Source organism: Anarhichas minor, unplaced genomic scaffold (assembly GCF_050575085.1).
Source record: "Anarhichas minor isolate MPS153535 unplaced genomic scaffold, ASM5057508v1 ptg000018l, whole genome shotgun sequence".
Taxonomy (NCBI): domain Eukaryota; kingdom Metazoa; phylum Chordata; class Actinopteri; order Perciformes; family Anarhichadidae; genus Anarhichas; species Anarhichas minor.
The window spans coordinates 6,641,306-6,713,394 of record NW_027466464.1 but is presented as its reverse complement, the minus strand read 5'-3'; the positions used below and the strand labels follow the sequence as shown (position 1 = coordinate 6,713,394).

General features: G+C 43.0%; 1 protein-coding gene across 1 annotated transcript; it reads left to right on the top strand.

Moving 5' to 3' along the window:
- Window positions 1-21,279: 21,279 nt before the first annotated feature.
- LOC142952909 (rho GTPase-activating protein 6-like) lies at window positions 21,280-53,489 on the top strand. Its single transcript, XM_076094935.1, has 14 exons — window positions 21,280-21,652; window positions 38,797-38,956; window positions 42,068-42,139; window positions 44,569-44,717; window positions 44,867-44,995; window positions 45,101-45,296; window positions 45,420-45,475; window positions 46,047-46,197; window positions 46,303-46,451; window positions 47,885-48,064; window positions 49,069-49,160; window positions 49,249-49,490; window positions 49,647-49,730; window positions 50,401-53,489. The coding sequence occupies exons 1-14, from the start codon at window positions 21,611-21,613 to the stop codon at window positions 50,994-50,996; spliced, it is 2,298 nt and encodes a 765-aa protein (XP_075951050.1). The 5' UTR covers window positions 21,280-21,610; the 3' UTR covers window positions 50,997-53,489.
- Window positions 53,490-72,089: the final 18,600 nt, after the last annotated feature.

Below are 72,089 nucleotides of genomic sequence, written 5' to 3'. Positions count from 1 at the left end.
GAAGTAGAGGAACACACGTTGAGATTGGTCGTCTGTTTGCTCATAGGATCACTAAATGTCTGTGTTGTTTTTAAACCATGCCGTAGCCACAGATCTATACAGCAATGTCGATGGGTCGGTCCACTACGTTGGGTACATTCACGGTGCCCAGAGGATGAACCCAAATGACTTTGGTGATCTGCTGCCTTTTCCTCAACAGCGCCACCATGAGACCAATAATGAGGGAGAGGGTTCAATTAACACTCACCTCAAAGACGCTGAACTACGTTCATCTGCACGTCCAGTAAAATGCAAGAGATTGTTCCTTTATTAAAAAGGTAACATTTACTACATTCTGCACTGTTATCTCAACACAACTATCACTAGACTCACAAATTGACTTTTGACAGTTTGTTGGCTATTTGATAGAAATATCTGTGTAACATTACTGAGATCTATTTTTAAAATTTGTTTTTCAAGCTGCAAGGGTAACGCTTCATTTATCAGAAATCATGCATTCTAATTCAGCCTCGGTGTTTTGTCCAACATTTCAGTATGAACTGCTGCACATGTTTGCCATTGCTGATGCTTTGAACCACATAAGCCAGGGCGTTGACACAGGTCATTTCGACACTCATGGACGATGGCAATTTCATGCTTTATGGTGAAAAGAACGCTCCGTCTCCACCTCAAATCAAAACTACAACACGAAACAACAAAAGCAATGCAATGGTGCATACAAAAAGAAAAGCGATCTTTGCAGTTTATACTGTATATTTCAAATTCTGATCATCCCCTGTTTCAAGGCATTCTCTCTGGCTCTAGGGAACAGAGAGGCCTGAACTTGTGAACCTCACAACCATCCATTTTGCTTTTCCTCCCTGATTTCCTCCCTAAGTTCCCTCAAAGTGAGGAGGCTGCGTTGGAGGAACGAGACCTTGACGGTTTCGACATCTTTGGAATGCGCGTACCAAAAATACAAACATTTTTTTCTCTCGGTTTAACGAGACAGTATCACAGAGCGCAGAGCGAGTGGATTACCATGTAAATGAAGGAGTAGGATGTCATCACGCTGTTGCAAGAGCTTTTGTCAAAACACTGAAACTGTGATGGAGTGCAGGTTGACTTTCTTGGCTTACAGCAGTGAGTTTCTGATGTGGATCTGTTCACCGTCGTCTTAAAGCCATAGTCTTATCCGACGGGAGTCAAAGGACGGCTGTTCTTATCTGTGCAGGATTTAAAGATCATTTCTGGGGCAAAGATTCATCCAGTTCTTGATACGTCTGATACAAAAGGCCTGGTTTTAGGGTAGATTTCCTCTTTGCATGTGTTGCTCACTACATCAGAATGAGTCACATGTTGAAATGGTGAAGCTGTGTTCAAAAAGCAACCATTGAACCTGTTTCTTGCTGCTTAACATGCCTAGTTTTGGTATAGATGACCTCTGCAGCATGTTCTAGTACAGTTCCCCTCCTGGGAGAGGCTCTGGATTTATGCATGTGGGTCTGCATGGGGCTGTAGTTGGATTACGGTCCTTATTAAGTTTAACGGGCCTGGTTGTTAACATCTACAGCCTACTGACAGGCCTCCTAATTATGAAATCATCTAAATATTCAGCCATGGCATCGGAACTCTGTGAGATTGTACACTCTCTGTAACGTAAAACTCTGCCCGGGTGGTATATTCACCGTTGTCTTTTCTCCTTGAGCCATTATTTTGTCATACACTTATATCAACAACCAGAGCCTGTCAGTGAAAAACAAGCACTTTTTAGTGGACGTAAATTGACGATGCCAAAATGCCTTGATTTGATTACATTGCAGCGCGTGAGCGGGTGCCGTCTGCAGCATTCTCGCTTTGTGTGATTCTACCATGCAATTCTGGTCTTTCTGGCAAATATTCTCTTGGCTTTTCACGAATCACAGATTTCACAATGTCTGTAAACTTCTCAGCACAGAACAGCACCCTTTTTTAGTTTTGTGCTGTAAAGTAATCCCAATTTGTGCCATAAAGCAATCAGGAAAACTAGCACGAAAAGCAGTTCAGTGGCCAATAATATATGACATCAACATGTGCTTGTAGCTAGCACTAGGGACTCCACCATACTGTATAATGTGTGTCTTTTCAGAAACGCGATACCTTGCGGGGTCATTTTTTGACAAGTTTGTGTGATATTCCCCTGAAAAAAACCATATGAAACAGCGGTGTTTGTTTGGCGGCGTTTTGGTTTCGCAATCTCACATCTCCTTTGGGATGTTTTCTCAACAACGGAGGAAAACGAGAACAGTTGGAAATAGAGACGGCTGAAAAGTAAACATTAATTTCCGCAGCCAGAATCTCTCTGTCTGGTGCAGATTAAAGCGCTCCTCTAGTGAGAAAGCAGCGGTGTTGAGTTACCTTCAGTGTGTGTGTGCGCGTGTGTTTTTGTGTGTGTGTGTGTGGGAGAGAATCCGAAGGCACTGGGTGGATGATCTAATGGCCTTCCCCTTGTGTATTTGTGTGTGTGTGGGTTACAGTGACCCCTGTGTCCACTAATGTCCTCTCTAATGTGGTTTGTCATGGGCTACGGGGGGAACGCATGGACAAGATCCCTCTCACATCTGTCATTGTGTGTTAAGTTTACAACTTCCCATTTATGCATTAGTCTCAATCAGTGTAAACTCTGGTGATATGATACTCACACTGGGTGAAAACGTTTCGCAACGTCCCCAACACACCCGCTCTTTGTCTAATCTTGGAACAGTAACGGAGATAGAAACTGAAAAAGGACATGAAGTGACTTCAGAGATATTTTAAGGCTTTCCTTTTTTTAGTGCTGTGGATTTAAATTCCCTCACATACATTTAGTAAGAAACATGCAATGAGAAATATTTGTTTAGCATAATCAGATTAGAAATGATCCGATTGTCTTAGGTGCTCCAATGAATGGCTCACACTTTGGTCACAATATTCCGGGTTTATTAGAAGTGGACTGTGACGTCACCCGTTGGTTTGTGGACTTAAGGGTTTTTGTCCGTCACCATTTTGTTTTTTTGCAACCAGAATGACACGAGAGGGTGGAGTTGATTACAACAGAAACTACCATAACAATAAACCAGAATGATCCTTTCATTTCTGCAAAAAAATATGAGCAAGCCTCTAATCGCTTCATTCCCACAGTTGACTTCCGCCATGAATGTGGACACTTTTATAGTGTTTTGCACTATAGAGTTTTTCCATCCTGACATTTTGCTCATACTCTGGGTCTGTGTTTCAGCGAGTGCAATGATCTTCATAAGGAATATCAAGAGGTCACTGCATGTTGATATCCGGTCCCGAAGCAGAAAAATGAGCCCTGAGAAATAAAATCCAATTTTGGTTTTGATTTTGTCACGCTACAGTTTTCACCTGAGTGCAGCCGAGGACATCTTGCTTACTGCTTCACTGTCAACTCTGTGTTGTTTTGTTGTCTTTCCTGTTCTGCGTATATTAATTACTTGCGTATACTACAGAGCATTTGACCTCAGTGTCATGCCTCCCTTTGCCTGCTCACTTATTACTGAAAAACGGTTTCATGCTGTATTTAGTAAGGATTAACTGAATGTTCCTGCTCACACATGCAGGATTTAGGCTACTCCGAGAGCTAAGCTTCGAGAATTAATACCTGTGAGTGGGTACACTTTGGTGCATGCTTGTGTGTGTGATTTTACCTCACAGAATTATGTCTGTTGATCAAATGTACCCTCACATATTTGGAAAAATAGTCTAAATAAGCCGTGGTTTTGGAGTAATTATGCATTTTGCTCAGTGCACCCCCTTCAAGTGTGTGTGTGTGTGTGTGTGTGTGTGTGTGTGTGTGTGTGTGTGTGTGTGTGTGTGTCTCCCCTTCAGTGGGGGGGGGGGTTTAAGGAATTATTTATTTGGAATTCCAGGTCAGAGCTCCATGCCGAGGCCCCAGGGCTCCTATTGAAAAAGAGGTGGCCACTGACTGAGTGACCCCCCCCAACTTCCTGTCCTCTTCACCCACCCATCCCTTTTTCTGCCTGCTTTTGTCTTCATCACAGAAGCTTGCTCTTGTCCATTCTTGACTTTTATTGCCTCACTTTTTAAAGACGTCCGAGCTATATTCCCCCATTCTTTCTAATCCCATGTTTACGCTGAATGCAGCAACCGGAGCAAAAAACATGAGATCACACCAGATTGATTTGACTTTTACGGCAACAAGAACCAAGCTGGGATCGCAGCCTGAGTTTGTTGGACAGGTCCAGCTTTGCCCTTCCAAAGACTGCACTGAAAGCATGCAGCAATTTGTTCTCTGGCATGGAGGCTCCTTTGAACTGACCTGCCCGAGGAGCTGAGGGCAGGTCAGTGTCATCTTTCAAACGGCTGCGTAGAACTCCCTTTTTACAGACACGTGTGTTTGCAGTTTCCACTTGTTTTCTTTCACTGAACTCAATTTACATCTCAAAAAATAGCCCAGAGGATGAATCTTCAAAGTTCCTCTTGTAGACAATACACAACATCAGACTCCAAAGGGCATTTTGCCATTAAAACTTACTGAGCATGTTCAAGATATCCAAGATTATTCGTTTACATTTCTCACCCAACATGAGTTTGTTTCAATGTCAACGTTGCACATGTATGTGCAATGACATTTGGATAGAGGATATATTAATCGATATATTAATTAGACTATGAAACACCAGAATTAGTGAAAAAAACGCCATCACAGAGTGTGGAATGTGGAAAAGCAGCTAATGATCAGATTTGAGAAGATGCACAATGTTTGCTTTGATGGAATCATTTATTAATTGTCAAAACAGTTTCTAACAAACTTATTTGAACCCAAACCTTGATCTTTTTTCCGAAACTTAACTAAGTCATTGTGTTGCCTGAAAAGTAGTTCAGTTTGAATTCACAATGTTAACCACGTGTTGAAGTCTATGGGACTACCCTGCAAGTTGAAAATGGATGCTGAAGAGCCACCCTGCCCGCTATAAAGGGACCCCAAAGCGGTCCTGACCGTATGTGACGAGTTGGGAAGGGAGATCGTGTTGGACGAGGCGTGTTCAAACATGTGCAGTTCTCGTAAAACCTTTTTGTCTCTGCAGACGCTGAAGGTATAATATGAAGTCATGAGTAAGCTTCCTGCATTGCAACACATTCATACTGGGGAGTGTAACTAACATTGCAGCCTAAAGTTGCACTTGTATGGCTTCAAACCGTATTCTCCCGAAGAACCTTTGCTGTTCTGAAAAGGATTTTCGACAAGAGAGGAGGAGGAGGAAGAAGGCAGACAGAACTAGGAAGACAACTGGACCCCTTAGATTCCCCCACAATGACACACACAAACACTCACTTCAGCCATCTTCCTGCCATCGCTCCACAACGAAGCACAACATAAATGTTGGCTTTTATTTCGGCACAGTGTGAAATTGATGACAAACCGAGGAGTCGGTCAGCTGCATACATCTGCTGTAAGAGTCTTTAAAAGGTCAGGAGGTCAGTAGGGGGTAAGGATTGGACGTCAGGTCATGTTGAAGAAAGTTCCTCAAGAGACATGGGCGCACATGCACTGTACTGTCTCACGGATCTACCTCCACGTGAACATCTGTTTAGCATAGAAACAGACAAATGACAGACACGCTCTTATGAAAGCAAATCCTTGTCAGATATATATGACTCCAGGCCCCTGAAAAGCAAAGTGATTTAAAGCAGAGGACCTCTCTCGCCCTGCTCCAGCGAGGGAGCAAAACAGAATGAGACAGCAGGCATTTTAGACACAGCCGGAGCTCTGTGGCTATAAATAGAACAACAGCTCAGCGGAGGAACACTCAAGTTCCAGAGGCGAGGCGGGGAGAGTCATATCGGTTGCAGGTGTGTGTGTGTGTGTGTGTGTGTGTGTGTGTGTGAGTGTTGAGGACTGTGCAGCTTATGCGTATAGCTGCAGTTAAAATATATGATGCGTGTTGTATTTAAGTCAGAGGTACCTTCACAGTGCAAAGTTTGTGATCATTTGCATCCACTTAGCAGAAAGGCATGATAATGAGAACGCTGAATGAGAGTTAGTGTCAAAAAGCTTTAATGCCATCTAGTGGACAGAAACAAAAGATCATCTCCCATTATGCTGTTCATACATGCCACCTTCCATCACACATCTTTGCCTTAGCTATTTTACCCCAAAACAAGACATCAATTAGCCAAATAAATGATATATGAATATTCAAATTAGGGTTGTAATGGTACTTCAATTGTTTATTAAAACAGCCACGTTTCTGTTGCATAGTTTCAGTTCATGGCATTTTTTTTCTAATCCCATAATAATGACATATCAATACACCGTCTTTACTTATCTTTATTGATTGTATGCACACATCAATAAATTCATTTAAGATCGAAGAAGCTGCTAACAAGATGTTATTTCACTGTAAAATATTGTCATGTAGATTAACAGTGGTTTACTGATCATTTTAAAGTAGTCTACTTTACAATGTTACTGTAATAATTCAATGTTTTGATTTTACTGTAGACTACTGGCAGAAGGTTTGCCAGTACATTACTATTGTTTTTCCAGTTTGCTTACTGTAGTCGTAATATTACTGTTGTATACAATGTACTAAAACACTGTATAGTGCTGTATTTTATTGAATTTACTGGCAGCACGGTAGCCAAAATAATTCAGTAAATGTAATGAGTTGTTTTTGCCACTAGAGGGTGCCAGTTAGCTTCCAATAAATCTCCCATGAGTCGAGAACATTCAGCACTATCTGGACGGACACACGCACGCACACACACACACACACACACACACACACACACACACACACACACACACACACACACACACACACACACACACACACACACACACACACACACACACACACACAAACTGATGATCAATTACAATAAAAATGTGGGTGGGCTGCGTTATGGCCCGTCACAGCTGCGCACATCTGTCTCCCCGGCCTCTCTATGTCATAAGTATCTTACAAAAACATTACAAAAGCTGATAGCAGCTGCAGGCAGAGCGTATTTCACAGCGCTGTGGCCAAATAAAACTGTTTAAAATGCATTGGACAGGGAGGAGAAACCCAAACAATTTGATCCTAGGCCCTGGAATGTGTTCGCTTTAAAAGGATATTTCAATAGACTGACAATGTGTTGCACACCGCAAACATTTAAACATATAAACCCGACTGGAACTGTTCTCATCTGCAGGGCGCTCACACAATCAATGCATGCATCGATTTCCCCATAAATTGCCCTCCCTCCGTACTGCTAAAGCAATTTAACCAATAAAACCTTCTGGTAAATGTGGGCTTGTGTTGTTATTATTACACATTTGCAAAGTATTCTCATAAGACATCTCCAGTGGAGTGGAATTGTTTGTACTGTCACCAACACCCACACACACACACACCCACACAAACATAACAATGTGTGTTTGTACTGCTTTAGTAGGGAACAGCGTCACTTCCAAGCAAAGATCATATTCTCTCCTGCAGAGTACCTTCCCAGAACATTAGTGTGTGTGTGTGTTAGAAAGAGACAGTGTGTTCATAATATATTAGTTTTTAAGCACCAGTAGTCTCCCACATTAAAAAAAAACAGGATTGTTGGCCTACTGTTTTGTACCAAAGATGTTTTCTTTTTTTGAAGTTTAAAGGAAACGTGCGCCTTCGGGCTTCTAGTGAAATGTTAAAGCACGCACTTAAGAGGCTAAAAGATATTTATGTTACTTTTTCTCATGAATAAATGCTCATTTTGCCACGTTCTCGATGGATGATTGCTCAAACACAAGAGCATATCAGCCTGATGCCAGCTCAGGAAGGGTTTTACCTTTCTGGACACCTGGCGTCAAGTAGGTCTTTCCCTGGAAAAATTCCACCAGTGCAGGAAGTGATGCGTTTTTTAAATTTCCAGCAGCGGTTTGTTTACAATAAACAGAAGAAGAAGTGGCGATGGCCACCATGACTAAAGAAAAAAACCCTCTAAAGAGAGTGTCTCACTTGTATTGTTCCCATAAAGGCATCATTCATGTTTATTATGTGTTTTAGAACCCTGATGTCACTGTGCATCTTCTTTCTGCCTCATTCTTCAGGCTGAACCCAAAGCAAATGCTTTGTCTTTTTGGATTCATCATCTCATTCTATCGGTCTTCCACTCTCAAGACACTTTAAATGAACACAAAGGGGTTAAAAAAAGAAGCTCACGGATGGATGTAGCAGCCCAGGTGTCGTTTAGCATGTGGGATACGCACTTAAAGAATCAGTGAAAGCGCTTTGCCCGGACGGACGGTGAAGAGAGACGAATCGACTCACAGAGGAGAAAGCTACGGCTGTCTTTTCCAGACTTTGGGTGACTATCGAGATGCCTGTGCTGAAGGAGATCAACAATGAGGTGTGTCAGTCTGCTTTCCCGCTGAGAGCTGTAATTTGCCTTGATTTGACCTAATTGGAGGAGGTTGCAGGGCTGCCAGGTTTAGGGCAGAGCGTGGGAAATGGAGACCTTCGTTGAAACAGATATGAAAGGGGGGGGGGGGGGGGCTGTGAAGAGAGTAAGAGACAGAGAGAAAGTGGAGGGGGAGAGAGAGAAGGAGGGAGCAGTGGAGAGATGGGGTAAAAGCACACGCACACACACACACACACACACACACACACACACACACACACACACCTGGGTTGGATTAGCTCGGGCTAGCAGGGAGGCTCCGTGTTAATGGAGATTTAATAGGCTCTGAAATGACAACCGCAGTCATACAGTGTTGGTGTGTGTGCAGTGTGTGCTCAAATTAGTATTTCTGAATGTTTACCTGCATGCCTTTTGGTATTATGAAGTTATTAAATCTTTCCACTTGGCTTTCTGCTGACAGTCGGCCAGTGAAAAGCCAACTCGCTGGGCAATCATAACAGTACAAAATAGATGTTTGGATTTGGTTCATTGAGTGCGTTTACAGGATTTAGTCGGAAAGTTTTGTAGTGCCCAAGTGACTTTCGAGGCCGATACCATTATCTATGATTGAGAGTTTTAAAAACCTGACAATAAACACACAAAACAATGTGGTATAAATTTGGCTGGTTTGAGACCAGATCTGAAAAGCTGCTGTACTCACTAGCTCACATCTTCACAGACGATATGAGAGCACCTGAGAAGAGAGGTGGCTCACACTGAAACCAACAGGTCCTGTGTCGCATAATGCAACTGCACTTTGTTGTCATGCTACTTTCAAGGATTTCCGAATCCAACTCTGCAGACTCGACTCTTTGTGCCCGCGAGGTTCAGTCTGTTGCCGTGGCGACAGCTCGGTGATGTAAACACACCGCTGACCCTGGCCGTACGAGCGAGAACAAAGAGAGCATCCTCCTCGAACGTAAGCATTCGGAGATGGTTTATATGTTCAAAGGCTCTGACGCAGTTGGTGCAAGTTTCTCGGCAATGGAAAAATCAGACATGGGGAACGTGGACTGAAATTATGAATAGAGTACAGCAATAAAGATGTTGAGAGACGCAAAACGCCATCGACCTTAAACATCACTCATACCTTTCCTGACATTATGGCTGCATAATATGTATAGGGTTGATGTTTTTTAATAACTTAGCTGCACACGTTTACCCTAACCTCCAACTACTGTACATATATACTTGACTGACAAGTCCTAGTTTGTGAATTTCTTTCATATAGGGATGGACAACTACCGGTACTCCCTCTCTAATACGCACACACACACACACACACACACCAAAAGAAGTGTGCATGAGGCTACATATCAGCTGGACAGGTTAGAACAAGCACCACTTATTTCATGGTTAAAATGACCTAACAGAGGGAATAACTGCTGCAAACCCAGTTTGTGTGTGTGTGTGTGTGTGTGTGTGTGTGGCATGATATGAGGTGGTGGGAGTGTGGGTGGAGCCAACAGGGGAGTCGAGCTTGGATTCCAGCCGCATTCCGGAGATTGAAAAAAAAAAGGGACGGGATGGATCTGTCAACCCCCACCTCCTGTCTTTCTTCCAGCTCTTTCTTCTTCTTCTCGTCCCATGCATCCACCCAAACATGCACACACATACTTAAACACTGAGCCTGCTTGGTGAAGCTCATGTTAAATCACATGACAATACTGTGTGGGAAATTAAAAAACTCCTCAGAATATAAAAGCTATGCGTTTCAGTTTGTTTGTAACTTAAAATCTACTTTAAATCAAAGTTTTTGGGAGGTTGGCTGGGAGGCTAACTAACATGTTTAAGTACAAGGATGTCGATATTCTTTATTTTTCTTATTATTGAAATCATAAATAAATTGATCCCTCTAACAACAAGTATTGTCTGTGTAGCCCCTGTGCCATAGATTTTGAGTCAATCCCACATACCATCCTGCTGCCATAAATACTTCAAGGAGTACTACATGTGTATTCATCCACAGCTGGAAATAGTCCCTAAAAACCACAATGCCCAGCTGTTTTTGGAAATTATCGAGACAATAACAAACATAGAATAACACCATCGTAAGAATAATATACTACGAAGAAGTAATATGTGCATAGACATGTCATTTATGCTTGTAGTGTATCATTAACTCCTTACATCACGCTGACACTTTGCAATGACATTTAGCAGTAAAGGGCTCATCACTGCCCAATTCTGTGTGGAGCACATAAATGATCATGGTGAGGATGCATGGAAGCTTCTTTGTGTATTCTTTTTTTTAATGTCGGAATATACTGCAGACTCTTTACAATGAGCAGATTGTTTACATATTGTAAAACATATAGTTTTGATGAAAAGATCATTTCAAAGTAGTGCCTCACACTGGACAGTTTATCAGAGAGACAGAACTTCATGGCTGTACGTGTTGCATATTCGGATGAATCCCCAGTTTTGTCCCTCGCCCATATTATCAGTCGAAGGATAAAAGCATTGCTGTCATTTGTGAACAGAGCATTCCTAGAGGGCTGCTGTGTTTATACGGCACACTAAATATTTATCCCCTGAGCTGAGAAGAACTGGGGCCGCTCAGTGCGACTCTGATAAAGCTTTGATATGCTTTAAGCCAGGTGACTTACATGCTGCACAGCTCACACACAGCCACATTCACTGCATGTGTATACAGCTATGCAAACAGAGCGTCTGTGAATGCACAAGCACATGTACCCAACGTATGCATGCATACAGGAGTAGTTATATGAATATGTTGGAAAAATCTTGGGAATCCAAAACACACACAAACTGATAAACACAGAAGAAGGGTATGTCCAAGCAATGTCACTTGTGCTCGTTTGTTATGGCCCGAAGAGTTCAAATGAGTTTGCAGTCCATAGGAGGCCCGACCAAAGTAACAGCGACGGATCAACACTGACATACGCTGCATCTGCTGCAAATAAAAGAGGTGATTGTCGGATGAGACGGGGTGAAATGAGGTAAAGAAAGCGCTAAAGAAAGAAAACAGAGATTCAAATGCAGAGAAAGAAAAGGGAAGGTGTGGCAGAGAAGAGGTACAACTCCAGGGAGGAAGAGGAGGAGAAGGGCAGACATTGAGGGAAATATGGTGTCTCTTATTTGGGGTTTCTTTTGCATCTTTTTAACTACAAAAAACCTCATTAGCTTTGAGAAACACCTGATGTCAGGAAAAAAGAAAATCAGACAAGTAGATTTGCATCTGAAACAAGTGAAAGCTTGGCCAGGTTGAGCTGATTATCATAGAAAACAAGCAGACTAATGAAGACAGTTGAGTGTGTAATACTCATCCATGCAGTTCCATATTGTCTACATGGCCTCGCCTCTGGTGCTTGAGTGATTTCATTTCAAATGGATTTGCATAAAACATGTGATGAGACAAAGCGCCGGCAACACTAAGCAAACTCGATTGCATGCAAGCAGGTGATTGGATGTGGTGGCCGTGGATCAGTCACTGTCCACAATATGTCCCTGATTGCTGTTGGCTAGCATGAGCACTTTGATTGCTCCATGAAGAGAGTCCACCATCGGATTGATTTAGTAAAAAACACCCCCAAATATTTTGTCCATTAAAAATGGACTAAACTGTCATTCATCCTTGAACTCGTCTCGCCCTTTACCCCATTTCAGAATGCAAAATGCAGATGTTTAGCTTAGCACAGCTCAAACACCAGAAACAGGGGCAAATAGGGAGCCTGGCTCTGTCTACAGGGAAGCAAACCTGCTGACCCACACCTCTAAAGCTCAATATTCAACATGTTAGATTTTGCTTCTTTAATCCGTACACTGACCAAAGTGTAAAAACACAATTCGCCCTTTGTTCGGCCTCAAAAGTTGGCTATAATATTGATGTAGCTTTAATTCATAATGTACTTTAGTGGTGGATATTTGCAGTAAATCATATCGGGAAAAAATAATTGACACAATCAATCTTGAGCTTTTCGGGCCCCTGGAGGTCTAGGACAGTTGCCCGCTTTGCACAGTTGTTAATGTAATGTGATGTAATGCCTGGGCCAACATCTTGGACTTGGAATACTGAAAACCAAAGCCAAGCCAAGTTTGCATGAGTTCATGTAAAACCAGTTCATACACTCATAAACTCACACTCTGAGCTAAACAATAAGCATAACTAAGGAGTCCTCATTCCCACAATAGTGGCTAATAGATCCATAAACACACAAACAAACACGCACACACACACACACACACACACACAGGCACACAAAGTGTTTGGATGAACGTGCAGAGAGAGACGTTATCCTTCAGCTGAAGGAGGCTGAGCCAACACACGCACGTCACATCACTCTGTGGACATTTTATTCTGTTATTCGAGCTATTCCAAAACCTCTCTGGAGATTCGCTCAACGGCTGTTCCTTTAGTTTACTCGAGAGTCGGTCCAAACCCTCTGCGTCAGGCAGAACTGTGTCGCCGACAAATGAAAGAAGACAAAGTGAAAAGGAGGTTTTTGCTGTTTTTTCAAAGCGTGGATCTCTTGATGTATGATAACAGGTGTGGAGCTGCTGTTTTCTTAAGCGCTGCCACCTTTAATTAGAGTTTCTTTTGGTTCGCAAGCGAGAGAAAATAAGTGAGCTGAGGTTTGTTTGACTGTGTTGTAGTGCATAGCATTAAATGACTTCTGCACTCAAGAGTACACATTTCTTTGCCGTATTTTGACGAAACGTTTATTCCCGGTCTGTTGTTTTTATAGAACATGTCTGGTCTCATGGTCAATTTGGAGTTTGGCATTCCAAAGAAATATTTAAGCACAATTCTGTGGCAGCTCATGTGATCATCTCCCTTCGCTTTCCCATAATGATGCAGACACTTTCACTGTGGTGCTATGGCAACAAGTCAAGGCTATTTTCTGCTTTCCTGCAGCCAGTGAATGCATCACACAGCATACAAATACAGAAATCTCTGCAATTATTTTCCCACAGCCTTTTTGCAGTGTTTTCTCAACAGTTTGCCTTGATTTGAAAGTAATTCTCAATGGCAGGACTCGAGGCTGCATTTATTATATTATATGTTACTACAATACATTTGTCAGACTTGACGTAACACTGACATCTGACCAAATGTGACATATTTGATGGTCTCTGAGGGGACAGCGCTGGGTTTAAATGTAAACTACATCAGCGCGTCGTGTTGTATGCCGACACTTGGGTATACAAACACATGCGTACGCGCACTATCGCAGAAATACACACGTACTTGTTATTGTGCTGTCCCACACAGCTGGCGAGCCGAGACACCATGGCAACTGTTGTGGCAGAAAACATTAAGGAGGCGTGGGAGGTGGAGGACACTGTGTGTGTGCGCATTAAGGGGAACGGGCTGGAGCTGAAAGACGAGATATCTTAACTTAACTTCATTGTACAGACAACAAGCCATTCACTTAAATATATATGTTTTTCAAATATCTATTTCTTCCACATGAATTTAAATTGTCTTGTGGTGTAGTACCTGAGAAACAAAAAGGTGAAGATTTTAAGATAACATAAAATAAACTCTCGCTCCATTTCAGTCGTTAAAGCACCTGACCCGTGTGGGAAAACCTAGCCAGCATTACTAAGGGATTCTAAGGGGGGAGAGCTGCCAGCCAACCAGTCATGCAAACAAGCGGACAGAGCGGCAGGCAGAAAGATGGGTAGATGGGTAGAAGGGCGGAAGGTCAGATCACCACACATATACACGCACGGCGAGACAGACGGCTGAGGCCAGATGCAGACAAACACATGCACAGATGAGTGGAGAGACAGTGACCTTCTTCGGAGGCAACGTCACTAAAAGTGGGGTGATGAAAACACGCAGGGTCTGAGAGGTATGCATGCTGACGGCCATAACACCAGCGCAGTGACTAGAGTCCAGTGGTGGGCCGTCAGGGCCTGCAAGGCCTACTCTGCTGGCCTAAACAGAATCACAAAGCTATATCTATTTTATAATTTAATAATTTTTCTTAAATACACTACATGTATTATAATTTATAAAAATATTTTTCCCATTATCTTATTTTCTCATTGCACAGCTACTGTCTTCCTCAGTTGCTCTGCTTCCAGTGCAGCTTGTTTTAAGTAGAGCTTTTATCCAATCAGATTCCACCTCTGTGTCTCTAGGTTAGAAGAGAGGCAGAGGCCTGCAGAGTCTCAGGTGAATCCCTTTGCAGTTTAAGTGAATGGGGACGATATTGTTGATTGTCATATTCTTGAACCAATCAGATCTTTAGTTTGACATGTTGGGCGTATTCTTTGACGTGTCAGAGCCTGCTAGCCGGCCTATAATGACGTCAGCATTAGTGCAGCTCAGTGTCTGCCGCGAAGTGGAGAGCAGCAGAGGCTGATGGGTAGTGAATTACATCACGTGATGCAGCTCATCCAATCAAATATGGGCATTCTGACTGAGTGAGATGCACCATGACACAGGGGGCTGAGACGAGGAAAGACATTGCAGAGCAGTACGTACAATGCTCAAGTTGTGAAAGTAAAATCATAAAACAATCTCTTTGGGCCGTAAATTGTCATTAAGGAGTGATGGTGGGTCCCACAGCCAGACCAGCTGAGAACCACTGTCCTCCATGAGTGCAGAAAACATTATATTCTCCTGAATATAAGCTTCTGCATTTTCCAGATGCTCTGGTACTATTCAAACGTATTGCAAGTCTTGTACCGAACATACATTTAATACGTACATAGTTACAGCCTTAGAAACTGATAATATCTGTGGCGCCATCATGTGGTTATAAGGTGGTATTTCAGCTGCAGGACAACAGTGAAGGCCTAGGTATAAAGTGCACGGCCCGCCACTGCTAGAGTCAGAATATTTTTATGTTGCGCTAGTAAGTTGTGACAGACCACTGAATAGCATCTAAAGGACGGATACATTATTTGGGTTTTTAGTTTTTTCTCTTCAAAGTCACCAGACATTGGTGGGTTTGATTGGTAACCCACGTCACTGGGCATTTCCATTTGAAAACCCCGGAATAGAACGCAGAGGGACCTGCACTTTAAATGCATTCTGTTATGTTCCCTGAAACACTTTCATCCATTTAAAAACAGATTAAACCTATTTTATTCTTGAAAAGCATGAACAAGTGCTTTTGACTCCGACTCGAATCTGGTGTGATTGAACACTTAACTCAAAGTGCTGCCCTTATAATCAATATTTAAGCGGTTGTTACAGATAGAAATTCATTCAGGTGACAGAGTCAACAATGCTGGTTTAAATAGAAATATGTTTCAACTGGACCGAGACCAAGAACACAGTTACAGCCTGCTTTTGCTTGGAGAATAAACACTTTTCTTTTTCTATGTTCTCATAGAGAAGACCATCATCTAGGCGTCAACGTGAAAGTCTCATTTAGTGCCAGGCAAACAAACGGCAAAGCAACTATCGGAAATGACCCAAAACAGAAACAAACGCATTTGTATGAGAGAATGAATGTTGATAGCAAACTGTTCCTCATGTTCGGAGAGCTTAGTTTAACAGATCGAGCAAACAACAGTCAGACTACAATCAGAGACTTGGCCAGTTGGTTCTCTTTTTTCTTTTGCCAAACCTAATTCCTGACCCACCAATTCATTCCAATCAATAATTCCTCCGCAGCTACAAAACTAAATGATGATGTGAGATAATGAAATGGATTTCTGACAAAGAGTTCAAAGTGAGCTGCTGGTCCTCGCTGTTGGAGGCGTTTTGTTGTTTCTTCATCTGGTTCCTTAAACGGGGAGATTTCCAAAAGCAGATTTGAATACATTCTTGGGGCACAGTCGATTTAAGATACGCAACACAATATTAGTGACTCCACCTTGGTGGTCTTTTAGTTGTTGATTTGACATGATTTCAAGATACTGCGACTCCAGATAATGTAAACAACATTGCGAACCATGTCAAGGAATAACGTCACAATATTGTTTTTCTCAGAGACCCATTTTTATCCGACCCATTTTCTTCAAATGAAAACTATTCTAAATTGCAACCAGAAATTCTACATTCTACTTTAATATTTCCACATTCTTAACGTTTCCTCTTGCAAAACGTACTTCTTTATATATTTCAAAATGTCATGGCCTCGGGTCAGGGCCAAGCATTTCCACTGAAGACCGGTCCTGACCCGCCTGCCGCCTTGAGCACGGTCTCATGGAGGTGGTCTCGAGATGAAAGCCATATAGCAACGGCTAGTACCCAGAATTCTTGACTTACACCCCCCACCCCACCGTTCTCTCTGTCGATTGGCCCTCAGGACAGAGTATGGAGATTTAGGACAACTGGGTTGGCCTGTTGATAGAAGCGTCCAGATTGAATCCAGACCCACGCTGTCGTCACGTTCTGTGTGTGTGTGTGTGTGTGTGTCCTGTGTTTGGTGGATGTTGAGTGATCAGTTCCTCTAAGAAAACATTTTCCCCGCTGCACGATGGCCGTCTCTGGAGGGAGGCTGTGGTCCAAGACCCTTGTCAAGACATAATTCCTTGATATATTTGTTTGCGTGTGTGCGTCTTCTGTATTTACCTCCCAAGTGAAGGAGTGAAGCACCGTCTTTCTCTCTCTCACTCACACACACACACACACACACACACACACACGCACACACACATTCCCCAGTTCTGAGGTCATCCCCTAGAGCTGCTTTGTGCTGCTCCTGCTGTAAATTCGTTTATGTGTGCCCAGTTTTTACCATTCCCCCCCCACCACACTCGCTCCCCTTTCTCTTATTTTCTCTTACACCCATTCTTCGGGCTGTGTTGTGAAATTGAGGTCAAAGTTCATCGAATGAACGAAAGAAAGATAAAACACAGAGACCACAAGCTAATAAGAAAGAAAACACTTCAGTTATGCTCGTTTGCCCTATTTTAACTTCTTTATCAGCTGTGCGATTGTTTTTTTTCTTGAATTTGATCAGCTGTGTCTGATTAGGATCATATATCCAAAAAATATCTTTAGGGTGCTCAAAAACATGACTACAGGCAGAAATATTTCGTCATGAATATGGTGGAAACCAGACTGAAGGCCCAAACGTGCATGGCAAAAAATGATCCGCGCGTCTTTGTGAAATATTTGATTCTTAGAAGCTTGGTGACGCAGTGAGCACTCGCAGGGCTAGCTGCTGAATTACTGTGGCTGGCGAGCATCTGAAACTGTAATAATCACTTTATTTGTTGTTGTAACAATATATGGAAGTAGATGTCGATTCTATATTGAGAATAACCTTTCCAACTATAGTGAGATGTGTTTTCCCCCAGCGTCCTCTGAGCGAGGCGAGCTTGTGCACGTGATGCAACACACGCAAATACTTCGATGGGGGCCTCGCAACATCTATTTTACGAGTGTTTGTTAAACAGATCGAAGGCCCGGCAGGATTCTTCTCTGTCATTCACTGGATCGCCTTTAAGCACTTTAACAGAATACTTTCCACTCCATGGAGTGATTTCACAACTCAGGCATTCGGCCTTTGGAGGGGAGGGCGCTGCACCTCCCGGCTGAGCGATGTAAACATTAGTTTTGCAGCCCTCCACCATACAGCTCTGGAATTATATGCTGGCCTCATGAGCTCCCTGTAAAATATTATTGGAAATCTCAAGGAGGTGATTTAAGCAGTGTGGGTCCGAAGAATTATTCTGTTTTAGAAAAGGTTTATTAGGGGTTATTTAGGATTAAAAAAGAAATCATCAACAGCGGAAAATCCCTGAGTGTGCTTTGAAACCGATATACGATCACACGGGGCCTCGTTTCAGCTTCATGTTTTTAACAAATTCAAGATGATATGAGAAGTGATGGCGAGCTGAAGGGACGTGTCAGACGTGGCTTTGCATGGCCTTCATGAACGGGCAGTCGGAGCCGATTCCTGCCGATTGCAACATGCGCATAAAAACACAGCCATGTTCCTCCTCTCCTCCCTTCTTCTTGTCCTCCCTCTCCTCCAGCCGCCCTTCCCTCTCCCACAGGCTCAGTGTGTTGTGTGTGTGTGTGTGTGTGTGTGTGTGTGCCATACTGGGACAATTGAAACTCCATTTTAGGAGACACTTGGCTCCTCCTACAGGTCCATAAAACACAGCTTCTAGCCTTGCGACTGAACTTCAGTGTTTTTAGAGGGGGGGGGGGGGGGGGGGGGATTAGTCTTTAGGTCTTTCTCCCCCCCTTCTGTGATCCACATCACCCCCAAGAATGTAGCTTTCTTTTCACATGTTCATTTTTAAGGCATATTTTTTTTTAGCATTGACAAGACACTTTAAATGACTGAAATATTGATTTTCACTTCATTATTATTTTTTTTTTTTCATTTGTATTGGCCAATTTTGCTATTTCTAAAGGTCTTATTGCGTTCCGGTCCAAAGCATAAAAGTTTATTCTTGACCTTGGAAATAGCAGTTTGACAGAACAACCCAAACTCACTGTCCACTTCCTAGCTTTTTTCTATCACATCGCCTTCATCCACGCTGAACGCTGCTAATACTGATTAAGAGTCATAGAAGTACAGTGATCAATGGATCAAAAGCTTGTGACAATCAGTCCTATACAACTGCTGTTTACATTATTCGCTTATTGTGATCAAGTAGAAAAATGAGCCAATGAGATGCAGCCGTGAACCTTGGTGTTCCTCAGGCTACCTTGTGTCGTCTACTGAAGCCACGAGAAACAGTCCAGTGATGGAGACAGGAAACCAGTGTGCATGTGTGGTTGAAGCCGCCCTTGAAGCAGCTATGCTGTATTTTGAAACAGTTGATACATTTCAGTATACAGCAAAGATGTCCATTTCATTACTTTATATCTTATATATACACACACTGTATATTATTTATATATACAAATGTCAGTTAGATGTTAATCTGTAATGAGAAATAAACAAAAAGGGAAAAAAACCAGTAACACATATATCAATGTATCAATGACCGAGTCAGAAGAGATCACAAAGAAGTTTCCACTGTATATGGATTAAATCATAACTGCCACTGAATGAACACATTCCATAACAACGGATAAAACCCCATCTGATGATGAGGACTATATAATCAGCTAGAAAACACAAGAAATATGTTATTAAGTGGACCTTAGGTTGGGATTATTTTGTCAAAGATATATAAACTGGGCTAAGATCCACTTTGATTCAGTAAATTCAAGCTCCATTTAATCCAATGACTTTTTCGTTTTGTTTTGACCAACCCCAGTCAAACAAGATCTGATAAGTAGCCGCCCTATCAAATAGCTGTTCAGAACAGGTTTTCTATAACCATGCAGGGCTGTGATGACGCCTGTGGGAGACACACACTTACAGTACGGCACCTGGTTCATGGCTGAGTCAATCCGCAGCAGCTTATCTCTTATCTCCAGGTCTCAGAGTAAAGTAAAGTGGTCCTCTTGACGGCTCAGCATTCTTTAAATGGCGAAGGCGCCATCAGATCAGTGTGGAGGAACTCACCGCCTTTCTCTCACTCAACTCATTCACACGTACCGTTTATTAAATATAGAAAAGACTGTGGTCAGTTTGTGTCCTTCTCAATAAACCCACTCCTGCAGAGCAAAGCAAATGCTTTTCATTAACTCTTAATGTGTGTGTGTGTGTGTGTGTGTGAGCTTATATTCTTCGGCCACTGTGCCCATTCTGTCTTTTACCAGCTAGGATGCAAGCGGGGTCGTAAGATGCTGATTGCAAAATGTCTGTTCCACATTAAGTGTTTCAGAAACCCTGACAAGCCTCCCCTCCTGTTTAGAATCTTCCAGTGGTGAAATGGTCCTTTCATGGTTGCTCCTAAGAGCATTTTTCAAAAGGGGAATGCTCATAAATAAAAGATATTTTACAATTGAAGCAAGCAATCACAGTTTGGGTTCGGTGGTTCGTCCAGTAAATTCTCTCCACTGTGATTTATTGGCTCCAGTAATTAGCCTACAGCAGGCCATTTGTCACAGCTGGCAGAAACTTTGTATCTCCAAAATATCAACTTTCCACACGCTGAGATAAATGGGTTTGTTTTTAGCTTGATGATGCATTTCCTGTGAGGATATTTCCAGTGAGGATGGCAGTAAAAAAAGGCTTTAAACCCCTATAATTCATATGGCAATAATAGATTGTTATTCAATCTTTGTCATGACAAATTTACAATACCACAAGAAGCTGTCCAGAATTAAAGGTGATATAATTCATTAATTCTGTCATTCATTTATTTCAATATATATGTAACTCTCCACACTGTTTCTGACTACAGTAAAAACAGCAACAGCTCTTTACCATAAACTATCCAAATAAGTTATCCCTATATGGTGTTTACAGAGTCAAAGCTTATCAACTGTGGAGCTTCATTTGTGTGTCACTGACATGAAAACATTTGAGCAGCACTTCTGCAGATAACCAAACGCTTCTTCCTCCTTCTTTGGTGCCCCACTCCCTCTGCCTCTATGTTTTTCAGTGTCAAATACCTAATGCTGTTATTTTTTATCTGTGTAGCTATAATGCAATAAATGCAAAATACATGCATAGAAGTAGGGCTGAGGTGAAGAAACAGGTTCCTGGATGTAAAGGAGTATACGATATGTCATGGCTAATAATGGTCATGCTGCCTGTAGAAAACAGAAAGCATTTGGAACATGGTCAAAAGTCACTTTGTTACTCAAAACTCCAAATGAATATGTATTATTATTATTATTGTGGTTGTTATTTTTGTTACTTTTCTCATTTCACTCATGACAGTAGAATAGTTTTTCAAGACAACACAATTTCTCAAATAATAATAGAAATGCGCAGTTTCCATCCTACTTTCTGATACTTGTGTAAAAACACAACCCCTGACATAAGCTTATTATATTTTGAAAATCCCTACCGGAAGCCCGCACTCTTACTGTCGACAGCGCGCTCTCTGGCTCGGCATCTGTCTTCACCAGAGTGCACGGAGCGCGCAGTATGAACCCGTTACGCATTACGCACTATGGTGTCCTTCCCGGCACGGATGGTTTTCTGACACGCGCTTCTGACTGGCGTAAAGACATTCCGTCTTAAAAGCGGCGGCGACTTGCAGTGAAAAAGAAGACAAGGTCTCCGTTTGTCTTGAATGCAGAAGAGGGAGAAGACGCGAGTGTTTCGTGGAGACTCTTGTTTTCTCCGCTCCGACGCGCGCACACACTTTTTTGGGGGGGTACTTATTTTCTAACGGGATATCATTTGCTGCATCTACATTTTGGGGTGTGTTTACTATATGTGGATACTTATTCGGGACCATGGGAGACTCCGTGTTCCTCGACAGGCAAAATTCCTATCTTGTAAGTACTCGGTTTATTGGCCATAAATTAATTAGAAAGACTCGGACGTGTGCTGATAAGGCGCCTTGAGGGTTTACGTCTGCTGTTGTCAGAGAGCGTACGCGCGTGCAAGTGTAATGTGCATGCGTGTACGTGCTTGTGTAAGGAACAGAGACAGCTGTTTGTTTGCTGCATGAAGATGACTTTTTGCATGTAGAATTTAAAGCATCTGTCTCCCTGTATAGCTGATATTGTGCAGAATATTACATTATTTTCTGTATTATAGTCAAACTTGATGCAGCAACACAAATAAAAATAACTTTAACGTTTTATATTAAAAGTCTTTCCCTGTAAAATGTCAGTGACTGTGAAACAAACCTGAAACTGAGCCTCAACCTGTAAAAGCTTCCTGTGATGGAACGTTTTCAGTGACATGTGATGTATAGAGCGGTGAACGCATGCAGGCACACAAGACCACACACGTTTCCTGGTTGCAAGAGGGAGACTTTTGCTCTGCAGAGCAGCTCTGAGAAGACACAGAAACCGTCGGCAGACTTGTGCCGACCGCATGTTGTTGTGTTCGACACTCTACACCTCAAAGCTCGGTGGCCACATGAGGGCAAAACACGCAGATGTGGGTCAAGGCCGTGAGGACCGATGAGAACCGCACCTTCAAAATGAAACCCTCAGCATTTTTTAGCGGATTGCAGAACAGGTTCATTCCGATGTGGGAATCGGATTGGTTTGTGTCGTGGACATATTTAATCATCCACACGTGCTCGTATTTGATCTCCCTTCTGTTTCCACCCCCCCCCCCCCCCCCCCCCTACTCCTCTCCGGTGGTGAGGAATCCTCGGCCGACTGCTCCAGCGGTCTGTCTCCTCTTTATGAGCGATGCGTCTGTGGCTGGAAGCCCTCATAAAGCTACGAGCACTGATAGGAAAACAATACAATTGTCTTTGGCTCGGCTGGCAGTGCGGTGTGGTCTGGATTTGTGCTTTGCAGCGTGACTATGTGGTGCAAAAGCCGTCGCCACATGGCTCACAGAAATGGTGTTTAAAATGAATCCAACACAGGCTGACGAGGCTTCGGTGCACTGACAAATTGTTCTTGATGCACTTCTCCACGACAGTGCATGTCACCTTTCTAGTGAAATGAACTTTGATGTATCTGGGCTCTTATTTGTTTGTGTTAGTTATGGTGTCCTTTTGTGAACCCAATCAAATCATCACTTAGGCTTTCAGAGTGGGTGATGTGATTGGATGCAAAGTTACTGTGAGTAACTTTTAACTGGTTATGAAACAGTCTCAATTTAATAACGATGCCTCTCTTTGACTTACATGAGTAAACAAGTCAGTGAGAAGATTGCCTCTTTCTATAAAGTTATTCTTAATGCCGGTCATCGGTGCCACCGGGTTGGATTCCGGTTAAAAAAAACAAACAGAAACTCATGCAGGATCACCAGAAACTCATCCAGCTCAGACTACAGCTGGGCTTCCAGCAGCCACCGGCCCAGCGCGGACAGACCCAGATCTCAGGAAGGAGAGCTCAGTGCCCGGCGACACCGGCTCCTCCTCCTAACAATCAGTCTTAGACTATATCGTTTTTTGCACTTTTTGTTGTGGATGCTTTGAAGCAGGACACGAGTGAATAAAATCTTTGAAAGTGAACAAAGCAGCAACAGGCAGCTTGGTGTGGTGCACACACCAAACATGTAATTACACCAATTGAACAAATTAATCAATCCTGTCTGAATCGGTTGAACAAGTAAACTGTTTGTTCAGCCCAGTAGATAGATTAAGCTTCAGCAGATGAGCTATTAACTTAATTATTTAGCGACTGAGCAAACTATGAATCATCAGGTTAGTTCAGGCAGGAAATACAAGTCATGTTCGCCACATCAGGAGACCGTCAGTTGATCCGTACCGACGCGTTACAACAGTGGTTCTTTCTCACTGTTCTTGACTGAGGTTGATTCATAGGTCGTAAATATAAAATGTCGTCTGCGTGTCACATGATGAGGATGAGGATGAATGAACGAGGAAGTTTTTAGAACACGGGAGTTTGAGATAAGTGAGCTAATCCTGGAGGGGAGCCAGTCGGCGCCGAGGCTTTCGTCACTATTCATATAATGATCGTCTGTCTTGGTTACCTTGTTTTCTGCAAACAAGTGCAAACTCTCACGACTTGTACACTTCGTACATAGCAGGCTATCATTCAAATGAAGGATGTATTTGTGAATCCAATGCTACATTATGCAGGCTGTGCATTTACTGCTGAAGGGATGAAAAGTCTGCGTCTGTCTTTGTCCGAGTCCGTCTCTCATCCCCGACCAAACAGAAATTTCTGCGTCTTCCTTTAGCCAATCCTGGGACCCTCTTCAGCCCGAGTGCCGCTACCTGTTTAGTCAAGCACCAAACCCCCCCCCCCTTTAGTCTCCAATTGTTCTCCTCTTTGCTGTTTCTCTCCACATTAGACTTCCATTGTTTTCACTAACTTCAAATTCTTCTCTGTGCTCTCCTTACCTGCTGATGTGTGACCTTGTTCTACTGCAGTAGGTGTGTTTGTTTTACTCCCCTGCCACTCCCAGTACAAACAGCTCTGGCAGAAAATGCCACAAAGCCTTTAGTCACACGGCAAATCGAAAGGCAGTTTGACAGAATGGATGAAAAGACAAGCGTATTGACAACTACGCTCGATGCTCTAGCGTCTGTAATGAACAGCTGTGCTCATGCATGTGTGTGTGTGTGTGTGTGTGGGTGGGTGGATGGCATCAACCATGCATGCGGCTTCTTAGTCATCGGCACAGCGAGTTTATTTACATTAACCACAAGATTTCCAAAGCACACCCTGACCCAGAGGGAGAACTTAACATGAGTGGATGTTTTGTTGGAGTGCAATTACTAGGAATGCACACAGATATGGTATGGTTTCATTACAGAGGGCCTGTCCAATATTGGGGGGAAATGTCTCCTTCAGATCTGTCTTCTGCTCCGTCCTTTCATAATGTGCATCGGGATTGTTGACCTCTTATCATGCCCGTCATGTTTTGTGATCTTTTATCGCATGTGTGGGGAAAGTTGAAAATGGCGTTCCACAGCTGTCACTTCTGGCCCGTCATGACAACACCGCCCTTCCCTAGCTTTTCTTTCTAGACCCTGTCGGGGGAAAGGCACTTGTTTTATTATCAACAATGAAAGAGAAGTCCGCCCTCCCCGTGACTTGTCTTTTTATGGAGATGGTCGAAGGCTGAGGGGAAAGCAGAGCGGAGGAAGCGCAGCGGAGAAAGTTCTGGCAAGATCTGATCCACTGTTTGCCGAAGGGAGATGGGCTACCAGAGGCAGGAGTCTTTCTCTGGGCCTGAACAAAATATGTGATGTTTTAAGGAGTCTGATTTACAGCTGAAGCTCTTGCCCTGGTTTCCTCATTACTTCATGTATTCAGGTGTGTCTGTAGCGGAGTTGGCCAGCAGGTTCAAGAAAAGGTTAGACATATTTCCTGGCTGTTTGTGTGAAAGCCATGAGGGCATGATGTCAAGCACCATGTTGCCGTGTGAAGTGCAGAAGTGTTGCATCATAGTTCGGGAATGTTGAAGCCCCACAACAGCGCGTTCGCCCTGATTTTCTGCAAAACGGCGCACTGAACTGGAATAAAGACTGAACTAATCAAGTCTACCATATTAAAAGTTTTGTAATCCATTACTTCACTCACACATGCTGATGTTTGCACTCAACCCACGCAACCACACATGGATGCCTCATGAGTCATACACACAAAAGCAGAACTATGCTAAATAGTGAGAAGAGATTGTGCCGTCCGGTGGAGACATCTCTTCATTGTCAACACCTCAGCCAGCTGTTGCTCAGCGGTTGACTTCAACAACACAGCGACGGCAAAACTAGCCAAAGCCATTAAAGCTTAGCAGGATACACCTCACGGCCCTGCACATTTTTGTATCAAGAGCAGTGCATTTGCATCTCGCAGCAGTCTGCAGAGGACAAGTGACTTGAGGCTCATAATGGTTTCACGATTCCAGAAATACAAAAAGAAAATGCTTTGGAAAGAAGTGCAAACAAGCTCAGAAGCATGCACACACATTTTCCAGGCGATACTGCTCGACACTACTCTGCTTCTCCTTGGTGGACAGGTTGTTGTGGATGCAATCTCCACGACTGCAGCGGCACAGAAGAGCACTTTGCTTGATGAAATTAGAGGAAACAACACGGAAGAAAGCCAAGAACAGTTGTGACCAAACTGAGAAGCTTGGCTCCCATGATTAGTGAAGTGGTCCAGCGATGGCGACTGTGAAGTGTTTGTATCATTCTTGACTAGCAAAACCCCCCAGATTAATTTTTTGAATTTAATTGGATGGAATTGGATGAAAATACATAAACCGTAATAACCTTTTCCATTTGGAACACAAGTTATTATGTTGTCCAACTTTTGTCTAAAAGTTCACAGTAGGACTCCACTTCCTACTTCTGGCTGCACTGACTACAGCTTCCACAGAGGAGTCTCAGAGCAGGACAAGGCAACGTGTCGCACGCAGCGGAGTCGACCGAGACGCTAACCACGGCGCCAGAATAGAACGCACTTTCAAGGGTTTCAAGGCACCTCATCAAGTTATTACAACAAGCTGGTGTGAACAAGTAGCCTCAAGGTTAAAAGTAGCATGCAGCTCTAAATAAACGGCCTCATTGTCGGTCATGACGGTGATCGCTGCCTGTCACAGATTAGCCGATAGCGGCCGCGTACGTGACCAGCCCGAAAGGTGCTTGCGCCATTGATCATTACAGATTTCGTTTGCATGGAGAGCAGGACAAAAACTCAGACAGACAAACCTATGCAGACAGATGCACCGATGGAATCAAGCCCAGACAGATAGACACAGATGAGCTGACAGACAACAAGGAGAGGTGGAAGTCAGATTTCTAGTTCGGTTACATCTCAGAGAGCCTGGATGAAGGAAATATCCAAAGTCAGACAAGGAATAACACAGATGAAGCCACGAATAACACTGCTTTCTGTGACACACACGCACACAGTTGGTTCATTGGAGACACTGTTTATGCTTGCAGCGGCTACGTGCACTCATGTGCCCTATGCACATATTTGCACACAGGACAAACCCGTTTAATGTGTGTGCCCATGCATTTAACTTGTGAGTATGTGTGCAGACGAAGTGTGACCCGGGTTCAAGGGGCTTTTGACTGAGACTGGATTAGCTGCTCTTAAGGCAGCCACTGGAATGTGAGGATCAACAAGGCTGTTGTGGCAGTGCACGCGCAAACACACATGCACACACCCATTTCCTCGTGGCTCACTCAATATTTACCTTCCATTCTATTATTATTATTATTATTATTCCTCCACTCCTTCTCTCCCCGTGTTCTGACCATTTTCTCACTGGGAGTGGAGTTCAAATTGGCTTTCATGAAACCAGCACTGGTGGCTTTATTCATCATTTACACGGTGTGGGTATAGACGCAGACTTGTTGAAATTGAGGCCATCTATTCCGTTCATGAAGTTGTAGAGAGCTTCATATGTGCAGTGAAACCCTCAAAAATGTAAAACAAGAAGAAGGGGAGAGTCATTGCTTACATTTTGCTTCTGACACCACAAAAATATGAATAAAAAAAAGACAGGAAATAAGCAAAAAAAAATGATAAAGAAAGGATGAATGACAAAGCGTTATCTATGGGAAATCTGCAGGGAGCGCTATCGCCATGTGCGCTGGTAGACACTTGTTTGTAGTCAATTGATGAGAGTATGTAAATTGACGGATGACTGGATGAATAACTCCGCCCATCAAGCGGTTGTTGCGTTTGCAGTGTCCCACTTCTGCATCTTCACTCGCTCATTACATAGGTGTAATTCTCGCGTTATTGTCTTAAATGGGATTTGCACATTTAAGCAGAAAAGCTTTAACTAGAATTTCCCAAATAGCGATACTTGCAGACATGTCATTACTTCTTCCTTCAATACTAAAGGGAACTGAAAGCTATGAAAGACTTGTGTTCATCCCGTCTCCCCCTGAAAGGGGTATGGTGGTATTTGGACGGATTTGGTTTGAAAGTCAAAGTTATGCTGACTGAGGGAAGTCAGCAGCATATATTCCAAGTACCAGCATCTCCTTTTATTTTTGTCTAAGTGGCTGCAGTGATCATGACGCAGTATTTGTTTGTTCCTTAGAACAGGTGGAAAAGAGCGGGAATGTTTCCACAAAAGCATCGGTGTCCTTTGCACATAGCTCACTGTGTTAACTGAAACTTGGCATCTGCAAGTCGAAGTGTCCAAAGTAGGACTTTTTAGTTTTACTAATGGGTTTATATTTTGAAAATATTTTTACAAGCCCGGCATATTTGATGTATGAGGGTCTATTTTCATAACTAATCCACTGTGCTCCGCTTATGAAAACAGCGAAAAGTAGTTCCTGGAAAGTACCGAGATGTTTTGTGTAAATCTAAATCTACTCATCTAATCATTTTCGTACAGTCCCGACACCGTTACAGACGTTCTCCCTTTGAGGGATTTACTTTCTGTCATCATGTTTCAGTGCCGGACCTTATTAAATCCTTGTGGTGCGGTCTTGGTGGATTTAGTTTCCCCAACACTCACAACTAATCAGACCTACACTTAACAGGCCCGGGGAGAAATGGACTTTGTTTGAGTTTTGATTGCTCCCACCGAGCAGTGCCAGTGGGAAGGTGATAAGTAGTTTGCCATGTTAATCAGCCTGTGTAAAGTGTTCTACACCTAGTCGTTACTGTATTGTTAACACTTTATATATAGTGTTCTTTTCTGGCACGCATTCCCACACGTTTCGATGGGTTGAAGAGTTGGGTGTGTTGGGCGGCACTAGAGCGCTGTGTTCATTCTCTTTCTGCCAGGAAATCAATAATAGACCAGCTGACCAGACGATGACCTACGTTACACGCGCACAGAGGCATGCACACATACACACACGCAGCGGCACATCCACCGCCCGGAGAGAACAAAGCATTGTGGGGCAGTGACGGGTGTGGCGTGGGTCTCCAGGAAGTCACACTTGGCTAAAACTTCCTGGACTGAAACGAGGCTGATGGTTTTGTATGTCCGATTGGATCACATCTGTTTTCTCTTATATGCGGTGCTTCGTTGTTTGTGAATGGTTTAGATTCCTCTGTGATCCAGCGGAGAACTGTCCGTTTATGGACAGATTGGTTGACGCTCACTGTTTCTCAGCTTTTAGCAATTGTTATAGAAAAAGATTTTACATCCCAGTGCACCACAACACACCACAATGCAAGAACCTACGACCCATATGAACTTTTCAGCGTAGATTGATTGTAAACATGGAGAAAGAGGTTCATACAGATGTCATATATGTGCCAAAAGCATTTGACCACAGATGCAAGCCCAGGATGTGCATTTACAAGTCAACAGTCTGTAGTTGTCCCATTGCCTTGCATTGAAGTTGTGCGTAAGCGCTGCCATGTGCCTCATAAAGTGACCACGTCTCGGCCTCCACTCTGTCATCTTCAACATCATGTGGACTCTGAGGAGCGGACCAGCAGGTTCTAATCGCCGCTCTTTAACTGCCGCACAGGATTAACTCGGGAAGGGGAGGGGGGGGGTCTTGCACCCATGTGGAAAATAAAGAGTCTTATGGAGAATTTGCTCTGATCCCGCCGTGTTAAATGGATACGGTGGAAGAAGCACAGAGAGAGAGAAACCAAGGGAATGTGCTGTACTTGTGTCGGCTCATGTTCTTGCCACTGGGGTGAAAAATAAACCTACTATTCCCTAATAGGATCAACGTCTTATCTTGCCCACGCTTACATCCATGAAAAATGTGTTAAGTCAACGCACTCACTCTGATCTGTTATAATAGGTGCTGATGACAATCAGCTAATGTGAAACACTTAAACTCCTTTTCTGGCGAGTTGGCTATTAATCTAAGCTACACGTCTTTGGACTGCGAGAAGAAACTGGAGCTCCAGTTCGAGAATGCTTCTGAAATAGCTCAGCGACAACTCTTATCTCAAACGCCAGTTATAACTCGCTTCCTCAAAAAGGAAATAAAGACCAACTCATCCGACATGCAAAGTTTTTTTACATGGACGTTTTTTAGTGAGGAAACCGTCTTAGGCACGGAGGAGGAGGCCCAGTCTGTGGTTTCGAAACTGCCATTCAACTGAAACGTCTACAGCCACAGTGTGTGAAATGATGTGAAATTTGACACGCAGAGACAAATTCTCTTTTAAGAGAAGAAAATGTTCAGCTGTTTCAGAAATGGAATTAGAAATTAATTGCCAGAACATCTTGAATTCATTATTTGCTTTGGAACATCTTCAAAGACATTTGGGACACATTCTAACTTTGGTTGTATTGAAGTCACACTTAATTAAAAACAACAACCGTGGCCTCTTTCTTCCAGCGTCGTAGTGATCATGTGTCTGTCCGGACTGCAGGAAGTAGCAGGACAAAGTCGTGTATGGTTGTTGTGACCGGTAATGAGTGTATTGGTACATGGGCGTGTCTCCATGTACATGTTCGCTTTTTACTGAAGTATTTTGACTGAGCAGGGTTTTAGGGGGCGTGTGGTATTGATACTACGGGGGAAACTTGGGGAAATATACGTTTTGTGAAGCCTGTGCATGTGCCTGTTTGTGTGTGTGTGTGTCCGTTCTCACGGTGCTGACTTAGTAGAGCGCTCAGACTGTAAAAGGTTTGATGGGAACGTAATGCTCATGGGGCTACTTACGCAGATAAAGTGCTCACACACAAACACACGACGCACTGCATATGAATTGAATGTCAATTTGTATTAATGGAGGGACATTACAACTGTGTGTGTATATATATATATATATATATATATATATATATAGCCATTGAGGGATTATGTTTTTATCAGTGGAGTCCTGATATCCACCATCACTATGAATGGAAAGAAAAAACACACCCAGGCACTTGTTTTTCCTTCCTCCACTTCCTCAGCTATAAGTGTCGGATGTCTAAAATCATGCTCACTTCTGAGGGTTGAAAGCCGGCATTTGTCATCTGCTCAGTTCAGTTTGGCAGTGGTTAGGCTACCGCTGAGTTGTGACCTTAATTTGAGTTTCAAATCACTCCAGAACACAGATGGAGGCCTGAAGGAACTCACACACACACACATGCATGCAGGTCCAGGACTGAGCACTGATTGCTCAGACCGTCTCCGCTGCTGCCATCAGGCCACAATCAGTTTGACTCAGTTCAAGTGGAGCGAGCCACGCATTTTTCCACTTATTTATGCTGAAGCGCACATGATCCCCACACCAACCCCCCGATCTGCACACACACACACACACACACATACAACAATCGGTAAAAGTGCCCTACTCCCCATACAGGATAAGTGATGATTAACCAGCTTCATTAGCTCAGCTGGCTAGTCTGGTAAGAGAGAGACAGGAGGAGGATTTATAGAGTTGTATACAGTTGAATGAGACTTGATTTGTGTGTGTGTGTGTGTGTGTGTGTGTGTGTGTGTGTGTGTGTGTGTGTGTGTCTAACAAAACTCTGGGGAGATAAAATGCTGAAGGACATATTGGGCCAGGAGTAAGAACAATGGGTTTACTTTATTTCTATAAAGTTTATTAATCTAACAAAGAACACATTGTGATGAAATTAGGTCTTGTGATCTTTTAGAGAAGAATTATGTATTATATCTGAATTGCTAATTAATTGAACCCAAAAGCAATCTAAAACAATATTTATGTCATATGTTGATGAATTTACATCTTCACTAATAAGTGGTGTCTGTATCAGACTGACTAACGGCTGTGTGCGCACCGTAAAACGATTGCCTCATCTTCATTATAGGGTCATAAAGAGGACTCTTTTCTTTTTATGTTTTAGTGAGCTCATCAAACTGAAACCGTAAAACAGAGGGACAAAAATGGGAATTTTGAAACCCCCTTTACTCAAATTACAACCATGGATATGGAGGAAAGTGCAGAGAAGAGGCAAAGCAGTATGTAGAGAGGAAAAAGTGAAGTTAACAATTGTTTTGTGGTCCATCCCAAGCAATTTGAAGGTTTCCCAACAGGCCATGTAATCAAATCAATGGTTTGCAAGGCAAAGTAGTGCTGAGGACCAATTACTAGCATGTTAAACACAGCTGTACCCTCACACTGGTTTTAACCTCATTGTGAACATAAGAATCAGCGTTATAGCTTTGTACTACATCACTATGGGAGATATGTCACAGGTCTATATGATGCAAAGCTACGTTTAAGACGTTCCTCACTGACTTGTTCATGTGAAGCAGGATTTTTAAGGGGGATTTAAATAGTAGATCTTCACAGTTGAGCTGCAATTTTGCACTTCCCACAATTCACACGAATACAGGAAAAATAAAGTGTGCAGCAACACGGCGTAGAAAGAAGAGTTCCAACACAGAGACAAATATGTCATGAAAGGTTATGACAACTTCTGCCAGACAGAAATAGCACTTGCAATTTTGGCCAGAATTGGGGGAAAAGGTTAGTAAGGCCTGTTCACAGACTGCAGATGTCTCAAGTTTGCTCTCGAGCGCGCACACACACACACACACACACACACACACACACACACACTCCTCATACTTGAGGTTTGTATGTATAAAGTTCAGTGTTGCAAACAGGAGTATTATATCTCTGACATAAACCCAGTCTACCAATAACAGCTGACTGATTTTTGAATGTAATCTGTGGTCAGACTGCTATCTACACATTGCTTTGAAACAATACCACACACACACACACATTACCTCAACTTCTCCTATCAACTGTGGTGTTGATAAAATACATGATTTTCTTGGCTTTTGCAGCTTACGTAACCATTATGCGAGCTCCCAAGTCGTCAAGGTCGGACCTCATTACTGCTGCAGGCCCTTCATATTAATCTGTCTTTCAAATGTTTGAAGTTGGCCCGATGCTTTAGATGTGCCTGCCAATGATTAGAGGGGAATATTTGGAGCACACACTCCAAGTTGCTCATTATTGCGACCGAGCCAGGAGGCCCTCATTAAATGCAAAGGCAGACGGAAAACAATGTGCAGTGAAAGATGACACCCGCATATTCTGGATTTCATCACTAACGTGTGGTGGCGGCCCCACAGCTAGAAACATTTCATTGTTCATACATTTACTGCTAATTAAAATAACAAAACCCAAGTCCAATCCTCACTTTTGTTTGTCAGAATGTCATTCTCAGATGGAAACATTGGACAGACTGTCCTCTGCTGCATGCTGGGAAGGACAAGACTGACTGAAAGTGCATTTCTTTCTGTACTGATTTTATGCATTTTATTATCTTAATCTTGACCAGATCAAATGCAACTTATGTAACCATAATGTAAATACTTGTTTTAATTCCCATACAGTGTGTACCATAACTCATAACCATGAAAATGACTTATTGTAACCAGACCTCTTCTTCAAGTGGTTCAAAATGTCACAAAATAGCCCTCGACACATGTCTAAAACACTATCATTTCAAATTTATAGTGATGAAAAAAAGGCAAATATTCAAGTTTGAGAAGGTGGAAACAACACATTTGCCATTTTACTTTACAAATGACTTAATGTAGTTAATATACTAGCACAATATCTTGTTTTACTGCAAGGAGTAATCATTTCAGCACTAACCGACACATTATTTGTGTTACAGCTGCATATAGACAACCAGATGTGTCTGAATCTGCCCATTTCTTTGCATTGCATTGGAATGGATGGTATATAATAGCATTTACAACCACAACATCTTATTTTCCTCACATAATACTCCATCTGCAAGCCCTCCCATACTGGAGGCTGATAACCTCACATTTTACAACCAATGATAAGCCCGATACCGCTGAATTGCTTTCGTATCAGGTTATGCAACCTGTGCGTGGGATCCATACAATTCGGCGGTTATTTCCCCCTCAGGCGGCGTCAGGGACAACCCAAAACAGGTGGAGGAGACTATTAATCGTTGCTGTGTGGCAGATACAGATACACAGATGTACAAACACGCACACACACTGTCAAAGTAAGGGTGGTCACTAATTACAAGCAGGTGGGAACCTTGAGGAGGTTCCAGGTCAGTGAAAGCAATCTATTACATGTATGCATGAAGCTAACCTGTAAAAGAAAAAAAGAAAAAGTGTTGAAAAATACAAGTGCATTCCTCTGGATCAGTGTTGTGGCACAGAAACTCTGCTCAAGGGTCATTTAAGCCAGCTGCAACGCAAAAGGGAAAGAAAACAAACCAAAAAGTAGGATGCGAAGAATTTAGCAAAATTCCTTCAGTGTCTGCATTCACCAAAAGGGACCTCTGCCTGGGCCTCTGGTACCTTTCCTCGAATATCACTACACACGTCACGTAGTTTATACAAAGCCAGCCAGCATGATTTAACCATTACAGATGTGTGTGTGTATGCATAAGGTTGTAGAGAACACATCTGTAAATCAGAGACGCTGTCGTGTCCGCGCCTTAAGTGGCTACCTGTGTTTTCCTCCCACTGGCAGATTTGTTATCTGCATCCCATAGTAGTTGAGACATTTCACCCAGAACCACAAATGTGAACTTCATGGTAGCAGTAGAGCAAAAGTCATAAAATCACCACAGTCATAAGGATCCGCGAATGTCTGCACAACACTTGGAACATTTCACTGAATATGCGAAAAATATCACCTGCTGGCGGCAAGAAATAAAAAGTCAGGGGATCGCCAGAGTAAGCAGGATCCATCATCTAGGAACCATGAATGTTTGGCAATCCATATGAAAGTTGAGATATTTGAATTTGTAATCCTCAGTTGAAGTACTAGAAGCCAGATTGATGCATCTCTCACTTTCACCGTACAGTCCTACAGCAATGGATTGCTTTACGTAAAAAGCCGTTAGTGTATAACAGAAAAGAAAAAAAAAAACAAGGCTTACATGAAAGAAATTGAAAATGCCTTGGCATTTGTCATACGTGCCTTCTTTAGGGTCAAAACTCATCTGCCTCGCAGGATTTTCACCCAGAGTCTTCCTTCTTAAAAGAGGATTTGCTACATTGTCTCAATTTATTGCTGTACATGGTTATAGTAGGGATATTTCGAACTGCACTTGAAGGCAGCGTGTGGGTGCATATATTAATTTGAGGCTTGCTTTCTCTCCCATTAAACACACACACACACAGTTGTAAAGTCACCAATCATCAGATGGTGACTCATAGAAACACAGTTTTGCCAATGCGTTGCCACGGCGTTTCAGGCCAATAATGGTCACACCGACGTCAACATGGAATATTGAGCGGGAACGGGGAAGCTGTGTTTGTTATTGGTTACATTCTCACGTGGTGCTGTCAATAAGTCACAAAGGACACTGATGATCCAGAGAGGACAATCATGTGAAAGCATGCATGGCTGTCATTACTGTTCCCAAATCAGTGTGGCGTAAAAACCTAGAAGAGGCTTTTTTCTGTTCACATTAAATTGAGATTGATTCACACAGCGCAGCAACACGTGCCCCACTGCTTGCGTGTGTCCCAGGTGCGTTTCCATAGTAATATTTCTCTCACTTCCTGGCCCTTTTGATTTGCTGTGTATGCGTTGCCACGGAAACTGACATATTCCTTTGTCCGTGGCTTTTTTGCGCCATTGTCCCTTTGTCTAAAATAGAACAGAAACCGCATGCTGCAGTGCACCGTATGTCCAGATGGCATTAGTCATCTAACTGCACGGTGCGCGTCCAGTCAGCAGAGTCATCAATCTTTCCAGTTCAAGTGTTGAATCCCATAATAGAAGCCTCACATACCGTTTCACATACACAACATGCACTGGTAATATTAACGGTAAGTTGGACATCTATTTAAACATTTAATAACTGGTTTACAACACCCGTGCACTCTCACCGAGCTGTTGTTTGGCTTTGATGAGCTCCACACCTAAATCACTTTTTGCATTCTTCTCCTCCACATGTCTCACCGTTTGTCTTTCCCGCATTCCTGCAAAGCACATTCATGATTTAATGTGGATTATTTCTGCTAATGCAAAAGTTGCATCAAGTGTGGCAAAACTGGCAGAAAATACCATTAGTTAAGGTTGGCATTATCTGATTAGATCTGCTCAGCCAGTCCAGCAAACATCTGTGGGGGGTTCGACAGTTCTAATAAATACAGAGGCAAACAAATGATGGCAGTTATGTAAAGGCATAGCAACTGACTGTATTTTGGAGACAAACAGGAGTTAAAGGATTGTGACAGTAGCTGCATGGCAGATTTGTCTCCATAGAGGCTATTCAAACAGTGTTACGTCTCACTAAACGTCCACGTCATGAGGTCCCAGATAATGAATGCTTTGGTTGTATGTTCTACAGGCCACAGCTAGGCTCAGTGCTACGGTGCAATGGGTGTTTTCAGTGCGATGTGCGGTCCAGTAACATGTGATCTCATTAAAGTCTACGGGGTGAGAATAATATTCGGAGATTGGTCACGACAATGCTATCCATGTATGCTGTAGCTCATTAACTCCGCTGATGGAGCCAAACAAATGAGCATTTTCTATGGTGTATAATAGTAGCCGACTATCATTATCTCAAGAGTGAGAAAATGACCTCCCGATTAGATGACTGCTATTAGATGTGAGCAGTTTTCTTACAGGGGATGATAAGAAAAATGAATATCTACTGTTTAAAATGAAATCATGAACTCAAAAGGACTTTTCACCAATCAGCTGCTGTGTTTGTGTCTGCTGCTGTTAAGGCCAGGCTCGGATGTCTGACGAGGTAAACTTGGCCGTCGGCTCGAAAAGCTTGAAGGCCAAAATAAATCCCAAATCCCTGATTTTTGCTCCATTTAGGTGAGTGATAATGTGGAAAGGGGGTTTTCTTTAAAGCTGAAATGTAGTAGCTTTCCAAGCACTCTACATCATGTTTGAATCTAAAAGTGTTTTCATCTTTTTTATGTCACTCCCTTTTGACAGAGGCTTTTTCTGTTGTTTCTGTCTTCTAATACACTCCAACAGCCAATCCATTTCTTATGGGGGGACGGGGTTTTGGCAACCTTGTCCTTGTTCATGAGTGAAGCTCAAACAGAGCGGGAGATGGACAGGCGGTTCGATGTGGCGTCAGCAGTGATGCAGGCGTTTTACCGGACCATCAAAGACAAAGCTCTTTATTTACTAGATCATCTGCAGTCCGTCCCTCACCTATGATCTGCATTGTTAGCCACTAACCAGAGTAATGAGACAGAATTGTGGTGCATAAAGACAACAAGTCAGACCACGATAAACGTTATCTTATCATGTAATTGCACTTGACCATGCATCCAAATTACAGCTCAAGAATGTTAATTCTAAAACCAACATCTAGTAAAGAAATATAACATGTGATAACACAGTGGTTGCAGATGTGGTGTGCCTTTTTGACCCCTTCAAAAATATATAGACACACATCCTCTTTGACGGAGACAAGTGATACATCATCATCCTACAAGAATCTACTTTGTCAAAAGCCAAACCGTGCGGGGCGGTTTTGGAACGTCTCGGTTTGTACATTTGAACGGGCGTCCCCCTGCGGGTCGCGCAGGCTTTCAGCTCATTGTTGCCAGAATCCAGCAGTGATACCAGCATTTAGTCCGGCCTCTTCGCCCTGCTGTCAGCATTCCACGGGTTTCATAGGCTGACACTCAAGAACTGAAGCTCATCCATCCCCTTCAGAAATCCTGCTGGGCAGAACCAGCTCGACCGCGGAGAGGCCTCTTATTTAACTTTTCCAACTGTTTGTCTTTGCTTTTGCGGCGTGCGTGAGTGCAGGCATGTGTGCGCGCCCCCTCAAGCTGCGCGTGAGGTCAAGCGGCAGGGAAAAGTGTTTCCTCGGCCGGCGATAAGGAATTGCATACACACAAACAGTTGTGCTGAATGACATGCTCTGTCAAAAAGGGGGGGGGGCAACACGCAACTTGTTTTTTGCCGGACTTGTGACAAGACCTCATTCACACACACTCAGGTGGCTCTCCAGGTTGCCTTGTGTCCACATTCTGTTTTTGCTGCCACGGCTGAACGATGGCTCTGTTGCTTCGCTGCGCTGAGTGGGGTCAAATAACAAGAGAGCTGACGGCGGGAGAAATCACTTCAAGAAAATATTGTTGATGGAGGCGAAATCGTGAAAGGAGAAGTGACAAAGTCTTCAGTGTGTCTCAGAGAAGCCCATTTTTTCTCGAAGACGTGAAGAATAAACATCACTCCAGAGGGCAACGTGATGAAATTGTATTTTTTCAGAGATATAAACTAATGTAAAATGGTTTATCTCTGCTTGCGGCAGCACAAAATGAAGACCATAAACACAGACACATTAGAGTGCACTTGTAAGCCCTCTGTCTGGATAAGGCATTAGATAAATTGCAGCAGTCTGTCCTCTGTCTCTTCCTCCTCTTTCTTAACCTCTCCCTCTTCCTGACCTCTCTTCTCAGTAGACACAGAGGAATGCATGACCAGAGATTCAGATGACTCAAATGTTCATCAAAGCCAAAGCGCTCTCTGGGTCTGCGGCAATTCATTACAATTCACTTTGATTCGACTCCACCTTGATCACGGATTAAAGCCAAAGTTGCAACGTAGACCTGTCTGAGGATGAAAAATGAGCGCGGTGACTCAGACTGCTTCCAATACGCTCTGGCCTCATAGTGACCTCACCTCCTCCTCCACATATGCATTCTCAACGCCGGTTATGTGTGTGGAAAGCTTATTGCAAATCCATCAGTGTGAGGCCACTTCATGTCCTCACTTGCTCTTTTTCTTCTTCTTTCCATCTATGCCTGTGTACTTCAACTGTATACATTCAGTTCGGCTCATGCTCCACTGTTGTAAAAGGACCATCCTGCACACACGTTGTATTTTGCAGACTTTTCACATAATGCTCTTTATCTTTTTGGACTGCGTTTGTTGTACTACATGTTATCAAATATAATCTACTCTCAAACTCATAAAAATGTTTTTTCTCATCCTTTTTTTATGACTCAAAGAATGCAGAGGCCAAGGGTTTACTTAGTTTCACATGCATCAAGTCCAGGGAACCTTCATGTGCTTCTTTTGCAAAGAAACATTTTTCAAGATTAAAAAAAACACTAGTTTCATTCTATTCGTACGTTTTATGTTCTAATCTTTGTGCTAACTTTTGCCTCCCTCAGGGTGACTTCACCTGGAGCAGCCTGTCGGGGCGGAGCGTGCGTCTGACGCCGGTTGCCATCCAGAGCCTGTCGGAGCTGGAGAGGGCCAGGCTGCAGGAAGTAGCCTACACCCGATTACACCAGGACTATGATCTGGGATGTCAGATTACCATGCCGAAAGGTGGGAGAATGTGTGTGTCGGAAGTTAAGTGCCAACATAATCTGGTTGGTTCCAAATGGGTGGGATTATAGCATCCTTCAGATAGCATCAGCCTTTCAAGACGCTGACATTTATGTGACTGTTAACCACTGTCAAAACACATCTGTGAACTGTTCTGTGAAGAAGACGCCACCCATTTGAAATTCTTAACTAGTTTGCTTTGTAAGCTTGCGCAGCTACTTCCAAGTGTCCCATAAAGTAAAGCCAACGCTCGAGCCACTGACCACATCCGCTCGTCAAGTATATTTAAGGGAAGTCATGTAGGGTCTATGTTTGGGGAAGTTGTTACAACACATGGATTTAGATGTAAACCATTGAGATCACGTGCTTCCTGTTACACCCCACACGCGACTCCCTTTCCACTGCAGTTGAGGCTGAGTGCTGTCACCCCGCTTGTCACCATGTACAGGCTATTAAAAGCTGTTTTTGGGCCTATCTAAAATCAAACGACTCTTTTTTTGGTCACTTATAGCAAATCATTAAGCGAATAAGGGTTAGGAAAATGGCAAAATTGGACAAATTAGTGCAGATATAGCAGGCATGGGCACTGCTCTGAAACTGGTTGAGTCGGTGGTTTGTTTCCCACTGGGCCCGCCCATGCTAAAAATGTCTACATGAATCACAGTTTATAGAAAAGGATCAGACTCAGAGTTTGGTTAATTATGATGTATTTGGTATCGGATGAGTAGCGTTGGAATCAACAGAGACCCATGTATTCCAACTTCTACTCCCTAATACGCCCCAAATACTATGGATCCTCTATTTCCCAAAATGCAACTCAATGGCATCTTTTGTTAGGTTTCCCTTTCCTGGTAACTGCCCATATCTTTGCTCCCAGTCTGTAACAGGCCTCCTGTTAAACTAAATTGAGGTCTTAAGCCAAAACTGAGATGACCTCATCAGCCGTGTTTTCTCAGACTTCAGAGAGCTCCCTCCAGAGACAGAGAAAACATTATTCAACAGTGTTACAGGTTGAGTAGTTAAGTAAACATGTAAAATGATGAAACCCTCAGGTGAGCCAGGCTTATTTGGAACAGAACCTGCTGTAGGTGTTTGTGACCACATTTTGTGTGTGATCACTTGTGGTTTTAGCTCCAAATTAAAGTATTTGTTTCAGTAGTTCCCAACCTTTTTGGCTTTTGGCCCCACAGACTGAACTTATGTCAAAAAGTATTTTTTCCTCACTCCGATTAATTTTTTAGAGGTCCGAGAAGGAAAAATTATCCAATTAGTCTGATTAGTAGATGAAAGTCAAGAAAAAAAACATGCTGTACATTCCTCTCAATCTAATGACCCTCCAGATCTCTGACCCCTTGGGGGGTCCTGACCCCCAGGTTTGGATCCAATGATCTCAAAAATCTGGCGAATCAGTTGGTTCGTTTACAACCAACACTTGTTTCTTGCCCCACACAACTTTGTTATAGTCATTCAGCTATGTTTCCAGACCTCAGCAATTACTTTGCTTCAAAATATTGTTCTCATAATCGACATAAATGAGACCCAAATTTGTATTAAACCAGAATCATTCTTTCAGCTCAGAAATCCGTGCACACAGATGCACGTCATGCAAGTGTGCAGCTTCTTTTCCCTGCACTGTATATGAGTGGCGTGGCTGCCGTAGCAGCGGTATAGTGCTGGATTAACCAGGGCCTTGCATTCCAGCTGAAGGTTAAAGCTCTCCCTACCATGATTTAATGCGTACTTGTCTGTGTTGCTTATGAATTCCAGAGCCCCTAACAGCCGCCATGTGCTAGCTAGGGAAATATTTCAACTCGTGTGTATGAGTTTCTTGTGCGTGTGCTACTTCAGCACCGCTAATGTGGGCTTTTCGGACCTGCTGTTTCTCATATTCATCCCAGCGCCATGGGGTCATGTTTCCAGTGTTTCTTCAAGACCGAAAAACAGATTGACAGAACCGAAAGAGAGACAAAGAGGGATGGGGCGATGGAGCACTGACACGGGGAAAAAGAAGCAGAGGTCCATCAGACGGTTGCACAACCGGTTGAGAGTTAGACTGGGAAGGTTTGGAGGTTCGGGGGATTTCCGTACGGCTTTGGGAGCCATCTGTCAAAAATCCAAACCATTTCCTATCTCTGCTTCTCACGTCTCACTCCCTCTCTCGCTGCCTTCACAACATCTGCTTTCTTTCTCCCATCTCACACCCCCCTCCTCACCGTTTCCCACCTATTTTTCCCTCATACATACACCATAAGACTCTGACTCCAAGCTGAGAGTCTTAAAAGGACACGTACCTTTCTCATATATCACCACGGTGGCAATAAATTGATTATCAAAGAACAGCAGCCTTGCTGAACTTGTTCAGATTTGTCAGAGACGGTTGGACACATGGAGAAACTGAAGCTGCTCCCTGACGTAGCGGGCTACCACCGCGCGTGTTGTTGGGGCTGGATGAAATTTCCTGAACCCTACAAGTGACTCATTTGATACAGCTGAAAGGAACATCTGGGGGATTCAAACTGAGGTTGCTAAACTAGCAGACCAAAGCGAAGGCTCACTCAACGGATTCACGATGATCTGATGTGTAAAAGAGTTGGTTCTGGGATACCAAAAAAAACAGCAGAGTGACCGAATGACGGCACTAAAAGCTGCTGAGGTTTCACAAACTGACATCCTGGCCCGAGACGAGCACTCTGAGACTTTAAAGCTGCATGTGCCACGATTTCCAGATTTCCCTGGTCATTAATCAACAAGTTCAGGAGTCATTCATCATGTTGACAGCTGACAAGTGGCTTCCCTCCTTTCAGAGCACGGATGTAAAGCATTCATGTAGACAAATATAAACGCGCATGGCATTGCGAAAGTGGGAAAGCCGGCGTAAATAAACAATGCGAGTGATTTAATATGTTGTTCCTGCTGGCTAATACCGTAGCTGAACCTGTCTGACATTTCAGTTCAATGGATTTGAGTTCATAGACAGCTTTCCCCCCGTGGCTAATTTATGTCTGCATTCCCGACATAAGCTTATTAGATATAATAGGCGAGATAAGATACAGCCGATATGGAAACCATTTGTTTCACATGATTTATTTTCTTGTTTTTTTTCCGCCGCAGATGGACAGAAGAGGAAAAAGTCGCTGAGGAGGAAGTTGGACTCGCTAGCAAAAGAGAAGAGCAAAGACAAAGGTACGCCAACTTCTTTTCACACTTTGCCAGTTTGCAGGCTTTTTATCTCTCCATCTCTGCTGTGGTCTCCGCCCCTCAGGCAGGTGAACAGCGAGGTTATAAAACCACTTTCTGTTTACTGGGCTTTGACAGTTTATATTTAGCTTAAGTGGAGGGACTCCATGTAAGGGGACTGGCTCTGAGAAGCGGCCACTCTGCTGCACGAAGCAAAGCATATTTTGCAGGAGAGAGAATCTCAGTCAAAAAGGGAGCCCAGCTGCAGAGAGGAGCAGGAGGCTAAATTAATTGTGCTTTTCTCATCAAATGAGTGCTGATCCCAGGTCTGGTTTACAACAAATACACGTGGAAATGTCAAAAATACACAGCAGTGGCGGTTGTTGCTTTTCTCATGTAACGTGGTACAAATGAGTAAATACGGCTTTAGGTAAGTTACATAGAAGCCATAAACAGTTCATAAACGTAGCAAGTAGGCAAACAGTATCCAGAAACCAAGTAAATCAAGCAATTTGCATTATTTGTCAAAATCGGTGACACAAAAAAAACGTTGTTTAAATATATATCTTTGGAATTATTAAAGTTATTAAAATTGAACGTTTTTTGTCAGCATTGGACACAATGTACTTGTAAAAGTATGAGAAACAGCTGTCCAGTTTGATATTGGAAAGATGACGAGGCTGCTACAGTATGTCACAGCTGTGTTGTCTGAAAAAAAATGCACATGCATCGGCCAATCAGAACCTGCTATTGTATATGGCAACTGAAGCACCTTTGATTCTATATTGCTCCGGCTGGTGATAATGACGAGGCAAACTTATTTACCAGACCCACATTCGTTTGTTCCGAGCTCAGAGTCTGGCTGTAGGTGGGTCGCCTGGCTCTACCCCTCCGGAGCAGATGGCTCAGATGTACCTGTGGTCTAACCTGCCAAATGGATTCTAAGCTTAAAATTCTCCCATGGTCTCTGAATACAAGGCCCTGCATTTCACTTTGAAGCAGGCTCAGCCTTTTCTCTGCAAGAGACACACAGAGAGAAGCATGCTGGCTCCTTTGATGCAGCCACAGTAATCTGAGCTGGTGTGATCAGACCTCAGTCAAACTATATTTACAAATAAGATTTAATATATAATCTGCTTTGGATACTTTTCTTTTTTTGCCTCAAGCAATTGTTTGTGAAAGTTGAGATTTACAAATTGGCCTCTAAAATACTTGTTGGCACTTGTATTGTCCTCGGTGGTAAACTAACATGTTATTTACAACTTTCCTGACTTTCTGCATGGACTTAGAGCACATCCAAACACACTGCATGGACATGAATAAGAAGTAATTATTCAAATAAAGAGTACTGAAAACCAGGACTGACGCTGTAGGCCTGGAACATGTAGATTTATGAAAATCTGACATGTGGTCTGGCTGTGGACGCACCGTGAAGAGCTTTGCATTACACTGGAAAAGCACTGTACGTTATGGGATCCAGATTGTGTGTATTTGCACGTCTCTGTGTGTGTGTGTGTGCGCGTTTGTGTGTGGGTTACATAAGCCCTGTTAGCGCTTTGAGGCTGCAGAGCAAATTCGTTGTGTCACTGCGTTAGTGGTCATGTTGTTCATGAACACAGCCCTCCACTTGTGGTTGTGGAATGCATCTCGCTTTCTCTCCCTCCGTTTTCCTCTGAACACACACACACACACACACACACACACACACATCTTCTGAACAGCTGGACTGTTTTTTCTCAGCTGCTGGGATTCTGTATAATAGAATATATAGCCTGCGATGGCCCAGCATAACGTCATTCCTCTCTGAAGCATATCTTCCAAGTGCTTGCATCCCTCAGCAGTACAAACACACATTTGCACAAGTCCCAAGTTAATTGCAATTGCTCCGCCAAATTTTTGTCTAAATTCAATTGAAAGTGCGTCTGTCGCAACTCCTTGCCAAAAGAAACATTCTGCCTCTCGTCATGCCCAAAAATGAGTGGAAATGGAACAAAGGAATAGGATTTGCGTACATATGTGTCAGCGCGGAGCAGCTTCTAAAAATGGCCTGCATGGAGAGCATGGCGTTGCTTGTGGGTGCGAGTGATCAGGGTTGTGTTATTTTGGTCAAAGGCACTGGAATTAGTGGTCTGTCATAGTCGCATTTTGCAACTTTCCTTCTGTGATGTCTTATTGTAGAAAACAGATGTGCTGTACTAGTGCAATACGAGTATTAACTGACATAGTGAACATGTGTTGTGAGGCTGAAGTAATATGTTTATTTGGACGTGTTTGATGGCTATGTTGCAAGTTCTAAGAGCTATGTTTGGACGTTTCTAACAGAGCTTTCTTCTTTTTTGTTCTTCGAACTAATGAAGTTTTATTTCCTGTCTTTTTGCCCTCATCCCCTTTCTTTCCTGCCTTTATTTCCCGACCCTTTTTTTTTTAAATCACAGAATGCATACCCCAAGCCTTCAGTATAGTGCTCTCCCAGGTCATCGCTAATGACAGAACTCACAGGCAGCGTCAGGACGGCCATCGCCAGGACCCGCCGCAACGCGAGGAGCACAAGGACTCCTCTGACCTTGTCTCGTCCATTTTACAGGTCAATCAGTTTATCTTACTCTCCCTGGGTTCCATATTTAGATTTGTTTAAGGCATTTTCAGGACAAATATCAAACTATATAGAAGAAGACGTATTATACTGTCTGAAGGAAAAGCCAAAATGTAACTCTTGGATCATCTGTCCTGCAGTTTGCCACCAAGCGGCCGTCCAATAAGGAGTTATCCAGCAGTAACTCCTCTTTGAGTTCCACATCGGAGACGGCCAATGAGTCAACGTCACCCAACACGCCCGAGGCTGCACCCCGAGCACGCAGGAGGGTGAGACTAAATAACATAATTAACCCCAGTGTGAGCTACAGACCTAGGATCAGGTGTTGTATTCAGTTGAACCCGTCTGAATGAAAATGCACGATTAACCTCCAGGGAGGCATGTCAGTGGACTCGATCACGGACCTGGACGACAACCAGTCTCGCCTGCTCGAGGCCCTGCAGCTCTCTCTGCCCACCGAAACGCTGAATAAAAAGGAGAAGCACCGGGACAAAAGGCTGAGTCTCAATCCCATCTACCGTCAGGTGCCCCGGGTGGTCGACAGCTGCTGTCAGCACATCGAGAAATACGGTGAGCAGCTAAATTCCCCACTGTCGCCAACATGTATCGCCTCCTGGTACGACTACGACAGGTGCACGAGACAGCTATTGCTTTCCGGTTTTGAGGGTTTTTTTCTTCGCTTCTCCACTCCAGGTTTGCAGACTGTTGGGATCTTTAGAGTGGGAAGCTCCAAGAAGAGAGTCCGACAGGTGAGCTCATTTGGTGTTTTGGTGATGGAGCCGACATCGGCTGATTTTGCAGGAAAGTGAAATTACTGTTCTGTACGAAATCTTCCAATACCTAAGCTCCATACAAATAAGATTGCAACGAGTTATTCTACTGCATGTATACACCTCGTCTTTATTATAAACTCATTAAATAAAATGGTTTGTATTCACACATCTGTATAATACGTGTGACAAGTGTAAATAGCCATTTAGTCTGTGTTGATACAATCCAACGTCAACATTTATGCATTAGCCGCCATTGTCGGCTTATTGTGAAATTAGAATTTATGAAAGCAGGCATTTAAGTGCTGAGCAGATGACCCCTATATAACCATCATCATGGTCCAAACTAATTCCCTGGAAGTCACCCAAAAGTCAGATCCAAGATTAAGATGCGTACTGGTCGAACTAGTTTGAGGCTACCAGGTCACTTGGAGGACCAACAGGAAGTGAGTGCGTGTGGCTGTGTGCACTACCGAGATATATAATGTGCATTGTTATGTGTGGAGGATGTTTCTGAATCGCCCTCTTCCTCTCTTTTCTTCAACTGCAGCTACGTGAGGAGTTTGACCGCGGCATTGACGTCCAGCTGGACGAGGAGTACAGCGTTCACGACGTGGCTGCTCTGCTGAAGGAGTTCCTCAGGGACATGCCCGACCCGCTGCTCACCAGGGAGCTCTACACGGCCTTCATCAACACCACATGTGAGCTTCCCCCCCCCATGACCTCCGCTCTCCTTTTGTTTTCTTCCTTCCTTCTGTTCCTCTTTACTCACTTTTTAAACCACTCCATCCTAATCCGTGTTGCAGTGTTGGATTCAGATGAACAGCAGAATGTTACTCAGCTGCTGGTCTACCTGCTCCCAGCATGCAACAGCGATACCCTCCACCGCCTCCTGGAGTTTCTGTCCACCGTTACCGACCACGCCCACGACCGGCAGGACAAAGACAGACAAGAGGTAAGCGCTAGTTTTTGTACTAGAAGAGGGAATACGACTCAAAAAGATCATTCATTAAATCCATGAACAAAGAGAAAATAATAAAAAGACGGGGAAAAAGATCATATCCGAAGCATCCAAATGCAGTTGCCTTTAGTCACATTCAAACAAGTGCAAACAGCTTGTGGACAGCTAAATGACCAGAGAAGTGATCGGAATCCATTTGTGTGGCTCGTATGTCCACATATCGGCGTCTGATGATGGCTGGAGACTACGAGTTAGAAAACAAAACTGTTGGTTTTGAACCTGTGATAGTCAACATAAGGGGCGTAGAGGTCAGGATACAGGAAGTGACATCATGACCTGTGATTGTTTTAATGATAATCCACTCTCCCGCACTCCCTTTAGCCGTCTTTAATTCCCACACCATGGACTCATGCACGTGTGTCCATATCAATCTCACCACTTCGTGTGTGTGTTGTTCAAGTGTGAGGTAGAAGTGTGTTTCGGCACGTTTGTGCGCAGATGGAAGTGTGTTTTTTCCTCTGTGCGTATGCAGGAGAACAGACTCGAACCATTGACGTGCGTGTTTTTTCCCTTCACAACTCCACGGCTCCTCTGTATCTGAGATCGTGACAGGAAGTCGGAGCGTTTCACACTCGGGGCCCTGGAACAACACTTCTAGACTTTTTAGCCGCTTGTGGCTCCCGTCTCTCCCCCGGTGCTGGGAGTGAAAAGGGAGGAAACTGGGGAGAGATGCAGAATTATGAATTTATCTCTCTAAAAAAAGTTGTTCAAGCTTCGAAGGGCTTGTAACTTTAGATGCTAATTGTGTCACAGGATGCGCACCATCACCCAAACCTGATAAACAGATTCAGCTGTCATACACTCCGTCACTTTTCGTGTTAACAATCCCCATGTGCCACTCTGCGTCCATCTTTTGCTCAAAGTGACAAAAAAAGAGAGGGGGGAGTGTGCCAAGAGAGACAGCACGTTGGAGGGAGAGATGAGAAAATTAACATGAAAGGATGGATGGAGGCTGGAGATGTAAGTGGGAACTGGAGAAGGAGGAAAGGGAGAGAAGAAGAGTCAGGAGGGAGGAGATGGAATCTCTCAAAGGACCGTGTGATTGCGGCAGTGTGATATCATTTCTGCAGCACTTCTCAGGTTCTACAGCCTCAGAGCTTTTTCAGACCTGTAGTTTGTTTGCTTTGTTCCGCAGGGACTTATTTGAGACAATCGTTGCATTTGTCCCTTGGTTCATTCAAAAGCTGTAAAAAAGTCGTTGGTCAGAAATATTACCGGGAAGATTCGCCTCCAAATGCTTCCTCGTCCCTTTCTTTTTTCTTCTTTGCTAGGGGGATTAAGTATTTAAGGTCTCCTCAATGGTTTACAGAGAGTACCTGATCCAGCATTCACATGGCTGCACAAAATGTTTGTCTCTCCGATGACAGATCACCGGGAACAAGATGACGTCTCTGAACCTGGCCACCATCTTTGGCCCTAACCTGCTCCACAAGCAGAAGAGCTCGGACAAGGAGTTCAGCGTCCAGAGCTCGGCCAGAGCCGAGGAGAGCACGGCCGTCATCGCCGCGCTGCAGAGGATGATCGCCAGTTACCACACCCTCTTCATGGTCAGTCATTGAGCATGTTTCTGACACCCATCCCCACTTCCTGATTTCATTCTTCCGCTCCTCCGCTGAACACACACAATCCCTCCTGGCTTAGCAACAATGCTTGCGTCTTTGGTAATAAAATCTTAGTGGAGAGAAAGAAGACAATAAAGGAAGTAAGAAAACAGCTGTGCAAGATGACAGATGGATGAGGTGTGTTTTTGGTCCAAGTCATACCTGAATTCTTGTGAGTAAATGTAAGAAGAAAGTAAACTCTTGCCAGTCAGCCGACAATAACATCGAGAACTTTTCATTGCGATACTTATTCTTTCCAAAATAAAAGCAGAAAATTCAGGCTTGGAGAGGTGACAGTTTTCTCAAACACCACACACTGCAGGTCATGTCAGGTCCGAAACCTGAATCCGTAATGTTTTGTAATCTGCCACTGCCATTCCCCCCCGAGGCTTACATTCCTGCAGTAAGCCAATGAAGAGCTAATAATCGCCTATAGTGAATTGGAACCGACTTGCTCAGTGTTGGTGAGTAAAAACAGATTTGTAGGCAGCTCGAGCTCTGTGAATGGCATCTGAATGTTGTTTCGTAACTCGCTTATGTCATATTTTCAAAGCGTTTGAGGATGAGAATCGTTCGTAGACAGTGCGTGCTTTGGGCCGCGTTCTTCATTATAATTCACGCGTTTAATGAGCATAAAACAAAGGTTATTACCCTCAGAGTCAGATGAAGAAGTGCACTGGAAATGAAGGCAAAAGAGATTAATGTTCGATGAGGCTGGATTTACATTTTAGTACATGGAACAGGTGGAGTTGTATTTACTAGAAATCAAGTACAGACTAATGCAATTTATGTTATTGGGAAAAAAAATTAATTGGTGTAACTGTAAAGTTGTCTTCAGCAGATTAACTGTGTGTATGATCTAAAACAGGCATAGGAGTAGAACAGAGAAAAATACTTTTGATTCATTCATTTCACTCAAATTGTTTTGTTAATAGTTAACGTCTGTTTAGGTGCCTCCTGATCTGCAGAACGAGGTTTTGATGAATCTGTTGGAGACGGATCCAGATGTAGTTGACTACCTTCTGAGAAGAAAAGCCTCACAGTGAGTTCCACACCCATAAACACACGAGGTGTTCACATGCATGCGGTCTGCTGTTCGCCTCCTTTCAACCGTCTGTAATTAACCGCAGGAGTCCCGACCTGTTGCAGTCAGAGGAGTCCTTCTCCCTGAGCGAGCGCCATTCCTCCAGCGACTCCAACAAGGTGTCCAGCGGCGAGGTGTCCCCTTACGACAACAACTCCCCGATCATGAGTGAGCGGAGAGGGGAACCGGGGAGCGAGCCGCTCTTCTGTGTCCCGGAACAGTACACTCTGGTGGGGCAGGTGGCCGGCTGGAGCCGAGAGCCCGGGGCCGACACTTGGGGCAGCAAAGGTGAATGACTCCCAGTCGTGGATGATTGGATTTTTCATATCTGATCTCACGTTTCTTTAAAATTGTCAAGTTTTTTGCTGGACATACAAAAGGAATATTATGGAGCTTTTGCTTACTGTGCAAGAGGAATTTGACCTCTTTTTTAACTGTCCTCAGACGCTTTATCAGAGGAGCACGCTAACATTTGGGGGACGTGGCACACGACGCTGAAACCAACACTCAAGGACCACGCACACACAGGTAAACTGTTTCATTGAGGTTGAAGAGCCAGAGCAGTGAGTGCCCGACACTGGGGGCCAGTTATTAAAGTCCCAGTGAAACGGAAGTTAGAATTTCTTTAGCTTCTGTACTGAGACGTATTCCCCAGTGAGACGGAATACTTGGAATAAAAAAACAAGACATTTTCCATTTCATCACGACTTTAACTATCAGGGGGGAACAAAAAGCTGCTTTTTTTGTTTGTCATTTTTATAGCAACTGATTCCCACATGTGATGCCGGGTGAATGTGTTCAACCGATTACCTCCCTGAAAGGGTAGAAACTAATCAGTATTTTGATACAGTTGCAATTGTTCAGTCATCGCGCAACACTGTCTGAATAAAAACCTACAGTGTTAAAATGATATGCAAAATTCGGCGGAAAATGTATTCGATTCAGCCCAAATAATTCCAAAGAGTCCGTAGTTCAATTGACCTTTTAACAACAGTAAAAACAAAAGAACAATTAGGAATTTGGGTTTTATTTATCCTCTCTATCTTTCCATTGAAGATACAATAAGGCCTGCCGAAAGGTTCGTCAATCAAAGCATTTCTTTGCACATTTTTTTATGTCGAGCACAAACTGGTGACGCGTGTATCCCTTGTTATTCACCAAACTATAATTAAATCTGCTGATGATGTTCTGTTTCTAGGTTCCCATGGCAACATGTCAGAGGGAAGTTCCCGCAGCTCACAGGAAGGCCTCGACGGACTCCATGGCGACGGCAGGCAGCAAGCAATGCTGCAACGGACTCAGACGGCGCCTGGCATCGGCGAGTGCAGGCCCCACCCCCCGGTCACCAGAGTGTGTACCAGCCCCCACGTGGAGCCGGGACCACCACGCCTGCAGCTCAACGCCAACCCCTCGGTGATGTCCCACCTCAACAGCACGCAAGGGCCCCATCGAGCAAGTGGACACGCGCTTAACCCGACCTCCAGACCTCAAGGCGGGTTGAGCACCGGCGAGGGCGGCCATGCTGTGCTCAACGACAGACGCACCCCACCCCCTTACAGCGGCCGCCATCTGCGACTGGCTAGTTCGCACAGTTCACCTCAGCTCGCGACGGCTCAGCGGCCCCCTCTGCAGCACGGGAGGCAGAGTGCGGCGTCGAGTAACTCGGCCTCAACGACAGAGAGCCAAATGGTGCCGCAGAGCCCAGAGTGGCAGGACTGGCAGAGGGACCGGTGGCAGATCTGGCAGCTGCTGTCCTCGGACAGTGCCGACGCACTGCCTGAAACGCTGGTGTGATCTCAGGCCATGGACTTAATCTCTGTGGAGATTCTGATGGCATGATCAAACCCCTCCAATGACAATCGCTCCTCACCCCTCCCTTCATTTCATGTTTCCCGTCAGCTTGCCTTTTCATCCATCCATGGATTTCATCCTTTCCATGAACCCCCCTGTGCTTCTCCTGCATCCCAGTGCCATGGAGTTGTTGTTTACGTGTGCAGCTGCTGCCTTATACAGACTTTTACATCCAAGAGCCACTAGTATTTCTTGTTTTAAATGGATGTTGCTTCTGTTGTTTGCCCATTATGTTTTGATTTGATGCCCACCAGAAATACCTCATGAAACGATCCTTTCCCAACTCCTCAGAATGTTCCCACGCTCTTATTTTCTATTCACAGTGACTTCAGTCTTCATATCTCAATGGAGAACAATAGGAAACCATTTGTTTCTTTAGTTTGTTGTATTTTCAATTCATACATTTTAGATTTTTTTAAAAACTCCTTTTCACCGTCCAGACACCAACATGTACCCATTAGTCATTGCTGCTAAGTGTAGAATTTCTGTGTTCGTACTGGTATTGCAATTCAGCCACTCCTGTCTGAAAAGATCAAGTGTTGGATTACTTAACCGTCAGATTACGTTTGATGTATATATTCAAACATACTTAACTATATATATATATATATATAAAATATATAAATTGCCAATCTGCTAAAAGTAAGTCAGCCCTTTAACTGCCAGTCTAAATGTTGGTGTTTGTCAGACTGCTGAATTGTCTTTAATATTGAATGTAGAATATTTCGCTTTTAGCAGAAATGCTTTGACCTAATTATAAAGCACTTGGCTGTAAGTTTGCTGATATGTGCTCGTGCCACCTGCTGCACGGCAGGAACATTGTGCCAAAGTCTCTTTTGTTACTTCAGGATATTTATCGTACAGTTGTGGTCATTTCATCCAGTCATTCATTTTGGGGAAAAAAAAAGACTCGAGAGCTGATGACACTTGCAGGCGTTTGTATGGAATTTCAAAGTGTAAGAGTCACAAGGCTCATTTTAAGACACAAACATGATTTCATCATCAGGATCATATTCCCAACAAGATGAAGCCCACGTAATACATTTCTAGAATACTTTTTAAACGTCAGCATGTGCATACAAATACTACAATGTAGTGTATAAATAAGAACCAATGTTAGGGTTGGATATATGCCAAATAGTTCTTTTAAATAACTCTCAGCCTTTAGAAATCCTTTCTGAAAGGACAGAGGTGAAGAATTTAGAGAATCTGGTAAATGTACCTTCTTTCGATTTGTCAAATGTTTTTTCACATTGCAAAGATTCTATATAGCAAATGTATTATTTGACCTACATCTGGTTACATCAGAGCAAAGTATATGAACTACAGTCTGGAACTACATTTACCAAGTTCAGAGTTCACCGCTATGAATTCACACTAAAAGTATGCATTTGTGATTTACCGACTGTGGTTGTTACCAACCCAATACACCATGATGATATTAACAGTACTAGATTCTGACTGACCCGTGTTATTATACCTCTCATGGTAGACTGAATGTTCCACTTGAGCCTGTATAAAAGGTTTGAGTGATTTTCCCGGAATCAATAAAATTCAAAAAGATGTAATGATTCTGCAGTAGTCCAACTGTGGTGCTACTAAATAAAAGAAAAGAAACTACTGCTCACATATTTTCTCATTTCAATTCCAGTATTGTTGCTAAATGAGATTGGGGAAAAAAAAACAAATACTTTTCTGAATACATCCACAACCGACCAGTCCAAATCCTCTCAAATGTCAGTCAAGTGGGTATTTGCTGGCAAATATTTCACATTTTCTCAAGTTATGGTGTAATATTTGAAGCCACGTCAGCATTATGTAGAATTTGACGTCTTCTTTGTCCTTGTAACGTGTGAGAGCTTCACAAGTGAGAGACGTGGAAGGATTGTGGTTAGGCTTGCGGCGCCATCTATTGTCCGACCATGTGTACTAGCATGCTGCTGCGTCCCACAGTTCACTGTTTCCATGGGACCCATCTAAGCCCGGTTTAGAAACGATTAGCTCGACATCATAAGCACCTTTTGTTTTATGAAAATCTGTAAATCCGTGTGAGGAAATAAACGTGCTACAGGTCTTGCTCTTAAAAGTTGTTTCTCCATGCATTGCTCAAGGTTCATATTTTGTTAATTGTTTTGTATTACTTTGTTTTATCGGTTGAGTGTTGTAATATAATACAGTATAACAATTTTTATTCAAGGAGTAAAAAAGAGGAGGGACTAATCCTAATGGTCCGAGCTATGTCTCCCCAAACCAAGCCCATGTTTGTCTCGTTGACTTCACTATGAAACTAAGAGAACCTTAGTGCAGTGGTGTTTTATTGTGGATATTTTCCGTGGGATTTATTGGGTCCAAGTTGTAATGGAATGTCTGGTAATTGCTTTTGTACTGCGTGTCATCATCAATATGCTACAATGGAATTAAATATGATAAAGTTTACACGAGCTGTTGAAGTCAATGCTTTGCATATACTACATCCTATTATATCGTTATTGTGCAGTATGTAATATGATACCCTGTCTCCAAAAGCAAAACAACTGAACTGCGCTCTCAATTACGTTTGAGGGGACATTTGTTTCCACCTGACAACGGTCGCAGTTTTAAACTGTTTGATTTAACAGTTTAGTTAAAGTCGTTAATTTGAACAGAAACTGAAAACCTTACAAAACTAATTTGTTAGGATTAGGCAACAAAACTACAGTGTGAAACACGTATTAACGTTGTAAATTACAACAAAACACTACTAAACTACTTCATTAAGTTTCGGCAACAAAACAGTTTAAAACAAGTTATACAGTTAGTCAGAAAAACAAAAAAACACTACATAACCACTTTAAGTTGAAGCAAATAAAACTTGTTTCACAGGGGGCACAAACATCAGTCTTCTGGGTTTAAAGCCACAACCTAGACCTCGTCCCAATGCAGACGTCCGTAGACTCATTTCAAACGTATTTGTGATCCATCAAATGCAAACGTAATCCCCAATAAAGTACGTTTCCCTCAAAGCGTAACTGTTTGTTGTATGGGAAAGCTGAGCTTTCTGGTTTGTGAATGAGCAGTGTGTAGAGTTCTATGAGTGTTGTCCACGTTGAGGACACGTGCTTTAGTTATATTTTCTATTTTCAAGCCAAAGGTCATAAGTACTTTTTAAGATCCATAATGACCATGAGTCCTGGGTGTGTCTGCCTGCAGTCGTGAGCGGGTTTGGGGATAGCCAGGAGATGTTTCCGCTGGTGGGTGGCATACCATTATTGTTTATGTGGTGTGTGGTCACAGTCGTGTGATCTTTCCCTCAGTCGTCCACCCGAGGATTCACAGAGCTCCCTCGCCTACTCCGTTACTCATACACACCGCACTGACTAATCAGCTTTTAATTATTATTTTTTTTTTAATCTTTTGCTCTCATAAAAGATAAATGGAACACTACTTTTCGTTTACATTATGAAATAAAGAGGTATTTTTTCATTTTGAAAAATTCATATTTTATGCGTGCAATTCAATTTGCAACCTCATGAATTTCAAAGAACTGCTCATTATTTGCTTCTGTACAGTGTGTGTGTGTGTCTCGGCTCCATTATTTTGGCAGCGTCTGGCTTTAAGAAGAGATCAAAGCAGCGTATAGAGACTGCTGATAGTTAGGAGGTAGGAGATAGAAGAGGAGATAGAAGGCTACTTAGTATCAGTGACAAAAGCAACGTAAGCCTGACGGGTGTGTGAGAGACGGATGTAATTCTCAGCCCTAAGCCCTGACGGCGGTGCCTCTGGCTTCAGCTGCAAGGACAAACGGAGCAAAAAATATCTGTGTCACTCCACTGGAAATGTCAAAGTGAGGCGTGAGCAGGCAGTTTCAGAGTCTCACCTTCAGAAATCTGGCAGAGTGCACAAAGCCCTTTATTACACCTGAAAAATACACGTGTGCGAGGGAAGTGGTGCAAAGGATAGAGGCGGTGGTCTAGTGAGCACTGGGAAAATGTCAAGATTGTCAGATGAGTCACAAAAGTACATGCAGGTCTCAGGCCAAAGCAAGTCAACAAGTCTGGGACTGTTCTTTTTACCTCCTTAACATGCAAATAAACACAACACTGTAATATGTTGTACAAATGTGGATCATTTGATGTTGGACTCTCCACCTAATCCGGCTATAAATTAACAGATTTCAAGCCAGCTCAGCATTCCAAAACCTAATAATAGAACCTCTCGTGGAAAAATGTTGTCACAGTCCTGCAGGGGATACTCAAGAAAACTGCAAGCCGAGGCCTCCTGTAGCTGTTGAGGTGGTCCTGTACAGGATGTGTTGATTTTTTGGCAGCTAAATGGAGTATCTTTTTCAGTCCATGAGCACATGTCCTTAATCAAATGTGTCTGTAGTGCTGACATTTGTTTTTTACAGCTCAGATAATGTGTGATGGGTTGGTCGTGACTTCCCAATTATACCACTAGAGGTCAGTCGAGAGCCTTGGATAGCTTTTTGAAGCAGATACAAGGCTTGAGATCAAGGCCTCATTTTTTTGCCTTTCATATCACCAAAACCACAACTGATGAAGAATGAATAAAACAAAATTAGTTATGGGAGCGACAAATACAGGTAAGTCTATAACAAAGACTTGGTGAAGGTTTGGTGAAGGAGAGATAAAAGGAAAAAGGAATGGGGGGAAATAAAACAAGGAAGATTAAAAAGATTTCATGGCTTTTGGTTTCAATTCTCCTCAGCCCTGCCTGATAGCATATTAAAATCACCTCACAGACCCTCCAGAGAAGTGGAATTAGCTGCTAGCAGACCATTAGACACACTGGGAAAGGTAATGGATGAGCATTTGGGCATCTAACTCTGATGGTAAGGGGACACGGACTGAGAGTGTGTGAGAGTGGCAGACGGGAGCGAGCTAATAATTGAAATAGAGACGATGCGCAGTATGAACACTTGCTTTCTCTCGTTTCTTGTGATGGACTCGGGGGAATAATGAGAATAAAGTCAATCTAGTCCTCTCCGAGCAGCTTATCAGAGTTCTGATCAGGTCTGGAAACTTTGGAAAGTAATTAGAATCTCTTCTTGGATCTCACAATGAGATACATGCAGCACACAGAAAACGCAGGACTTTTGCATTAGCTGCATTTTTCTTCCCTTTTCGTTCCCGGGTCCGTCCCTCACAACACCAATTAAAGCTTTTGCTGTGCACTGTGCCAGTGATGTTTGAAACCAGCATGTCATGTTCTGCTCAAGGAGGTTCTGATTAATTGTGATCAGTGAAAGCGTAGAGGCACTTTGTTTAAGATACTGTACTCTGAGTGCGCTTCTTCTATTTCCCTTTGTCGGTTTCTGGACGGGAGCCTGGATTTTAAATAGAATTTTGTGGACCATGACAACAAAACAAAGCCTCCTTATTTCAGCGGCTAATGACTTGGCCCGGAGTAACGTAATCCAGTTGGCCGGGCTAAAAAGACAATTTGCCAGAAAAAGGCAGATGCACAAATAGGTATGCATGAACTCATCCACAGAGAGACACTTGTAATTGCCAGTACAATAGTTCAGCCCCACTCCTGGAGGGCTAAGAACCCACGCATAACAGTAAACAAAATGTGGTCTGCTCTTAGTGATAGAACACTGTGGGAAATATGACAGTTTACTGTCATTCAATCAAGTGTAGTTCATGAGAAAGTCACAAAAATGTTAAAGAATGCCCCATCACATTGTTCTGAAATGTTCTTAATGCCAACAAAAACCAAAACCATCTCGCAATACTTTTACTTCCCCACACTGTCTTTAACACTCAGCCCCATACTACATGTTAGAAGGTTAAATTCATTGTTGGTTATGGTCTTTTCATGTCATTTGTTAATAGGCGAGACATTTTAGGCAAAGGCGTTGTTCTGCACTGTTCAATTTTGAGAATTTGGTTTCCATTACATGTCTTCATTTAGACTAGTGGATAGAAAACATCCACAATACACATTTAGGTGTTTATTTGAATACTTTTGCATCTGTAGATTTTTCATAAATATACCAAAAGTTAGCATTGGGTACTTCCTCATTCACTTGGGGCGTCTCTCCTAAAGAGTTATGTTACCAAACCTGAAGAATCCCTTTAAACCACTTAAATTACTTGATCTGTACAAATACTCAACACCTTGTAATTGTCCTTGGCTTGTCCTTGGCCTGCAGCCACATTTTAAACTAAATTTCATGAAAATCTGATCTACTCTAGCTAACACAATAACTAAAACCAAATGGGACCTACCCTACAACCTCATTCGTGGAGGTAATGAGTGCCACCTAAACCTAAAAATGAAGAGATATAGGATCTTAATTGAATTCTCCGTGGTTGAACTTCATGAATCAACAAGATGACTGACATGACAGACAGACACAAATGGCAAAAAAGAAAAATGATGGCCAATGATGTGTATATTCATGTGTGTTACGACTGCAGCCATGTGACAGGAGGACACTGTCCGACCAACCATGGTTGATCTGCCCTCAGGAGCATTCCGGCATAATGTACACATGTTCACATACACACCAACACCCAGCAACTCATACTTATAGAAAGTAATTGACCAATCAATTACCCACATGGGCCTGTTCTATAAAAAGAAATACTGACATATCCACAGTCAATTTGTTAGTTCCACTCAACTGGATCCCGAACGAGGTCATGCCTCATCGTTTCCCGTGTTGATCTCGTCATGCAACCGATTTCTTTGCCATTGATTCTGAGCTCGCTTTTGTGCAATGCAAACATGTTGCAAAACATTCCAGTACGTCAGACGTACAAACCTCCCTCCGTGCTTACAGCCTCGTGATTCAAGATGATTTAAATATGCCAGGCGCAATCAGAACTTTGATACGGGCCTTCTTTGGTTGTCAAAGATGTTAATCGTCCGTCAGTGGCTGTACCTCACTGTGAGATCTTAGACCACCACTGAAAAGCCCAAAACTGCAGAGTACAAGCTGCTTTTAGACATACAGTACGTGTACTACCTCCATACATAGTATAAGGAGGCATGCAGAGCATACTGGAAGCCAGATGTGAAGGACATCACACTGCTGTCCTTGACGACTGTAATTTCACTCCATATCCTGTAAAATCTGTGTGCCGGGTGATTCACACTGTAGCTATGCGTGTGGGAGAGAGAAACTGGGAGATCTTTGCTAGTCATTCATAAATCTACTTGAATAAATTATAGTAGCTGAATAAAACATTTGGATTATAAATTGCAGATGAGGAGTTCACTTTTGGGGCTTTTAAATTAGTCAGCGAATTCAGCACAGTTTAAAATGTGTAGCGGTGTAAATGAACACGAGCATCATCATTTATGAACATTAAATTGCACTTTTAACGGATCTCCAGCTGCCGTGTGAATGTTTGCAAGACGTGAATTTCTACTAACATTTCTTTTCGCTCTGTCGAAGAAATGTTGCCAGGCAGATTGCTTTGGAGTCTCCGAAAGGGCCTTTTGAAAATCTCGATGAACTGAGCATCCAAGTGGAGCTTTTAACGAATGAGCCTCCGAGCGTGGTTGCCAGCTGGTTTCTGTTGAATCCTCCGCTGTGCTGTGTGCAGAGCTGTGATGGGGAGAAGATCCTGTCTGTAGTTCGTCTCTGGCACATCATCACAGCTGACAATTTGGTTCTCGATTGGCGCCGAGTCCTGCGATACTGCCGTCCAAAGAGAGCTCCGCTGGGGTCCCGTCCCCTCTCTTTCACCTGCTGGCTTTTAAAGCAGGACGCAGTCACACGGAGGAAGCAGGGACTTATTCTGTGTTGATGGAACAGTGCCACCGTTTCCTCTCGGCCTCCCCGTGGTTGTGTGGCACTGGAGGAGTTCTCATGGCAACTGTGTTGAACTTTCACCAGCAGGTGTTGCTCAGGCTGTAGTGGGTTTGCATTGAGGTCAGGACAGAGAAAAAGGAACAATGTTGAAACTACAAATGTCAACCTCATCGTGGCAATAGAGGGAAGTTAAGGGTTAATCAGGGTCCAATATCTGGAAACCATGAATGTATACTTTTTGTGCTAATCCATTTAGTTGATGTTGAGATATTTCACTGGATAAGTGTAACTTTTGGTGTGCTGATGGTGCTGGATGAAAAGTCAGTGGATCACCAAAGTCAGTAGGATCCTCTGGGGACCATGAATGTCCGTACACTATTTCATTGCAACTAGTACTATAGGTACAGAAACAGAAGTAACCCTGGCCATTATTCACACAGTACACTAGATATTGATACAAGTCATTGTTTAAAATGCAAATAGTTGAATAATATTGGTGAAATTATACAAATAAACCAATAAACAATGATTTGGCATATTTAGGGTGCTATTTTACATAAAAGGGGATCAGTGGAAAGATTTCAGCTCTCATGAAGTGAGTGTGTATATGGGTCTGTGTGTTCCTACACTCCTATCTTTGACTGAACCAGTCCGAGGTTGAGACCTCCAGAGAGAGTAGTAAGGTGCTTTAATTCTGGTAGGACCTCACTTTTACAATAAACATTGAACGATTAGGGTAACGGAACAGAGTTGAAGGGGAAAATATATCCTGACACATCTTTGCACTCTCTCCCTGTGCGCTTTAAGTTAAAGTCACTTTGGATGTTTGCGATCGACATCCCATTGCCCTCATTCACTTATAATCAATGTGCAATCAGCTCCACATCTAATTCAGAGGCTATTAGATCGCCAGCTTCGGTAATGGTCTGGAGCAGAGATAATACACTGATTGAGGCTGTTATCCTCATCTCCTCTGTTCAGAACCTTTGCACGTGCACATTATTTAAAGTCTGTGCCTAATTACACGTTATGAAAATACATTAGTGGAAACCAACTAAAAGCCATGAAGCATTTGATGTCAAGTTCATTAAAAATCTGCTGCCAGTATTCCAGCCGTTTTGTAATAACCGAGTTACACTGATTGGATCCCCAAAGTTAGATTTTATGATGATTGGAGTACTTCTAAATATAGATCTGTATCGCTTACTGATGTTAGATTAATTTTTATACATTTATTTCATGGTGTTTGCCTTTATCACCAATTGGAAAATAAATCACAATAGATTGTAAAAATTCACATTAAATTTGGTTTGCTTTACACGTTGACATTTGGTCGAACCGAGGGGCTTCGGTCACGACTGAGAAATGAATCAGCGATGCATTATTCAACGTGGTTAACATCATTAGGGATGGTACGAGACGACTCAAAATACCACAGAGATTGGAGGAAGGAGGGGCATCGAAAGGTTTTCTTATCTGAAGTTTAGTTTGGTGAAGTTGAATTCCCCGGTGTGTCCGAGTCAGAGAGGAGTAAATGAGTGAGGGATAAATAATGCAGGTCAGGATCCTATTGTTTGGTGAAGGCCCTCTACAGCCCAGGGCGCAGCACAGGAGACTTTGTGAAATATTGATTCACCACTTAAAAGTTGTTGTGCGGATGTTGGCTGGCTTGTAGGATGTGAATAGAGATTTTCCTGGATAGACTGACACACCTCAGGCTAGGTGAGAAAGCTTCAGGTGGGATTCCGGTTCCAAAACACTTCAAAAGAAGATAAACCAGCGCTGACACATTGGAAACGTGCAATAGCACAAAGAGCCTGGAAGTCAGGGCTAGACCTGGATAATCGTTCGTTGGGTATTCGGTTTTCAATGTTGATATTCGTGTATTCATTTTCCTCTTTAACCACCACTACAGACCCACTGTTTGGTTTGTGTATCAAGTTGCACATACTTGGAAGACTCTAAGGAGGTAACCCAGACTGGTGCATCAGATTTGATTCGTTGCAATATTATGGCACATGGTGATATTATTGGACGTAGTCAAGTCACAAGGGATCCCTAGTGTCAAGACTGTTTTTTGGAACTTGGCAGTATAGCTGCACACTAACAGGCAAGAAAGAGGGGAAAGATATTAGGCTTCAACAGTAAATGGGGCAATATTTAATGCAAGTCAGCAGAAAGTAGATGATTGTACATAATGCGTGTAAATATGTACTTGGAATATTGGGTAAAAATTGGGTAAACAAAGATGAGCTTGACTTTTCATTCTTTGTAATAAAATGTTGTACATCTGCATCAAAATGTGACACATAGCACCTTAAAAACTACAAAATAAGATGTCCCAACAGAGCAGTTACAATCCCTGACCAACATCTCTCAGCCTGAATTCAGTTGGAGTTTTGCCTTGCAAGAGCAGTTGTGTGTGACAAAACAGCGGCCCTCCTGCAGTCTGGAGATGGACATGACCCGCCGAGCCTTCCCCGTGGGTGAGCACAAACGTCAAGCGGCCCAGATCCCTCCAGGAGGAGCATGGGAAGGCAAGGGGAAGAGTGCTATGGAAATTACAGATGACAATGCACGAGTGGAGGGAAAGGGAGAGAAACGGTGCGACGGGAGAGCTATAATTATAGGATATGAGAACCTGGCTGTCACTTCTGATACTCTTTGAGTACGGTGCTACCTCGCTCCTCTACACCTCCTCCTGCAGAGCCTCTTCTGTCATTTTTAAGGATACACTTTGTTGCCTTTCCTCTTCATTTTCTTGGTCTCAGAGTGATGGAACTTTAACATATTCTGCTGTTATCAGACTGTAAAGCTGTTCCGAAACAGTATTTTCATAATGCATATGGCTTGTGCTTATCATCTGCTACTCAATACCTTCCTCCTCCATATCTTCCCATTCCTCCCGCTCTCTGCAACTAGCATATCAGAAAAATCAAGCATCACAAGACATTCCAGCCCATGGCTGCAGAATTCACTGCCGGTTTCCAGGGGGAAGTGTCTGCCTTTGCTTTTCTTTGGAAGGGGAAACTTACTGACATTTTCATTGTCCCACAGCCTGCCGGCCTTGTGTTTATGAAGCCTGAGGAAATTGCACAGAAATGTACGTGCCTGCAGTAAAACAAATTGGGTTTGTGACAATGTTAACGGATTCATATAGAGGGCAATATAAGCATGCTTCCATTTTTTACAACAGGAAATGAGTCCGAAAGAAAAGTGCAGAAATGCCCATGCCATACACAGTGGGCATATTAATATTTCATTGTCGAACTGTGTCGTCTGTTCTCTACTTTTCCTTTAAATTTTTCTCTTTCTCCAAGTGTCTTCCTCCAGGTCCTCACTGAAGAGAAGGAAAGGATTCCTCATGAATTACTTAACTGTAAGGCATAGAATGCCACAGAAGCTTGTAATCTACAGTAGAGCTTTTTTGGTTATGGCACGTCTCTCTTTACATGGGCTTTTCCCCTCCGAGACATGATCTCTTATACGATCCTTTGCTGTTATTTTTAGCCACGATAGGCTAGTAGAGGCAGCGAAGTCGGTCAGTCCAACACTTTGGCCAAGGGTGAAATAGTTCAATAACTATTGGATGCATTCGCATGAAATTCATTGTCACCAGAAGATGAACCCTAAACACTTTGGTGATCCTTTGACTCTGCATATTGCACAATCAGCACATGGAACTTATTGGATGAACCTTCAGGGCATGATTTATGTCCAATGCCAACATTCAGTGCACATTACTAACCACTTTTAGTTGTCGCTGGAATGCAGATCCTCTTTAAATAATCAAGCTATCAAGACAAAAAGGTTTTTGTTTTATGTTTCTCTCTGAAAATAAGACCGCAATTCCCATTAATGCTCTTCTCATGTACAAAGATTGATATATCCGTACCCTGCTTTATGTTCAAGGAGCAAGAACAAGGTCTATAAATGACAAGAGCCTTTGGCAGTAGATTTGCAACGACAAGGTCAGCTAATGCGAGGCTGAAACTCTGCAGCTAGAGCAAGCAATGTTCTTTTAAGCAATCAATAAACCAGGCAGATTTCAGCTAGATGACTAATGTCTGCTGATCTTCTCGGCCAGTTATTTGCGTTGTTAGCGTTATTTGTTGACAGCTATTTTACAAATGACTCAGAATTAATGTCTTGATATTAAAATGCTCTGCACAGCAGCATATAAATGACAAGTTACAGCTCTCATGGACAGCTCTTCTGTTAATGAGACAAGCTTGTAGCAGAAGTGAGCAGCAGGAGCTGAGGACTCCAACAGCACGGAAGCATGATATAGTGTAAATTCAGATAAAATCACTTTAAAGTCATCATCAAATACATCCTGTTGCTTGATCTCACCTTTTTTGTATTTTCAAAAAGAATCTAACCTCACACCTCTTCTTGTATTCTCTTTTACAGCTTTATAAAAAAGACCCGTCTGTCCTTGGATAGATAGCGCTCAAAGAACCTGCAGGATGAGTACAAATGCTCAGAAATTCCAACAAGTGTGAAGGAGGTGGTCCTTGGTAGAGAGCACAAAAGTTCAATAAATACGAAAGGCCCAAGGTACTCTTCCTGCAAATAGTTAAGCCTTTCATCAGATGGCTATTTCATGGTGGAATTCTAAAAACAGGAACAATGTCTGTATATGTTAATCCACAGATAAGACAGCTGGGTAATAACTCACTCAAACCGGCACAAACAGGGTGCAGGGTAAAGTCTGCAGTCATACCTGAGTTATGCAGCTTAAAAGGAATTAGGGTTCATGGCTGATGGAGGGAGACAGTGTTTATCGTCACACTTTTTAAATATGTGTTGCCACGTTCCTGAGGAGAGCATTTGGTCCTTGGATGATGAATGACAGGAAAGCAGATCCGATTTATGAATGTTGTGCTCCTGTATAAAAACCCTGTTTGGAAAAGGCACATTCAGTAGAGATACTTTTCTCTTTGCACCAGGTTGCTTTTAGAAAAACCTAGCTTGTAATACCTTAAGAGCATTACAAGAACACTACTGCATTATTTATTCCCCTCAGGCATCAAAGCAAAAGATGTACGATCAATGTTAGATAAAATCCTGCTCCTTTACTTTTTCTGTTTCACCTAAAGTGGTCCAGTTCTTCATGTCCTCAGTGAGTGGAAATATCCAGTGTGTGGTTTGAGCAGGGTGTGTCGGTCCACATCTGTGGTCTTTCACCAAGTCAGAAACGACTGCATCAGCATCCAGACCTTTCCATTTCCCTGTCTTATTGTTTACCACGGCCGCGATCATATGTTGCTGTAGCTCTGAATATGTCAAACATTCAGTCTGTCAATTGCTGACGGAAATCAAAGGTGATCATTTGGGTCAGACTTTAAGAGGGTGAGCCCGCCGATTTCAAGTCACATCTGCCAACAATTTGTGTCCGACGTGCTTTTCCCCCCAGGACCTCAGTTTGCTGTGTCATTCTGTATCTGTTTGAAGTGCGAACAATGAAAGGGATACAGTCTTTGTGGGCTCCCACACAGGGTGCAATCTCATGGAAATTTGTATTTTTCCTGTGATAGTTCAAGCTTTTATTTAACTAAATTATACGTGCCGAGATAGAATTACCGTGAAAGTTTTCCTATTTGCCTAGGTCATGAAGCTGACTATTTCAGACAACTTGTTTTTCTGCTTACTTTGAGTTCTGATAGAATACATCAGACCAAAATTATGTTGTGCAATGACATTGGTTTATGGGCACGTACCTAAAAAAATATTGGACACCAAAGGAAGGGATCACCAAAATGCTGAGACCGTACAAAATGTCACGACTAACCATTCACTAATCCAACATTGCCATCCCTAAAGCCTAGTCCTGTGGCAATATTTAGCGTTGACTTGTGTTGTGCCTTACCTAGTTGCTGCCAGTGGCCACTGCATTAAAAAGTGATGCCAAAGGGTCCTGACCAAGTGTCCGTATGTGACGGGTTGGATATTCCCCTTATGCTTAAGACTCTACATGTTTAGACAGAAGATGACTCCCGGAAAGTTGGAGCACATGAAGATTGTTTGGCTTTGTCGGTAAACTCTTTGGAATAGCCAGAGGCTCCTGGAAATCCAGTGGAAAAAGTGACTAACATGGTGTGTGTGTGTGTGTGTGTGTGTGTGTGTGTGTGTTGCCCGAAGAACCAAAGATCTCAATCCTGTATTAGGATCACTCCAGAAAAAGGATTAGCCTCGGTCTTTATGAGCATAGAAGTGCGTCTAATCCCTGATGGAAGGTTTCATTTAAAGATTTTAACTTTCATTCATTAATGATTCATTTTTTTCCCTTCATGTTTCACAGATCGGAAGTGTTTAAGGGATAAAGCTTCGCGTGACATCCTCTGCGCCGTGGGTCCACATGCTTCAGAGGAGCAGGAGGCCAATAGTGGAACAAACAGATGTTTTGCCTCTTTACAAACAGATCTGAACATCAGTTCCACATTTACTTAAGATGTGCATTTAATTCAAACAGGCCGCCTCTCTGACCTGTGGCATGTACACATGCAGAAGTGCCCTTGCATGTGTGCGTCACCCTCATTAGCTTTGGGAACAGCATATTGCACAGTTGTACAGGACCTGCATGCCCGGAGAAAGTGTAGCGCTTGGGTTTACCATCTGCCAAAGATATTTCCATAACGGGGCCAACAGCACAAAATATAAGCTCATTAAATCAACACTCGCAAGAGGATTTCCAGCAAACTTAGTGGTGGAACTAATTTTAGGACAGGTTTGAATAATATGCCCCTTGAATGACCTGCCAGACATGTTTTAAGGATATTTTCAGTATTTCAAAGGATTTAGAATCCAACAGCTTGAAGCTGATAGTGTGACGGTTGACTTCAAGAAAGGCCTGTTTGGATCAGTTTCATTGTATACCTTCTTCAGACTCATGTGTTCTACTACTATAAGTATCAGAGACTGTAAATGATCTTGCTTTCTCTTCCAACTGTGCTCACGCGACTTTTTACAAGTTGTGGTTTAGTCAAAATTGGGCAGCACAAACTTTAACAGGCCGAATACCAAATTGCAGAACCTAAACAGCACAGGACCAACGACGATTAACCACATCATAAACGTCCACTGAGTCAGAACAAAGTAGGTAAGACACCATCCGACCTAACGTTATAGTTTCAAGCACTGGAGTGAAGACAGGTGGAAAATCTAGGTAGAGAATAATGTGACAGTGACGCTCAATATTCATCTCTGTAAGTGCAAGGTTTGCACATGATAGATTTTGACCAAAATGTAGTTAAAGTGCCTTCTAAAGGGGAAAAAAAATACATTTGTCTAACTTATTCATAAAACCATGCACACTCACTGGTTTCACACTTTCTAAGTGACAAAACCACACCTTTCATCCAACACTACCTTCTAAACTGTGTTTACACTTGACTGTCGACACCCAACGTTTCTCACCGATCTGAAGTCAAACAAGCAACAAACAGAACTCGAGTGTTGTACACTGAGCGTGACCTTCAAGTTTGTTCAATGCTAGCTCCGCTCGCCGATTGAAAACAGAAAAAAAAGAAAAGCTCGGAGAAAGTGTTTAAGATTTCATGTGGCTTTTGAGAGCTTTTCATTCCCTCTCCAACCGTGATTTTTCCGATTCATCTGACAGACCTTAATGCTTCCTAAGAGCCAGAGGCTGCATTGTTCGGAGGACCTGCTTGGTGAAGGTGAAAATATAGACTTATACAGATGTAGAAATACAGTACAAGAATCAGAGAACATGAAATATACATGGAGGGAAGTGGATGCTGTGGTTGGCTTTTTATTTGAGAAGCTCTCAACATGATCTCAATTGGGAATTGAGAGGTGGACGATAAAGCAAATATAGAAATGCTATTTTATACTGTGGCAACAGAACACCTTCATGTTTTTTTGACTTTCTACAGAAACAAAGGGCTGATTGTTGGATGCAGTTGAAATCATACGATGTATATTGTATATTATGTATATTATGAGGTGTATTAAAGCTACTACTGTAGTTGTGTTGACTTTGGCTGTCCATGTGGACAGAACCAGAGTCCCTTTACAAAACCTCTTATTTTACTGCAGCAATGTCTGAAAGTCTACCTCGCTTTATCCTGGTTCTCCGGTGCCTCCCTTCCCTCCAGTGGGTCCAGCATTACGGCCTGGGCCTCCAGCAGCGTGGTGTCGGTGTTGGCTCCCAGCATGCACTGGCGAAGCTCTGCTCGTGGCCGTAGGAAGAGAAGCTGCTGCCAGGCACGAAGCGAAGGTGGCATCGATTTTCTTTTAAGCAGAAATGTCTGAACTAATCCTGCAGCTCAGATTTATAAACCTCCCAAGGACTGATTAACGAGCTTAAAATAAAAGGACTGCAGTCATTTTAAATAATGAATTGAAATTCAAATGAAGTACACAAGCGATATCATGCACTACAACATAAAAGATTCACTGACCTGCAGAGAGACACACACACAGACACACACAGGCGCTGCCATATGGACTGTACATGCTTGCAAAGCACTCCGACAGACTGCACGCTAAAAGCAGGTGAGAGAAGATACAAAGCTGAAGACACGCAATGGAAAACAGATGTTGGTATACTGCGAGGTTGGGAGACCAGTAATCCTCTCGGTGTGGGTGTCAACAGTGCCACACATGTGCCGCGTATGAACTCAGGCAGGCAGGAAAAGCAAGATGACGAAATGTACAGCAATGAACCACAAGACCACAAATAAAATAATGTGTGTTTGTATTAATAACTGACCACACCCACACACAAACCACCCAGCCAGCGTATTTTCTGTTCCTGTCTCTGCGTGGGTGCTTGTTCTGTGTTTGATCTTAGAACCTCTCTCTCTACCGCCGTGGGGAACAGTCCTCTAGACGCTGACTGGTGACTGCATGACCAGTGTATCCTCAAAACACCCTAATGGACTGTGTGTGTGTGTGTGTGGCATGCAGGCAATGATTTCTGGCTGGGTTTTGTTGTATAAATGAACAGCCCAGATGTTATACCCTTGCTGATCTGTCTGAGTTTGCTTTTTCACGGAGATCCATATTTTCCACACTCTCATACTTTTTTTGCCCTTTTTGTGAATCAACCTCTGAATTTAACTACATATGATATAATAACTGACTACGGACAGAGAATCACACAAGAACTTAACTATTATTGTCTTACGTGTGTGTGTGTGTGTGTGTGTGTGTCCAGTATGAAGTGTTGGTTTACTGTTTTGTCCATGGATTTTGTTTCAGTGTAAAGAAAGAAAAGTGCGATAATTCATGTCTAATATGATGGAATACATAGACTAGATGCATATTTATTTTTCATCAGATCTGGATTTGATTTTAGAATTTTATATGGTTATTTTTTAAGATACAGTACAGAAAAAGATCACTTTCAGCAAAGTAAATTACCAAAATATAATATTATAATAATTTCGGTCAAAACCTACTTTAGATGAATAGAACTATATTGTTTGACTTCTATATAGTTCTTAAATTAACAAGTCATGACTTACCCACACATTCTAGACTGTATATTATGAGCAGTTTTCTTTAGTCTAGGTCGTGTTCTTGCTAATTAACCTCGTTACACTTTGAACTGTCCTATGGGACCCCCGAGCCATCTATGCTCCACAGCCAGCCTGCTAATAACCCTCAGTTTGAGAGAAATCCCAAAGAGGAGCGACCATTTTGGAAGCGACATCATCAGTCAAACACTGACATTTGAGAAGGATAAGTAGACTCCCGGAGGAACGAGGCTGTGCTGGAGCCACATTCTGACACACCGGCATTTAAACCAGTCATTGAGCCAGAAAATGTAGATCGTGCTGTAGAGCCACACACGAGCAAATAATGACTTGTGTTGCATACAAATTATTCTTGCACTAAATTCCTAAAAGAGACGTTTTGTCAGAACTCCACTTGCGCTATTCTTCATGTTCTGTGTACTTTGTTCTTAAGGTTTATGAATAATTACAGGAGGGAAGCCAGATTTGACTTTTCTAAATGCAAATCCAGTCGGGGGCCGTGAGGGTACTGTGCCGAGCCACTCAAATGAGGAACGGGGAACAAAGAGCAACAGAGAGCAGAGGAGTCACCCTTTTTATTAATTGTGTTGGTTCTAGCAGTTGCCCTTTAGAAAAGCCAGTGGACTTAATTAAATTACCACGCACGCCCTGAGGAGGAAGCAGTATACAGCCCTTTAAAACAGAGCCTTGCAAGCGTTCAATCCCTTATCTAATGAGAATGAGAGCCATGGGGACGCTCATAGGTCTTAAAGTGTCCTCCGAGTCCTTCACTTACTATTATAATATCTGGATTTAGACTAGAGGAAAGCAAAGTCTTTTTGCAAAACCGCAGCGCAGCTACTGTGTTATATTGTGAGGGCTAGCATCTGTGTTCCTGCACATCGGAGTCAAAACAGCAGTGCATGGTGAACAAACGCAACCGGGGCTGATGGGAGAGATACTGCCGATGCTTTCAGCCCTGCCAGCCGCCCTGCTATATAGTGCCCTTTAAACCCTCTGGGCCCTTCAGAGTAAAGGCATTCTTTTTCCAGGTCAGCTCGCTTGTTTGCCTCTCACAGCTGAGTCTCGCTGCCTGCTGTTAGCTCGGCACATATAGGATGATTGCAGACGGCCCATGGGTAGAGGGAGTTGGGCACACGAGAAGCTGGCACAGTGGACTAAGCGGTCATGACATGTTTGCCCGTCCCCCCCCTACACATGTTTCAGAGCCCCGAGGCATCGCCCGCAGTCCTGAAGGCTCAGGGAGGAGGCAGACGCATGCAGAGTAGACCGGCATGTGGTGAAGCCGCAGAGGACCGGGCATGGACGGGCACAGTGTAAATGCCAGATCCTTTTGTGGTGTTGCATTGCAGTGAAGCAAAATGCAGTGGAACATGAGTAGAGGGCAACAATGCCCAATATCCAGGACATAACGCAGCATCTCTTTGAATAAGCACACAACCTGTAGTTAGTTCAGACATACATGATAAATGTCAAACAGAACTGTCTTTTATTTATTTTGAAGAGCCAGGGCAGATGCATTGTGTATACTAGAACCTGAACAAGCTGCTCTTTGTTGACAGTAGTGAAGCCTCAATATTAAAATCTGTATTTAATCTGATCAGTCCTTACAAACTCATGCTATCCAGCCACACATTGCCCGTGGTGAAAAGGAGCACGCGCTTTCTACTACCTGATATGATTTTAACGAGGTACCGGGAAATGAAAATGATTTAAAAAGGATTAGTCTCACAGTTAGCCTCTTCCAAATAGGTTCGTTCAACACCTGTATTATTTTCTGACTGCTTATGTATTTCTTCTTTTTAACAAAGTCATCCTTTTGTTTTGGTAGTGGAGTTTAATGGGAATTTATGAGTCAGAATATGTGGCTTCAGTGATCAGTGATCTCTTGTGGAAACCTCCAGGCTTTCGTGTTATTACTAAATATTGTGTCACTGGATTCATACGTTTTCAACGTAATACAATAAACTTAGACATATTGCACTAATAAGAGCAAATAGGTCGCCCGTGCATTGCTCCATGGACTACAGGCAACACAGCCATTTAAATATGAGTTGGTCTCATTTTCCATTTGCTATGATAATGTACGCATTATGATGTTGAGTCCCTGAGGACATTGCGACTTCTGTGCTTCGCGTCGTCCCTCAGCTAGCATGCCCCGGGACTGCTGCGGGTCTCTCAGAGTTATTTAAGGAGACCCCTTGTGGGAAAGAGTGAGGAAACTGAGAGCTCGTTTATCCAAGTTGTTGATCGCAGTCCGTCTGCCTTTGTTAAAACACATTATGCAAAACATCACTTTCTTTGTTCCCACAATCCTTCAGAAAAATGTATTAAACATTTTATTTCCTTTTGGACGCTTTGTTAGCTCACAGCAGCCCTGCAGCCATGACGCTCCGGGCCAGAACACGGCAGAATGTTTGTCGTTAGCGGTTCAGCTGATACAGTATGTGAAATATTGATGCAATGGCGTCATGCTCTCCTTCCATATTTAAATGCATATGACAATAACAAATTAGTATGTATTTCCCTCATGCCCTGAAGACAGTAAAAGGAACATATGTCTGCATTGTAGCCTTGATTTCTTTTATTTTGGCTGTAAGGAAGTGAACAACAAACATCATCATAACATCTTCTCCTGAAAATCCAGATTCATAAAAGTTATAAGAGTTATAAAAGGTTGAAACCTGTCAACAGCATGTTCTCCCTTTGCTGTCTCTTTCCCTTTTGAGACCAAATGTAGCTCTCCAGCTGTTGAGGGTGATGTTTTTTTGATGCAGTTGAAATAGCAGCAGTAACTCGGACATGATGCTGACAGAAAGGTTGTCTGTTTCGCATCCAAATACCAGCTACATGGGGTTTTGTTGTGCCTTTGCCTCCTGTACAGATGGGCTAAATGGGTCAACAGACGGTGGGTGTGTGTCAGTGATTCCCTCCTGGTACAGAGCTGACCTCCTGCCTGTGGAGATTTTAGTAGAGAAAATAAAGCTGCTGATGCTCACTTAAAAGCAGCCTTGACCTGTTTGTTTCACTTTCAAACTGTATACAGTACAGCTGGAATCTGCGTGCACAGTCGTCCGGTCCAGAAATAAACTCACTTTGTAACACATTGATCCCATTCATTATTCACTTTGATGTCCAGCACTTTTGGAGGTTGTGAGCCAAACTCCTGCTGTACTGGATGAGGGCAGGTGTGCTCCTCGACGAGCAGCTGGAACACTTGAGTGGCCAGACGTCACTCAACACGATGTAATTTAACTGCAGCTTCGATTAAGTTTCTTCTTGGTGACGGTTTCAGAGCTTCCAACTTTAGTTATTGGAAAAAAAAGTTTTGCTCTTAAACTGCACACCATGTCCACACCGAGTTGGGGAAATGTAAAAAGACGAGGCTTTTCAAAGACTGTCCAGAGTGTAATGCCCCATGCAACATCTGGAACAACAGAAATGCCCGATTAGATGATTCAAAGTTTACTTTGTGAACGTTAAGTCACCCTAATGCCTCACCCACACTGCTTGGTGGAGAGCTGCTAAATCCTTATTTTATTTATTTTGTCAGGTAGTCAAATCTGAATAAAATGAATCTCACAATACTGCGTTCAAACTAAATACCCACCATGTGTAGCTTTTTAATTGTGGAATGAAGACTCCACCACATGACCTCAGTGTCATTTGAAGCTGCAGCCTCGAGGTTGCATTAATGAGCCACAATCAAAGTTTTACTTTTCAGCTATTCTGCTACTAAAAAGGGGAAAAAATGAAAACAGC

Bases quoted from the DNA above. Each gene is read 5' to 3' on its own strand.
- LOC142952909 (XM_076094935.1), top strand. From the start codon at position 21,611: ATGGGAGACTCCGTGTTCCTCGACAGGCAAAATTCCTATCTT. The intron at 49,161-49,248 runs GTGAGTTCCACA...AATTAACCGCAG, and splicing joins CTGAGAAGAAAAGCCTCACA to GAGTCCCGACCTGTTGCAGT. The intron at 49,491-49,646 runs GTGAATGACTCC...AACTGTCCTCAG, and splicing joins CGACACTTGGGGCAGCAAAG to ACGCTTTATCAGAGGAGCAC.